Consider the following 72,089-nt stretch of genomic DNA (forward strand, 5'->3'; position numbering starts at 1 on the left):
CACTCTTTGAGGTACACATGGTCCACTTTATTGAAGAGTAATTGGAATCTCACATTGTAAATGCATTTTTGGCAATAAGAAGTTAATCAAGTACTTTTTAGGAATCATACATGGTCATCGGGGGGCATGGAGGGTTCACTGTAGCAGGGCATAAGTTGATAGTTTACCTTGCTCAGTGTAAGCTAAAGATCAATCAGTTCTGGTTGTAGGTCTCTGGAAATCTGTCTAGAGATGATGTGGTCTTTGGCAAGTGTGGAAAAGGACCAGAGTTCCCTTCAAGCCAGAATGTATGATAGGTGAAAAACCCAAGGATGAATGGAGTTCTGTCTTTACAATGAAAACAAATCTCAGTAATTAGACAGACTTATATGTGTCCAGTTTGCAGGAAAGCTTCACAATCAAGCAATTTATTGCAAAGACGTCTGGTGTTGAGAAGAACCAACTTGATATGGTCTGATTTAAGGCTGTAAATGGCTACACTGAAACTGCTATACCATTATGTCTGTTAGCCAGGATCTGTCTAAAAATGCATTATGAAGATAGAAGGGTTTTAGCTAATATATGGAAGTTATCGAAATAGAAGTACAGTTTATTTTTAGTGAGGCATGTTTGACTGTCAGTCACCCATACTGGCACATACTAGACTTCCCTCTAGAATGAGACTGACTATTAAGCCAATTATTGAAACTGATCATCTTTTCTTTGCATATAGATATTATTCTTGGCAAAGGAAAGGTTCCACTCTGGACTGGAATCGTGGCTGCACTGGACATAATGCATGGTAAGATCCAACATGTCTCTCTGCACGTCCATAAGGATTGTGGAACTCAAGTCATTCACACCCACATAGAATACCACTAGGTTGTAATCATGTTTACCTGGTGAGAGGGACTTTATACTCCTTTTGATAGCATGGATCCTGACACCAGAAAGACAAGTAATTGTAACCCCGTCTTTGTCCAGTCTTGTAAGTATAGTGTCAGTTTGTCTGACAACAGAGATGCAAGTTACTAACACATCACTGTTTTTGCTCATGGAATTTAAAATATTAGATGGTTTGAAGTTTACCTCTTGGCCATTACTATGTGCTCTATGTATGAGCACAGTGCTGATGTGATGGTGGATACCTGTTGAGACATATTATTCTTCATCCTAAGAGGCTTTGGTAGTGACTTTTTACAGTCTCAGCATAAGTCAGCTCAATGTGGTTGTGATGAGACATGGGTAGTACAGAAGGATGCCTCCAGATTGCAAATATATTTGTACCTCTCACACACTGAATTATTTATGTCAAATTGAAGATGAACATCTGTGAGCATATGGCTGATCTTATGCTGCCTACGAGTAGAAATTGCTATTAGGCTGGCAACAGAAATGGTAAAAGCAGATTTACATTCCATTTTAGCCAGCTTGACCTTGGATTTACTTTCATGTAAGGTGAGCTCTTAACGTCCATCCTCACCTAATATTTGTTTTAATTATTGAAATGTTCTTTTTATCTAGAATTTATTGTTTTTTTCTCTGTTAGACAGTTTTTAACATCACAAACCACTTGTAATCCTTGCACACATAATTCACCGGCTAAATATCAGCGGTGCATTTGATAAGTCAAAGAAGATATTAAACATGTGAGCCACATCTGGTAACTGGCACAACAATAAAATTCACCCACCCCATGACACACCCAAGGCCACGTCTTGCCAGTCTGCTTATATTATAAGCATTCCCTTCATCTTGTCTAGTGGGCCACCCCAGAGTAATAAGTTCTCTGCCCACAAAGACCCACTTCTCTGACCAGTTTCTCTGATGATGAGCCCAGTCATCAAACATGGTGAACCATCAGTGGAGCAGCCACAGCCATCTCCTAGATGCAACTATGCTGACCTACACTTTCTGTGTTCTTATTATTATAAACATCAGGCACATAGGTCATTATCTTGAGTAGTAGCAAATTTCACTTTGGTGACTTCCTTCATTTTATTTGTGAGTGGAACTTCTTAAAATGAAATTACTACAAGGAATTTCTACCACCTGTTAATTCTTCATTCTTCACTCATGATTCATGTTTGTTTGACAAGAAAAAACATCCCTTATCTTACGTGGTGCATCTGCTGACACAACAATTTCCTGATATTTAGATCCTCTTTCCTGAAACTGATTTAAGCATCCCTCATTTATTCACTTCAGATGTTTCACTGGACCTGTTTCTTACCATCTAATCAAACAAGATGAGTATACGTAACTGCATAAAGTAAAAAAGTAATTTGGCGCTAACATGACCCCATGCTTCCAGATCAGGGGATACACATATGTTGCTAGCACTGACTTAAGTTATATATACTAAAATCTGTAACTAAAATAGTGCATGCTTTTGAACAAATAAACCCAGTTAAATTTGAAAAGTTAAGAAGAAAAAAAACAATCTATATTCAGCCAGAATAAAAAATAAGTTAGAATACTAAAGTGCTACGATTGATGAGAAACAAAGAAAAAAAATCATTAATGTCTTCTAAGGAAACAACCACATTTACATCCTCAATCACTTGGTACTACATAGTAAAGTAGAAATAGAGCTGAAAATTAGTGCTGTTGGCATAAATTGGTTTCTTTTGCTTCTCATTTTCAGACATGGAAAAATGCTGGAAGTAATTCATTTCATCCCTGTTAGAAAACTACCTATTATCAGATGAAGGTAAAATACTGCAAAAACTTGTTCAGTTCTCCATGTGAAACAGAACATGATGAAAAGGTCAGAAAGGCTGATGTCAGTGTCAGCTCTGAAGCCTTTTACTTTTGTTTCAATGGTTTAATGCCATGATGCGGCATATTCAATTTATACAACAGGAATGAATGAGCTCTTCTGACAAAAATCAAAGCAGTAATTTATTCCTAAATGCCAGCACTTTCAGCACAGCTTGTGCAACATATCACATTATCTTTGAGAAAGGCATTGCCTTGTAGTGTACTTTGAAGATGTTTAATCTTCCATATTATGCTGGATGACCCTATCCCATGCTATTTATTCCGAACTGTAACTGCAGCATGTCTGCATATGACAGTAATCAGAAGTGCATTAATTGGTATGCAGTAACAATGTAGTCTAAATCCAATAACATAATTAGTAAATACAAATTACAGAGTCATTCAGTATGAGTGCCTGTTCCTCAAATGAGAGAATAGATGAGGCTTGGCCCTAATCCAGAGGAAAAGAAAATAATGTCTAATTATGCTGTTACACCTTTAGCAGTAATACCACTAGAATTCAAATAGCTTGTTTAAGAAAGGCAGTATGCAAATGTGAATAGCTGCATTTGCTTAATTACTGTTTACTCATATCTTTATTTTATTATGAATGTTACTGCTAATTACTGACTAGGTTTATCCTATGTCCCCAGATTTTCTTAGTGAATATTTATGAAATACCTGGATTCATTTATATGGATATGCACAAGACAAGCATGCCAACTTGCTTAAATTTTAGCTGTTGGAAATTAAGTTCCATGTTTTAAAGTTTTGTAACTATGCATCATCCATCCACAAGCATTTTTTTATTTTGATCATAATATATAAAACATAATTTCAATCAGTGTTATTCCTTTTCAAAAAAATGAGAACCTTAATAAAGAAATGCAGAATACTTAAAATATACGCTAATAAAAATCTGTTAAAAGGTAAGTAGTGGGGTTCCAAAAGTAATTTGATGTACATCATTCTTGATTTTATAAACCAAAAGTGACAGTTTTTAGAAGTATACATTACCTCACACTAGATTTTATAAACCAGGGATCAGATTCCAAAAGAATGTTGTGGACTGCACAGCGAGCTGAAGGAAAACATCAACACAAGGTTGGGAGGGTGGCCTAATGGTTAAGGTGTTTGCCTTACGTGGCCTAATGGTTAAGGTGTTTGCCTTACAAACACAAGGTGCAGGGTTTGAGTCTCTCAAGGGATAATTGGCTAGGCTTAAAATGGCTCACAAGGGCTGTTAGCCTAGTACTACTCTATGATCTCCTTTGAAACATCAGAGGCAGAAATGATTCTATAACAGAAAGGAAAACAAGAACAGGTAAACTTTTATTCAGTTTAAGATAATTACAGGCTCAGCGTATACCCTCTGACATGCACCTACATACATCAACTACACTCCCATGTATAGTGTGATGGACACTATCAGTCCATTGTTGGGAAGAGTCACCATAACTCCCAGAATCAACATGGGACAGCTGGGTTGTGGTCATGGTCATGCCAAATCTAATGCCCCTGCATCATCAGAATGGCCAGCCCCACTAGCCACCTGATTGGTGGCTATACCATGCAATTCCTGACTTTACCCTTGGTTCAGACAATGTAAACAATGCAGTGCCCCATGTGCAATTGGTCACACTATCAGATTGAGGCATATTACACCCCACCTCAGTATCAGTGGACAGGCTACCACAGGAGGCAAGAAATGTAAGGGCTGCAAATAAAGACAGATGATGCATGTCACATACATTTACAGAATTCAATTAAAATAGGATATGACTATCATAACTGGAAAAGTATCTCACTACAAAGACTAATTATGGTGATTTGGACTTACCAGGATAGTATAGCTGTGTGTGACATAATGACCCTATAGAGCAGAGATAAGCCATGTAAGTCACATATCAAATACATATGATGGACATGGTTAAAATGAACATCCATCACCCCTTTTTGCCATTTTGCACATGGGGTCAGGGTGTCATTTTTAACAGTGGCAATCATGCCGAGCCATGGTTTACACTGCCAGATGGATAGCCCTGCCATGGTAGTTCATCTATACCACTTGCACCTATGGACAAGTTTGAGTGCCAAATCTACCTTCTGCATGTCTTTGGAATGTGGGATGAAACTGTAGCACCTGGAGGAAACCCACACAACCACAGACAGGACATGCAGACTCTGCTAATAAGGCACCACAGACAAGAATCGAACTAGAAAACCTCTTGCTGTGAGGCAACAATGCTAACCACTGAACCACTGCAGTGACCAGTTAAAGCAAACATACGTGATGTCATACCTAACATATCCTCCTCTGACTCCACCACCACCAGTGGTGAAGGTTGAAATGCCACTGTCATGTAAAAAGAAACTTGTACAAAATAATTCAGTAAGAATCACATACATGGTATCATGTCGCATTGAAAATGATGTATAATACATAGCAAATCAGATATATTAATTATCGCATGGCCAGTGGAGTTTTCTATGCAGGTGAACAAGAACATTAGCCATGAAGGCCACAGTTGTATTTAATGCTATTGCACTATAGCAACATATATTGACTGCCTTATCAGGTTTGTCCTCTCCAGATAGGGAATGAATGACCCTGTGTCAGGAGGAACAGGTAGGTTAAAGTGGAATGCAAACAATAGCTGAGTATGCAAATTAGTCATAGCAACAGCTAGAGGCAAGCAATGGTTATTTATCACCCTAACAGACTACGGAGGCACATACCTGAGGTATGACACCACTGGCTAGATTTTGATGGCCCTGTGCAAATGAACAAGACCACATAAGTTATACAAGTCACAGCTGTACATAATGATATTGCACTATAACAGCCGTATAGACTGCCTTATCAGGTCTGTCTGGGGAGCAAATCATCCTCTGTAAGGAAGAACAAGTAAGTTAAAGTGAAACACAAACAACAGGTAAGTATACACCTGAGTCATAACAGCAAGTAGAGGCTATTAATCACCTTAAATAACTACAGAGACACACACCTGATGTGTAACACTGCTGGCCTGATGTTGATGGGCTTGTGCAACTGAAAAACAGAACATTAGAAATGTTGCTGACTTTGACATTTATGCATCGTTTAGGTAATCTAACATGTTAATAGATTTACAGTGTTCTTATGCATCCAAGATGTTCATGTGCATTTGGGAACATTTATAAAAAAAAAAAGATATGTGAATGGATTTCCTTGAATGACAATTTGATTATGCTGTTGTGTTTATGAATGATGGACATATATGTCCTGGTATACCTGATTCAGTTTCTCCACTGGGTATACAATGATTATGACAGGTGTTATGGTAGGAGATGAGGAAGACTGTTGTCTCATCAGGGAGGCAATGGCGGGCATCCTCCTGTGGCATTTCTCTCCCTTTCATATCAGTGCGGTCTGTTGGCTGCACTGAGAAACATGTCAGAGCAATGCTGATGACAGGCCTCCCTGGACTGGTTGTGCATCCTTACAGATTTATCCTTTCTGGTAATGTCCCTCCACATTTGTTTTCTCCAGAAATTATCACCCATCTATTCAGGCAAATTTCAAGCATGCTGCTGCAATGCCTCAATAATAATTTAATTTTTCATGGGGAAAAGTTGACATGATGATTACAGTTTGGCATGAGAATTATGCACGTATGAGGTAGTATACAGAAGGTGGACTTATTGACATATCAGAATTGAATGCGTATGTCAATGCAATCCAACTCATATGCAGTACACTGGTATGCAAAACATTCAATGTCATGTTTATTGCTGTCATGTACAGATAAGCATAAGGATGAAGCTCACCGTGTAGCAATTGCTGAGAACATGTCATAACCTCTAAAGCATACATGTGAAACGCAGTTAACTAGCCCACATGTTAGTAAATGTTTTATATGCAGCGGTGGGATTATAACCCAGATTTATATAAATGTGGAGAACTAAAAGCCAGTCTCATAACCATTACACCACCACTTTAACAATGCCAAAAGCTGTTGTTTTCACAGTCATATGCATAGCCACTACACCTACCAAGTCAACGTTTAATGCGTGGGCTACATCACAGATGTCAATGTTGTCAATAACAAAGAGCATCAAAATTATATCATTTATGCTAATGTAAAAAATTTGTAGCTGTATGTCTGAAAAAAGCAAGGTAGAACAAGAGCAGCATATGAAAATGAACAGTTTAGGAGCAGTGAGTAGATATGAAAACAACAAGCTAGTTTCTAGCTGAACCAGCTAGAGGTTCTCCCAAGAATTTTGTTTTGGCTGCAGGCTAGAGATTGCCTTTCCATACAAGGATTGATATCACTGTATAGGCAAAAAGAAAGAAATAGGTGGATCCTAACTGCAAGACCAGCACTGATACAATTTTTAGTATAATGTAGAACAGAAGCTGCTGCTAAAGAAGGAATAATTAGTAGAACTTAAGAAGAGGTTAGAAAGGATTGGAAAGAGAGATTGCATAAGCAATCCACAAAGAAACAATGGAGGGATATATGTATGTCTCCCAAATATACAAAGAAATTTAGAAGATTTAGGAACTTTGTTTGGAAGTGTTTACATGGGTATTTTTATACCCTGAGTAGAGTCCAAAAAAATTTTTCTCAAGCAGAAAGCAAGGATTGGAGGTGTAATGGGGAAGAAAGAGGTAATTGCAAACATATTTTCTGGGAGTATAATGAGTTGGCAGACTTTAAATATTCCCTGCAGACTACTCTATCAGAAATACCAGGTGAGCAAATTGGTATAAGTAAGGTAATTATTTTATTGTAAGTCCTTGCTGAGTCTAATTACTAGAAAATAGAAATCAAGTCTAAACCAACTATACTAGAAGTAGTGAATATAGTCTTCTTCTTTCGGCTTTTCCTGGTTAGGGGTCACCACAGTGGAACTCCAGTCCACTAATGATTGACAGTAGATTTTTACAGTGCCAAGGTGCCATCCCAACACCCATCCTTCAACGAAGGCACACCCATTCACGCATGTCTTTCGAATGCCACTCAACCATGGGGAAGACATGCAGACTACACATAGAAGGTGCTTCAGCCGAGAATTGAATGGGAGAACCCCTTGCTGTGAGGCGACAATGCTACTGCTGCACCACCGCGGCTACAGAAGTAGTGAATATAGTAACAGAGAAAAAACAACTGGAAATTAGATCTTTAGAAAAAAATTAGAAGCAAACTACATAGAAAATGGAAAGGTGGGAACAATACATGCAGAGGAGGAATGCCTATGTCATAACTGATAATTTAATAAAGATGTTTCTTGTTTTAAAAAAATTCTGATGTACTCCACATATGAGAATATGATTATGTTACACAGTTGTGTGCTGTGGTATGAATAAACTATATACATATTTCATTGTCAGAGTATATTAATGCCTATAGCACATAGGACTTGGATGACTACGCATTTCTTTGTTATCCACAACAGTTTGAGAATGTTCTTAACATGGATGTATGTGTGAGTCCCTTGCAATAGTTGTTGCAAGATAAATTAGTAAGTTTAGTTTTAGATGTTTATTGCTAAATATTAACACACATTACTTCTTGACTGACTTAGAAAAATGTACGAGCAATGCGAGTCACCATACATTTAATATGACATAGTGTGGAAATTACATTTGATTTATAACCACTGTGGAGATGTACTCCCTAGGGTGTGGTATAGTAGAAGGATTAGCACTGTTGATGATGTTAATAACTTAACACCTACTTGCTTTATGTATTTAGGTTTGAATCCCGCAACAGCCCTTTAATTCCAGTAATGTCAGTGTGTTATTTGTTAAACATTTAGACATGGTTGTTACTTATAACCTATGTAAGGTGATCTTTGTGTTGTGATACATGATTGTTTTATGCTGTGGACAAGTACCCATTTTTTATCAATAGCACTTCAAGATTGTGCCATACTATTAATGTTTTTATCACAAATATCCTGTTATTCCATTGCAAATTGAAATACAAAGAAAGATTTATGCTCAGCATTACATGTTAATTAATAACCATGGGTTAGGCAAATATAATAGTATTGCAAGGGACCACGCATTACATTTAAGTGAGTGCTGTAATCACACTTGATTTACAGGAAATTTAGGTATGTGATGCCTTGACTGTGATATACTTGAAGGGTTAGCACTGTTAAGTAATGCAAGTAACTAATACGTTTAGAATTTGTGAGTTGAAATTCTACATAAGATATTTAATTTCTGTAATGCCCAGCTTGCTGTTAGATATTTATTTTTATACTCAAATCTTATTTAAGGTAATCTCTGTGTTTTGATACTTAAGCTACTTATTTTGCAGATGTCGACATTTTTCAACCGTGTCCATAATATGTTGGATAATAATGGTTTAGTGATGTTGAATGAGGCCAGCATCTGTCACACAACACAGGGCAGCAGAGGCCATTGACATATACATGACATGAATGTATATCTTTACACGCATCCCTCTCTGTTTCACATCTTTCTATGCAAGTCTTTAGATAAAAAAATATTCATATGTATATCAATATCTGTACACATATGTATCACTCTCTTTCTCTCTTTCTGTATATATAGATATATATATCCTTATGCATATGTGGAGAAATATTAAGATATGTAGAGATACCATTGTACATATTTTTTCATGCATATACACGTCTATACAAATCTATATATAGTTACATAAAAACAAACATATGCACAGAGTTACATCACTTTGTGTATGTTTATATCTGATTGTTTGCATTGGTCTGTATATATGTCAAGATACATAAATTCATCAAAGGTATACATCTACGACAGCATCAATTCAATATATGTATTTGTGTTTAAAAGTGTTTGCGTATACAGTGTTTTCCTTTCTGCTGTATGTTATGTGTCAGTGCTTACAATTTTCAGATATTATTGAGGGGAGTATGCTAACATTGTAAAGCTTACCCTCCAACACTTAAGGCACGTATAGCACTAACCTTGTTTAATATCACTACAAAATGTGATCACATCATTTTTCCGATGTTACACTGGGTCTAGCTCACATTTTACATTTTATCCACAAGTCAACTTCTATATCATAACATATGAGTAGGCAGAGACACATGATAGTGTATGTCATGTTTTTTACTGCATAGTCACAGAATCAAATATGTTTAAATTCCATTAACATGATCAACTATAGTATAGAACAAGTAGCTACACAGGTGGGGCTCTGGACTTTGGTATGAGCATAAATAAAAGCCATAGGTTTAAATCCAGCTTTCTCTAGTCTGAAGTCAGTTATTCTAGGGTGTGCTATACTACTGTAGTCTCAAATAAATGCTTGGCTATGTAAGCAGTTCCCTAGGCTTGTATGACCCTGCTTGATCACATAAGTTGTTTATTCTGACTGCATTTCGAACAGAGTTAATGTAACATTAACCATCATCTAACATCATAACATAGAATCAGTGTTGTCAGTTAATATTTCTTATTCTTTTATTCATGCAGATCCTGTGGAATGAGAAAGAAACTTTGGCATTATGTATCTAGAGGATGCATATACTTGAGGAGTCTCAAATCAATGCTTGGCTATGTAAGCAGTTACCTAGGCTTGTATGACCCTGCTTGATCACATAACTTGTTCATTCTGACTGCATTTTGAACAGAGTTAATGTAACATTAACCATCACCTAACATCATAACATAGAATCAGTGTTGTCAGTTAATATTTCTTATGCTTTTATTCATGCAGATCCTGAGGAGTGAGAAAGAAGATTGGGCATTATGTATCTAGAGGATGCATAGACTTGAGGAGCAGCAAAGGGAGATATGTATGTGTTATTTACCTTCAGCCTTATTTTCCCCCTAAGATGAATAACAGTTCTCTATCTCTAGCTTGAGACTTTTATTCAGATGGCATTTGTGCATGCAAATCTAATGTCAAACTTCCCATAATGGATTAACAAGGTATATAGGCTAAGTATTAATTTAGTGTATATAACTTTTGCTGCACAATGATTTTGCATAGACTGCATTCATACATGTCATTAAACATTTAATTGACTATATCATGGTTTGATGATGTTTGTTATCACAATCAAAATGGCAGTCATCTGTATTTTACTTGTGCATTTTTTTTATGTTGCTCTTTCTAGTTATGTGGTAAGATACTTATATGTATGATAGTGGGCTTTGGCTAATTTAATGATGTACACCCCTTACCTATTCATTTGCTGAATAGGTATCTGCTGGCATTTAGTATCAGTGATGATGGCACAGTTTTACTGCTGTTTATTGCTCAAGATCCACATTTTTGCAGTTATGTTTAGGTACTCGACTAGTGCACTTGCTTCCTTATGTACACCTTACACTCTCAAATGTCACTCTTCATTGTGCTGTGTTAGTAGGGATTTACAATGTATGTCCACCATGAGTATATGAGTATATCCTTTTCAGGATGGTAGCTACATATGTCACTTAATATTTCTTGATTTAATGACACATATCATTTGACGAAAAAAGGTATGCATGTCTGTAACTAACATACAGCATAGCAAGGCCATGCTGTCTTCTGAACTGGTAATGTGTAAAGATGTGACCCATACATTCAGTTCCCTTTCTGATGCAACTATGTTGTGATTTTATCTGTTACCTATGAAGCAAAAGTATTTGCATACATATTTCAACAATATACCTGCATGTGTATATAAGGTGATTTTCATAAGATCACATATCTGACACTGGTTATCTCCACATGTGTTAGAAGTTATATATATTACTTTGTTAACTTTCTGTATTACTGTTGCAGAGACACCTCAATGTGTGTGTGTGTGTTAATCATTGCAGTCTGATTCTCTATAGATAGCACCTATTGATTTATTGCAATGTAACTTATAATCTACACAGAGTGGCATGGTATCTTTGTAATGGTCTTTTTCGTTGAAGACATGAAGTACTCCTGTGTATGTGTTTTTTACAAACATATGGCATGCTAAACATGCACATGTAACAGATGGCTTTGTGATCGCCCGTGTGCTTTATTTCAGTTGATGTTACTGCATAACTTGGTTTAAGATTTTGATGAGCATGCTCAGACAATCATATGATTCTGCCTAGCTTATTGTTATTTATGTGCTGTGATGGTGTTATTGCTACATACACCCTAATGTCACCATATGATGAGTAAGGCTTTATAGCTTTTTATTCTGCATTTTTAAATCTTCCTTATGGCCCAGTAATGTGACCTTTGTACTTGCAAAGTATAATGTTAGGTACGCATACATACATACATACATACAAATATTTCAAGCATGAGCATTAATGCCCTTCTAGCTTGCCAATATACCAAAACACTTGTTCCTATAATAAGTGTCCAGGCTGTTCTTAAAATTATCTAAACTAGTACTTGCATTAATGTAATTTGATAGTCTGTTCAATGCATCAGCTACTCTGTCAGAGAACCAATTAGTACACTTCTCATTTCCTATAAAATCTCCTACACAGGTTGTCTGATGATTCTTTAGTACTATTTGTTAACCCCAAGCATTCCCAGAGATAGTTGTCACTAAATGCCCTATATACTTGAATAAGATCTCCTCTTAGATATCTGTAAGAGACACTCTACAAGTTCAGATATTTTAGTCTTTCATAATAACTTAAATTTTCACATCCATGGATATCCTTGGTATATTTCCATTGAACTCTTTCCAGTTTACTCATGCCTGTTTTCTTATATTGTTATTCCATACTCAAGTTTGGGTCAATGTAACTAACAAACAATGACTTCATTATTTTTGATTTCCTAGGCTTTATAAATATTTTTATAAACCTTTAGGTATATAGCTATCATTAACCAATTGGTTAATATGATTAGAAAAACTCATACCTGAATCTAACCATATACCCACATCCTTAAATGAGTCTACAGTTTCAATCATTGTGTGCTGTTTTAAATATTCACCTTTCAGTTTATGCTTACCAAATCTCATGTGCTTAGTTTTTGATGTATTTATCAGCATATTATTCTCCTATGCCCAAATGGTCAATTTAGTCAAGTTATTTTGCAGACATGCCTTATCTGTAACACATGTAATCAGTTTACCCAATTTCAGGTTGTCTGAATATAGACTGTAGAAGACCTCAGATTAAAAAGTTAGGCCTGAAATATACAATCTAAACAAGTAAGGGCCAAGGACAGAGCCCTGTGAGACACCCTGACTGTATCCAAGGATTTCGCCTGTCCAGTTGTATGAAACTTGCCATGTCCTATTTGTAAGCCATGCAGCTATCCATCTTATCAAGAATACATTGATACTTAGTTGTACTAATTTATTGATCAGTGTTATGTGTATGACCCTGTCAAATGCTAAAGTTAAATCTGTATAAATTACATCACAGCACAATTTTTCATTCATAGCTGTTATTATATTGTTGTCCCGGTCCACTTCAATAGCACACATCACACTAAATGACATTTGACAACCTTTATTACATTTCAGTTACATAGCTTTGATCACCAAATCATTAATTACAACTATTTATGATATAATTGATTCTAAATACAACATAACATCCTTGTAATGTTAATCAGGGCAGCGTACCTACTCACCCTGCCCCAGTAAGCAGCATCCATACGTCTGCTCACTTACTTTACTTATGAAGCAGCGTCCCATCTCACTTCATACACCATTCATTGTAATGTTAATCAGGGCAGCGTACCTACTCACTCTGCTCAACAAGCAGGGTCCATACCTCTGCTCGCTTACTTTACCTATGAAGCAGCGTCCCATCTCACTTTATATACCATCCATTGAATTACCTTCCACCAAATAAGCAGCATCCTTACCTCAGCTTGCTTATGTATTCAGCAAGCTTCCTCCAACTACTCATTTCCATTCCCCAGATCCTTGAAATGAACATCCAGACACCAGAGGGGGAACAGAAGAAGGCAAGCCTATCCCTCTTCTTCACCAACCAGCCTGACCAGGCTGTTTCCCCTCCCTTCTACCCAAAATTGTTCAACACACTACTTCCTATAAAGGGAAGGGGCAAGCCAAACATCATTTGGTGTACCCATCATTTGTAAAGCACCTTAGAATCCCGTCATAAATCCACCTTGCCATACCATCACTGAAACAGACCCTAAGGAAACTAAAGTAGAATTACCATGACCACACTGTATCACTAGAACATCCACCAAGAGAATACATACCCTTTGATCCTGCTTCCTTCAAAGCTGAAATCATGGCACAACATGAATGGATTGACAACCCGTAACCACAAAACCACAAACAGTAACCCCTTGAACTCAAATTGACACCCAGACAAAACTAGTATCAAGTCTCTCCCCCAGGACCCTGTGAATTGTAGCATAACCTTATTTGTCAGAAAACCAGCACCCCTTGGCCCAGTTCCTGAAAATACTCAACCATGAGTACTCTATGTGCCCAGCCATACACACTCAATTCATTCATTACCAAACCATCTTAATCCCAGTTTGTCCATGGCTTCTCCCTCGAAAGCCCTCTTTCTTTATATTACTTATACAAGTAGAAGGTAATTAAGACCTGTCTTACAACCGCCTTATCCTGCAACCAAGCTTCCTTTAAACCTTCTAACTCCCTCGTAACAATGCACCCATTTTCTACAACTACCCCAACATAGCCACCTACCTACCATGATTCATACAACCCTACCTACAAAATTCACCCAAACCCCAAGTGAAATGATTCTTGTGCTACTCTGTAAAACCTTAACCTGGTATGCAACATTAACACTACCTACTCAAGGGACAAATTTGTCACCCCACAGATACCACCCATTAGGAACAAACTCCGGCATCCTGCCCATCACCTCATTGGCCCTTCCCCCACATACTCTTCAAACAACTGGCTTAGTGAATACAACCACCCCAAGGCTCCCAGGAAGCAAGGATTGAACTTCACTGACTTGCAAAAGCCATATGGCTGTAGCCGACTAAGTTCCTGTGCTCCTATGAATATCGTGACTCTGCTCATCCTGTGGGATCCCCACACTCCCCATAACCATCACCATGTTTTCCCTTTGACCCTCCTACCTACCTCTTTCTTGCTTGCGCCCTATACCAATTCAATAATCAGCTCCCATTAATCAAACACAGAGCTCTAACATGCCTTACTAAGGTGATTACTCAGACCCTCCTTGTACACCATTCCAGTGTCAACATCCATCCTATCAAAACATCACCTTTCAAATCCCCCTTCAAGCCACTGCATGATGCTGTCTGCACTTCAGCAATCTGCACTTCAGCAATCTGCAAAGAAAAGAAAACAAATTTTATGCACACATACCAATTACTTAACATGGAGGCACTGACAAGGACCACTGCCACAATTCAAGTGTTTGCCAAACTCTGCAACAAAATATGTCATCAGCACCTTTTTTTTTATATATACTATAACTCATATCCCCTTGAACAAGAGTGATAATTGCTACCTGAAGAAAAGAGCTGAACTTGTCTAGCTTATAACCATCCCCGAGCCAACTACCTGAAGCCCATCCACATTGACGTGCCTAAATGAGCACTAAATAAACTGCATTACCTGTAACCTCATCAAGCCTGTGCAGAACCCAAACTCTTACCTCAGGTTGTGGCTGTTGCCTCCTTTTACTAGTTACTGTAAATGCCCAAAACAGAACCAACTTTCAACCTTAATCTAACATACAGAACAGTTAGAACAAATTGTACAACCAATTCACCCTGAGCTCAAAATTCAAATGCCTGTCCTTCTCTGACTAGCAGGGTAAATCCTTTACCAAGAACTCAACCACTTTGAAAACCACTTAATTCCATCAGTAACTGTTGCCCACTTGTGCTCCCATGTGTAACCTCCTCGCTCACCACTGCTTCCATTATCTGCGAATTCACTGTGTATCGCAACAACTAGTACTAGGTACACCATCATCTACAAAGAAAAGGAGAAAAGTAAGCCCTCTAATATGTAAAGAGAAAGCTCCACCTTATACCCACCTATTCCAAATTACAGCCACAGCATTCCAAGACCCCATCTGCAAGAAAGAAAAGACATGTAAATCATCCAAACTACATAACACACATTCCAAGACATCTTCAAGGATGACCTATCTTGCCAACCTGGGAAGAAATGTACCACTGCCACTCATAGTATAACAAAGCATCCGTAACTGAAGCTATTACTCCAATGACCCTACCAAATACCCATGATAAATTTAACTACCAGTCGAGTATATCACATTACAACTAAACCTGAAACATGAAGAAACCTATCAATATCCACTACCCGGGTAGCCTTGTGACAAAGCTTATGAAGCTGACTACAAAGTTTTGTAAAATGAATAAACTGACTTGCCAAAAAATGCCAGAGTGGATATCATACCTCTCAACCTCTTAGAGCCAAAATCTGGACAAAGCCTAAAATGATGTGGGGACAAAGAAGAACAGATTTTAAACATTGCCCCTAGCAACTTAGCAAATTGACTGAATAATCGGCTTTGCATTAGCATGAATCCTCTGAAGGATGTGGAGTCTCAAATTCAAATGTTTGTCATTAATCACTGACTTCAACCCTATTTGCCAGAAAACACCTGTTTTAGGAGGAACACACCAAAATATTAGGCAGTATCTGGACATCATGCAAAATAACCTGTACAGTTGAGAGGTATAGTAGATATACAGTGACAGCTTGCAACAACATTTTAAGCAGCCCCACATCCCCACAACCCAGCCCGCACAGCCTTCCACACTATCTCAAGCTAACTCCACACTCAGCCTAAAGACCGCGAAAAAAAACATTTGCAGTTCTTCAAATGGGCAAAGCATTCAGTATCCACCACAGCCAAGCACAAAGTCAAGAAACAAAAACCACCCTCCAGAATCAACAACCCTAACTAATTTCAAAACCATGCCACCTACAAAATATTAAAGGATTTCACCTTAAAGCTTACACAATGGCAAACACACTGTGTTGATATTTGCCTTCTATCTAATGCAGGAAATGAATTATTGTTTATGTAATATTTATTTATGTTGTCATGAATTTCATGTATTTCTAAATGCCTTGACAACCAAGTAGCACAGGCAGAATTGCTCAGCCTGACATGTAAGCACTCATCTGTATAAGCAAATGCTGCTAACAGTATGAATGTAATTTGTGTGGTTTCTGAACTCTAGCAAACAGCCCGGTCTATAATAGGAATGCAGCTGCAAAATCACTTGAGGTGTAAATATGCCTGAAGGAGTTGTTTTCTCTGCTGTATATCAGACAATGCTGCTGAATCACAGCTTAGTGATTAATACATATTTTAGTTGCCAATTTATTTGAATTCTGAGCTGGTTTCAAACAGCTGGGCACTGCCTGAATGTGAAAGCATACCACTTGCTTTTCATAGAACTAAAATATTAGGCAGTAGTGTGGATACAGGGAACTTTTCCCAAATCAGCCACGTGAGTTTAGAAAAATAGAGTAATAATTTCCAAGGATTCATTCAAGTGGGATTGTGTTATTACCCTTCACAAAAAGTCCTCGAGGAGGTACTGGAGAACACTCCAGTGGCACGCCAGCCAGGGAGACCCCACTGACTGCACCCGAAGCTCACCAACAGTCCAAAGAAAGTTGTTTACAATGACAGATGAAAAGTCTGACATGCAGACCCAAGCTGAAATTGTTTTTTTTTTTTTCCTTTTTCTCTAGAAGTCTGGAGCACACAGGGCTGAAATCTGACTGGGCGGAGTATCACTCGGCAATGTCTGTGCAAAACACGTAGGCATGAAATGGTTTAGCAAAATTTGCATCTCTTCAAGTGCAGGCCAGACCTGTGCAACTCAGATGCAGAAGAAGAAACATCCGGAATCAGAAAGCAGAAGAATCAAAGAAACAACACTGATCGAGTCAACAAAAGAGTTGCCATGAGCATGTAGGCTTAACTGCACTGACATATACCAATGCAGGCCCACTATCTCATCCCTGTTTTTTTCCCCTTTTCTTTTTTCAAATTTATAACCTAGGAAGCATTGCCACCACTCTGCGCATGTGCAGCAGCAACCTCCTCCCCCCGAAGAAATAACAGCCTGCAAAATGGCCGGCGCGGCTCCCTCTGACCCCCAAACCACCATTGAAACTAGCTGAGATAAGGCAAGATCACAAAACCACCACTAGTGGCCAAAAAGGAAGGGCACAACCCTTGCAATGACTGCACAACATACCCTTTTCTCTCTTTTTTCCTCTTTTCTCATTTTTTTTTTTTACATTGCCAACACAAAATGATCCCACCCTCACCAACCAGGGGACCGAGCCACCACTCCCTAGCCCCATCAATAGCCGACCGGCACCCTCTTCAGCAAACCCCCCCCAAGCACTCCGCCCGCAAAAGGAGGCCCTGCCACGAATCAACAACCAAACCACAAACGAGCAGACACCACCACCGCTCCCAGCAGACACTATACAACCACACAACACCCCAAACCAAGCTCTAAACAAAATCAACTATCCACCAACAAATTCCCCATAATTTCACCCATAAACTACCTAGCAAGCTACCCCAACCTAATAGCTCCTCAACATCACTTATCTCTAATCACCCCACGCTGATCATGGCTACTTATCAACTTTAAGCATTCCTTGATGTCCTCATCAGAACATGCACTTCAAATTAAATTTCCTAGTTATGCACCAGTTTCCACATCCCCGGCCTACCTTTTCCAAAATTCCTACTGGTCGTCATGGACGTAACTTGCAATAGCAAGTTTATGCAAAAATGTGATTGCTTAACCCAACTACACTAGCCTAAACCTCTTAAGTCCCTCCCCATCATTATCTCATTTCCTCCCAACCATCTTTGCCTCCACTTAACCCTTTCACCTCCCCAACCCACTTAACTCCCCCTAATATCAACCTAATCCTCCCATGAAGATATCCCAGGACAACTTAGTTTGTTGCCAAACTTCATTTATAGAACATCATGTTACAGGAGGTAATAGAACTGTTTTCATCATATGCATGCTGATATATGGTTTCATATCCCAACCTATCCAGTTCTGACAATAACTTATCCGATATTACCTTCTCCGTTATTTTTCAACAACATAAAAGTAGACTTAAGGGTCTGTATGACTCTGGGTTTGTCCTACTCCCCTTTCCCTTAAACACAGGTTTAATAAGTGCATGTCTCCAGTCTTCAGGAATCTCCCCATATTTATATGACCTAGTGAATAATAGGTATAATTGTACTGTAAGTTCTTGCTGAAGTGTTTTCAGGTCATTGTTACCAATTCCATCTCCTCTCTGTGCTTTGTTTGAATCCAGTTTCTTCAATTCTTTTTCAATATAATCTAATTTGATTCCAGTGTCTAATCTACACAATCATTGTCCATATCCTGTATATGAATTGTTGAAGTTGTTAATTGTACATCAGACATTTGTTTTTCTGTTTGCACATCTCAACTAATTATATCCATCGGATGGTGCAGCTGTCATTGTTCAGTGAGATCTACATAACTTGTTATATGTATCTACATGCTGTAATGCAGTAGTTATACATTGGACTAAAACAATCCTTGCCATGTGAATTCCATACAGTTAAATTGTGATATGGATGTGTGTGTGTGTGTGCGTGTGTGTGTGTGTGTGTGTGTGTGTGTGTGTGTGTGTGTGTGTGTGTGTGTGTGTGTGTGTGTGTGTGTGTGTGTCCTCCTTTACAGGTCATTTTATATGCTGCTCTGACATGGACTCTGATATCTCATAGCTCTGTTCTTTTACACTTTGAATATACATATTATTTCTGGTAGGCTTTCTTAAACAACTTTTATAGTAGCAGAAACTACACTGTCACATAATGTACATGATCTGAATTTCTAGATAAGGAGAGGATTACATTTTTGGACAGAGTTATTCAATTATGTGAATGCACTACATATGACATGGCTATATTGCAAATTTGTTTCTAATAACAATCCGACTTACGTAACAGACAAGATTGTAAAAAGTTAGGGTTAGATGTAGTGCACGTTTTAACAAAAGCAGTAAAGATGGATTAATTCTTACCTTAGTAACTCCTTACATACATAAGTCTTAGATGCTGTACACAGTGTATGAATCATTTATATTGTTATACTTATAACTGTTTTAGTGTTAATTCTCTTTTAGGAACATTTAAGGATGTACAATTATTGTCATGTTACAGAGTGTGGGACCTGTACTAGTCCACCCATCCACCAAAGAAGATGACAGCATGTTCGACTACTACAGGATGACTCCACAGACCAGGGATGATGATGATAGCAATGAGGCACCAGGACCAGCAGGCACCATTGTTCATATGGACAGAGTGAGAGTGACCTCCACCATGCCATCCAGAAGTGCTGATAGACCAGATCTATGATGCTGGCATCTTTTTCCAGATGCGGATGAAGGACATGATGGGCACATTCTTTTAAGGACATCGCATAGGCATTATGCAGCTTCTTTCAGGTGTTCTCACAGGAGGTCATTCAAGACATTTGACCCCATCAGGGAGGGCCTCTGGAGTGTAAATATTGTCTATGTGATTCACTCAGGTAATGATCCCACCATGGTGTGTTCCTACTTTAAGCATGCATTTATGCACACATCCCATACTGCAATCATGCTTTTAAGATGTATCTCTTGATACACACTTCACAAGCCAGGTTGTATGAGGCTATATATTATTACTGTATTATGACACACAATAAAATATCATGGCTATTACCATCATTGTGTCACATGATCATTAGACGCTGACATGCCTGCAGTGTTCCAGGCAAGCAGGAAAAGTATTGCTAAACTCTGTATGTGGCTTGTCTTATCTACATGCAGTGGACCATAACATTGTTATTTCATATCCAGGCTACCCTTGTATGTGACATATATGCATGTCACAGTTAGCAGTCTGCCAATTTCACACTCTCATTTTGCTGGTAGTGATCACATGAATATGTGGAAAGATGAAGAAATAAACAAGTGTGCTACATTACAAATGATAAGTTTAATAACGTTCCGCACACATAGCACTGTAATGCCATTCTTCTGTGACTAAATGCACTTGTTATATATGTATATATTTTGCACACATTGGTGTGTCAATGTTTGATTTTTTTGTATACCTATTTGCTTACATGACATGTCAGTGTATTTGTTCTGCTTGTGACATTGGTATGCCATGATGTCCCATTGGCAATCTTCCCTTGTGTTCGATGCAAATTTTTATGCCATGTAGTATACAGTTTTTTATGTTGTTATTTATGCCACTGCTGTTAATAACCTCAGAACCTGCCTCCTTGTTATGTGGCATTGACAATGATTGGTATTCCACATTTTCTTTCATAAAGATGGAAACTCTCTTCAGCTACTCTATCTGAAAAGCATGGAATACCCTACCTAGTCACCTAACTTCCAATTCCTCCACCACTCAATTTAAAAAACTCCTCAAGGCATGAATAACTGATTACGGTCCTGTGACTCCCTAGGATAAACTACCACTCAACAATCTGTTCCCCATCTTAACCCGATATCCAGGAAAAAAGAGGTCATTGTCCCCCTCTACTCGTCATTCATTAGACCTATTATAGAGTACAATGCCCCTTTTGGTATGTACCTCACAAGACATCTACAACAACTGGAAAGGCCACAGAAATACCTCACAAAGAGGATTACCAGCCTCAAACAGATGCCCTACTCAGACCATCTCAAAAAATCCCAGCTTTACTCCATTGCATACTACCTACTCAGAAGTGATCTCTGCCTAACATAGAATGCTATGTCAAACCCAAAGCCGTTGCACATGCTCCACTTAAAGAAATCTCAATCCCCCCAAGCTACACGCTCTAGGGACCTAAACCTTGTCACCACAATAAACAGAACATGTTGGAGGGATAGATTCCTGTCCCAGAGACTTCCCATACTCTGGAACAAACTACCTATCTCTATCAAACAAAGCTCCTCGTTAGCACTCTTCAAGAAAAATCTTGATGATTGGATGGGAAATAGAAAATTCACCCCGGGGATCACTTCTGTGGCTCTGCTCAACAGGGGCACATGAAAATAATTTTCTTGAGTGGCGAAAGCCAGGATACCTTTTTGGCTAGGCTTATATAGGCCCTAAGGCCAATAGCCTAGTACCTACCTATGAACCTATGAACCTATGCCTTACAACTTTTTTCTCTATCCTCAGAACTAATTTATCTGTTTCCTGTTGGATCCACAAATCCAGATTTTGCCCATCCAACCAACCAGAAACCCTGACTTTATTATAACCCTAAACATTATGCTTACTAATCAACACTGCTTTACTTTTCTGACTCATGTCTCATCTAAGTGTGATTTCGACAGTGTCATCAACATCATGTAAAGAATTTAAAATAACTTTTACCTTATACTATATGGAATTATATTCTAAACTGTCTTGTCCTTTATTACTATGTATTGTCTGACATTTGCCATGTTATAACTAGTTATCCATTGTCAATGAATTTGATGATTTCTTCCTGTCTATTTTTATATATTTTATATACATTTTAATATATTTCATGTATTTTTGTATAATCTTATGCATTTTATCTGGAGCTTTTCTCCCCGGGCCTCTGCTGAAAATGGACCTGTGTCCAGTCGGACTTTCCAGGTAAACAAATGTAAAATAAATAAATAGTAAATAAATAAATAAACTTATGGTGTTGTCATATGACTAGCACAAGTAATGACTTCCTGTATTGTGTCGCCTTGTTATAAAGGCAAATGCCACTGTATTGTGCATATATCTTCTATTCTGATAGGCACTGCTTTGCTTTGTATCACACATGGTCAAATACATGTTTTGATTTCATTATATATATTGCACTTGCATTACTTTATAAGACTGTACATTTGCATGCCCCTAGCATTGACAACAAACAAACCAGCCCATGTAATATTATCTATGAATTATTCCCCCGCAGGTAGTGTACCTTAGCTATATATACATGACTGTTTTTTGATCAGTCATTATTGTTTACATGCACTATTGTTATCACTTTTGTTGAGTTTACCACCACTTGCCTTATGTTTGCATGGCAGTTTATATGGGTATGTGATATTCAGCCCTACTTTCATTATATACCTATGCTACCTATGTTAATTACTGTTTATCTGTTGCACATTACTGTGTTGTTTGTGTCATTTGTACACAGATTCCAAAGACAACCACAAGGCATTCTATAACTATGTCAAGAATCTAAATGTCAATGCTCAGATCTGCTCTGAGCTAAAACACAATGGCATTAAATATACTGATCCCAAGGATATTGCCAATATCCTGGCAGATCGATTCAGTGCCAACTTCACCCCCCACCCCCTAAATGGCACATCTCAATACCTGAAGATTGCCAAATTCTGGTAATAACGGCCACACAGGTAATAAACGCACTCTCCAAAGCTAAGAATACAGCATCCATGGGACCAGATGACATCACGGGCTGTGTACTACATGAACTACAATATGAACTGGCACCTCACCTAAGTGTCATGTTTAATCATAGCCTCACCTCAGGTTTCATGACCATTGAGTGGTGCAGAGCTACAGTTATCCCACTACACAAGGGGGGGATCCACCTTGGATCCCGGAAACTACTGTCCCATCAGTCTGATGAGTCTTATCTGCAAGGCCATGGAGCGTATTATTATGGAACTTATAAACAAAGACATTGGAAAGCTTCAAACACTGGACCCCACCCAGTTTGGGTTGTGAAGGGCCGATCTTGTCTTCTGAACCTGATTGACTTCTTCAAATCAGTCTCCAGAGCCATGGACAAGGATAAGACGGTTCACACAGCCTATCTAGACTTTGCCAAGGCCTTTGACACCATCCCCCACTCTGGAATCATAGATAAACTTGCTAAGCTGGGCATTAATCCCTACTTCACCCAATGGGTTGCTAACTGGCTTACTGATAGAACCCACACTAAAAATAGCCAACTCCAAATCCAGCTCCAGAAGAGTGACAAGTGGAGTACCTCAGGGTTCAGTCCTGGGACCGCTCTTGTATGGCATCTACTTCTCTGAAGTACAGGCCAACACTAAGGGACTCTGGCTAACAAAGTTCACAGATGACCATAAACTGGGAGCCATTATTGAATCCCCAAATGATGTGGATACTCTACAAAAGGGCTTTCCAGAAACAGATGTTTGGTGCCAGAGCCATGGGCTCATGCTCAATGCCAAGAAATGTATAGTTATCCCCTTTGGGAAAAAAACATGTACCCATGAATTACCATATAGGTGGCAGTACACTAAATACTGAAAGTGTGATAAGAGACTTAGGGACACAGGTGGACAGTGGTCTCACCTTCGATAACCACATCGCCGCAACAGTCAGGAAATCCTTCTATGTGGCACACCTCATCACTAAGGGCTTTTCATCCAGAAAAAAGGAGGTCATTGTCCCACTGTACTCATCCCTCATTAGACCCATTATAGAATACAATGCCCCATTTGGTATGTACCTCTCAAGACATCTGCAACAACTGGAAAGGCCACAGAAATACCTCACTAAAAGAATCACAGGCCTAAAGCAGATGCCCTATGCTAACCACCTTAAAAAACTCCAGCTATACTCTGTCGCATATCGTCTACTCAGAGGCGATCTCTGCTTAACATACAAGGCCATGTCAAACCCAGAGCTGTTGGACATGCTACCCTTAAAGAAATCCCAATCCCTCAGAGCCACACTCTCCAGGGATCTAAACCTTGTCATCACAATAAACGAAACATGCTGGAGGGATAGGTTCCTGACCCAGAGACTCCCCAGACTCTGGAATAGATTGCCCATACATGTCAAGCAGAGTGCCTCTTTGGCCCTCTTCAAAAGGAACCTTGACGACTGGATGGGAGAAAGGAAATTCACCCTGGGATAACATCAGTTGCCCTGCTAGACAGGGGTCCAGGAAAGTAAATAATGTGGGAAGAAATAGCCAGGGAATTGTTATGGCTAGGCTTGTATCGGCCCTAAGGGCTGATAGTCTAGTACCAACCTATGAACCTATGAACCTATGAACCTATGAACAGCCTTCTCCAAAGCACAATGCTCATATTTCAGATGTTTACCCTTTGCTGCACTTACCTTACAGGGCACTTGCAGTCCATCTGGTGTTGGGGACACATGCATGCACAATGTTTTTACTTATGTAGGCTTGTCCTGTGTTTTCTGCGCCTGCTTTTTCATGCATGTATTTCCTTACTACTGTAAACATATGTTGTCCATTCCCCTTTCCCTGTCTAGATTTTCGGTATATGTTTCATGTACACATGGCATATGTATATTTGTATCATAGGAATGTAGGTGAAATAGGCTTGTACAACATTCTGTCACCATGATAGGCTATCATACACATGTAATGCATATCCACACAATGAGGTGATCACTGTAATGTTTCCATCTGTAATTATGTTTTACGTGTGTGTCATGCATTCACCAAACATTCTGTATATGCTTCCTGCATAACTATCTTTGCACAGGATTACATAATTTATATTATGCTTATGCTGTTTAGTAATGTATCTGAATCACTATGTGGTATCTACATGTCAATTTCACATTGCATGTCATTGGTGTGGGTATGTGTGATAAGCTTTTTGTATTTTTGGCTTGTGTGGTATCACTGCATGTCACTCATCTACACTGACTATCAAAGCACAATCTCTACTTCGACATCAGGATTCCATTTCTCCTGCCCTACTTTGTTGTGTGTATATAGTTTGTAGTTTATTACACAGCCACATTGCTAATTTGCTGCTGTACAGCTGCTTGACACTGTGTTTCCTTGTTTACCTGATGTATACAGGGTTGGAGGTTCTAATCTGACTTCCTTTTGTGTGCTCCTGCATTTCCTTTCCTGTATTATATAGTGTGACACTATGACCATTGAGCCTGAAAGGTATTCTGCTAACTATACACAACTTGAGGTGGCTTATAGAAGTAGGTGTGTAGTTCATACTTTAATATTAGGTTATCAGTCTGAAATTTATTATAAACCTAGACAATAGCCAGAGGTCAGAATCAAACCCTAAACCATATGTCTGTGAGGTGAAGATTTTAACCACTATACCAACCCTTGACCGAAGCTGTTGCTTGGGTTACACTTGCACTGCCATCAGCCTAGTGGATGATGATGTTTTTTATTCATTGTGTACTGTAATGCCAGCGATCACCATTTAATGTTCTGAGCCTACCTCTACCATCAGTTGTTCTCCTTTTGATATGACTGTCACACATTTTGAAACATCTCTTCACTGCATTATTCATTGGTATATAATGTGCTTTTGAGGTGCACCATGTGAATGGTATGTATCACTACCCCATTTGTCACCTTTCCATTACCAATGTTGTACAGTCCATATATGTGATGTCTGTGTACCTCACCTATCCTTAATGTACATTATCAACCTTTGTCCATCATATCTTGTGATACTTGTTATATATCTGTACCCATACTTTTCCCCACCTCCTCTTTCTGTGTCTTTTACATTACTTCTATTCTCAACAATAAATAAGAAAATGAATTAATGGGGCCTATTCCTAATCAAAAACATGTCCTTGCCCCTCTGACTCTCCCTCTGACCTTCTTATTCATTCATTCATCCCTCTTGTATGTCCCTCTTCTTCATCCTCACCCCACATCTGCTTTGCTATCACACTATTTCCTTGGATGTGAGCATTACTGGTGTTCTCCACACGTCCCACACTAATTGTAAGTTAAGAAAATGCCTACATTACACTGAGATATGTTCATTAGATCAGGACACATTTGATAATAACTTGACTTACTGCAAATCTTTAATGGAGCTCTATGCAAGCCACCAAATTCTGCTAACTTTTTTGAATCCAGACAAACAGGTGCAAGTAACATAGACTGGCAGAACCCTATACAGAGTTCCAAAATGTGAATCAAGCACACAATGTCACAACACATAGGTTCATAGGTTCATAGGTTCATACTAGGCTATCTGCCCTAGGGAATTTATAAGCCTAGCCAGAGTGTGTTTGGCTTTCGCCACCCATTTTAAATTAATTTTGCTATGCCCTTTTTCGAGGTTAGTATACTGTGCCTCTGTCTAACAGTGACACAGAAGTGATACCCGGGGTAAACCTATGATCTTCCATCCACTCATCAAGAAGGGAGCCTCTGGGTTATGAATCTGTCCCTCCAGCATGTCCTATTTATTTCAGTGCTGAGGTTCAAGTCTCTCGAGCGCGTAGCTCGATGGGATTTGGATTTTCTGAGTTGCAGCATGTCCATTAATTCCGGGTTGGACATGGCTTTATACGTCAGGCACAGATCGCCTCTGAGCAGGCGGTATGCCACTGAGTAGAGCTGGAGTTTCTTTAACCGGGCAGCATATGGCATCTGTTTGAGCCCTTTGATCCTCTTGGTGAGGTACTTTTGGGGTCTTTCCAGTTGCTGCAGGTGTCTGGTAAGGTACATCCCAAAAGGGGCATTGTACTCAATTATGGGACTGATGAGGGATGAGTAAAGAGGCACGATGACCTCCCCTGATCTAGATGTGAATCCCTTCATGATTAGGTGGGCTATATAAAATGTTTTTCTAACCACTTTGGCCACGTGGTTGTCAAATGAGAGATTGGTATCATCTTGAGTCCCCAGGTCCCTAATTACTTCTTCTGTACTTAATGGATTACCACCTATGTGGTAATTTGTGGGCACTTTGTTTTTGCCAAAGGGGATAACTATACACTTTTTGGCGTTTAGCTTGAGGCCATGGCTCTGGCACTAGTTGTCTGTTTCTATGAGGCCCTTTTGGAGGATGCTTGAGTCGGCTGGAGAGTCAATTATGACGTCCAGTTTGCAGTCATCTGCAGACTTGGTCAGCCACAGTCCTTCCGTGTTGGCCTGTACCTCCAAGAAATATATACCGAACAAGAGAGGTCCCAGGACTGAGCCTTGTGGGGCGCCACTTGTAACTGGTTTGGAGTCTGACATGGCTCCAGCAATACTAACCATGTGGGTTCTGTACTTGAGCCAGTTTGCAACCCATCTAGTGACATAGGGGTTTATATTTAAGCTGGTGAGCTTATCTATAATGCCCGAGTGGGGTACTGTATCGAAGGCTTTTGCAAAGTCCAGGTAGGCTGTGTGGACCACCTTCCCCTCGTCAATGGCCTTGGTGACTGTTTCAAAGAAGTTGACCAGGTTTAAGAGGCAGGATCTGCCCTTAACAAAGCCAAACTGGGTAGGATTCAGTGTCTGTAGGTCCCCAATATCTTTATTTAGGAGGTCCATGATGATCCTTTCCATAGCTTTGCAGACCAAGCTAGTCAGGCTTATGGGGCGATAGTTTCCAGGATCCGTTGAGGCACCACTGTTGCTGTATGACACTCTTTGGGTACATATCCTGTAGCAAGGCTGAGATTGAACAGTAGTTTTATGTTTGGGTTTAGCTCTTCTTGGAGTTCATGTAGGACGCAGCCCAGGACACCATCTGGTCCCATTGATGCTGCGTTTTATGCTTTGGAGAGGGCGGCTCTTACCTGAGCATCTGAGATGTCAGGGGGGCAGCACTCTGCTGGGATAGATATTTGCCCTTTTTGTGGAGAGGGGGGGATTTGTGCTGAACCTGTCAGCTAGCATGTTGGCAATGTCTGTGGGTTCGGTGTATTTTTTGTCATTTTGGACGAATTCTGAGCATATCTGGGAATTCCCACCCAGTTTACTAACATAACTAAAGAAAGCCTTGTGATTATCCTTAGTGTCCTGTGCAATTTTTCTCTCGAAGCTGGCCTTAGACGATTTTATGAGTGCCCGTAGTTTTTTGCTAATACTGATCAGAGATGCCTTCCTTTTTTGGGATTTTGCTCTATCATGTAGTAGCTTCCTCCTTCTATTGTATAGTTTGTTTATGGCTGGGGTCCACCAGACAGGACGTCTGCCTTTGGAGGATTGGGTCTTGGTTTTATTTGGGATTGCATGATCCATGCATTCCTGAAGGTGTTCATACAATGCGTTTATAAAGGATTCTGCGGTCTGGGTCGTATTTTCCACAGGCCTGGGGGCTTTGAAGGATTCCACCTTGGTTTTGAGGAGTGTGAAATTTGCTTTAGAGAAGTTTTTCACTGTGGTTTTCTGGGCAGGGGGTGGGGTCGGGATGTGAATATCCAGTGAGATTAGTTTATGGTCTGATCTTACCATTGAGAGATACACTTCTGGTCTGGAGCATAAAGTCCCCATGTTGGTGATGATCAGGTCCAGTATGTTTTCCCCTCTTGTGGGAGTGGTAACAAGTTGTTCCATAGCATTTGAGTTTATAAATTCTAGGAACCTTTGGGCTAGGGTGTTGGAGCTAGAGTAATGCTCCCAATCTATGTTTGGGTAGTTGAAGTCGCCCAATATAATGGTGTTTGGAGAGACCTTCATATTTTCCAGTGTTCTCAGGAAGGCCGAGTGGGGTTCCTGGGATTGGGAGAGTGGTCTGTAGCAGGCTATAAACTGGAAGGCAGTTTTACCCACTGTTAGTTGCACATGGATAGTCTCTGATGCTTCGTGCTGTTCCACCAACCTGGAGATGTGGGTATCTTTGACGAATATTGATACTCCCCCTCCTTTTGTGGTTCGGTCCAAGTTTTGGGGCTGAAAAGCATGGCATGAGGTATAACCTTGTAGTGCTGCGGTGCTCTCGGGAGCCTTGAACCAGGTTTCTGTTACTGCACAGATATCGATGTTCTCCATGCTAAGGAGAGTTTCGAGTGCATGCATCTTGAGGTTTAGACTTCTTAGTTTCTTATCCCTTGTGATACCTATGGAGGTGGGTTTGTCTTTTGAGCCTTGTCTAAAAAAGGCACTATGGGGGTAGCAACAGCCTTTGCCAATATCTGAAAGCCCAGGGGTGACAGGTGCAAGCCGTCCCTAGTGAAGCATCGTGGCTTGTCGAGCATGTCATGCCAGGCTGACAGGCATTGGATCCCCTTTGAATGACACCAATACTTAAGCCAATTGTTGAAATTGATCATCTTGTCTTCATATTGTGGCATCATTCTTGGTGAGGGTAAGATGCTACTCAAGGTCAGGGTCATACCGGCCTGGCTACATGCTCAGAGAGCTCCTCTATGTCTCTTTTCATGTAGTCCAGGGAGGTACGTCTCAGAGTTTCATGTTGATGGTACATACCAATGTAAAATCACAAAGACATGGACTAGCCCCTTGAAGTTAATGAACAGTTGCAGTATTGTTATATCTTCACCTGTAAGAGGGTCAGAGTACTACAAGCAGTACATGTTTGAAGTGCTACGGCCTGGAGTAGCATGTCCCACTTACAGGTGGTGATGACTTGCTAGTGGAAGAGAGATTTTGGCAGTGTAGGAGAGTGTCACACTAATGGTCAAAAACGTGGTGTGGAATTCATCCCTGATTTTCTGCAACAACAACAACTCAAACAGCTAACTGTTTCAAATGTAAACAAAATACCTTATTGAAAAGAAATGGCCATATGCCTGTCCTGTTGAAAGGATGGTGAGAAATCATGCATGCATTCTCACTCTTGATATACAAGTAATGCTGCAAGCCAAAACTGTTTCTGGGATGTACAGCTCCATCTGTATGTCAACAATAGAACCTGGCAAACTAAATGCATCTAGTATGTTTGCTGGCATGCAGGTGGAGCTGTGCCACCAGCGTCACATAACTCAGTAGAGCTCAAACTATGCAAAGAATGGGTAAAGAGATTTATTACTGTTCACTATTCCAGAATCTTATTGCCCACTCCTAGTATAGTAGAACTCCATTATGTTTATAACATTGACATTGCAAGGTACTATGTATGGCATACTTCAATTCCCCACAGCATACCATACCCTTTGGTAACACTGCATTTCAGAACTGGTTAGCATTGCCAAACAATGGTGGCTGTCTGCTGCTTTCCCTTGTGACAAAGGGAGATACTGCCAGCCCAGCTATCTGGAATTATGTAAGCAATTATACATAATTTGTGGATATCAACATGACTCATGCAAGATGCTTGTGTTACAACTGTTTTAGAACAGTATGTCATGTGTATATCTAACTTGTTTCTACAGATGTGTGTTAAAAAAGGTATTTTGTAAAGTACAGAACTTAAAGATGTATCCACGGTGTGCCCTGCTGGAAGAGAACAGAAATGTACATACATGATTATAACTGTTCAAATGCATATATTTAACAGTGGAAACTGGAACACAGGAGGTTAACTTCATTCCAGCAAACCTTCAGAAAAATTGCTGAAATTAAATAACTTTATGACAGCAAGAGACAGGAGGTCTATACTAGGGAGCTCTGTGTGTTGTCTTGAAGGAGAAATAATTACTAGGCTTGAAATGTGGAAGTGTTTTATTCTTTTACGACTTCCAGAATTGGTCATAGATCTTAGGTCTATGTATTTTTGCAGGTAGATGCCAAATGCTACCAGATGCCATCAATGGTTATTTGGGGCCTGGGAACTAGGAGTCAGATGACAAGCAATGATATCATTCTGCAAGTTATCCCAGCAGTAATATTTGAGATAATAATTTTGGAAGCCTCTTAGTGAGAGACCACATTCTGTATTTGATCTGACAATATCAGCTAGAAGATCCACTCATCACAGCTGCCTTGCTCTGATGAAGTAAGTTACTAGGGAATAGTTTAATTCTCTTACATATAGTAAGGAATATAGCAAAGCTTAGGTTAGATGTTTTTCTTTATTTATTTGAAACTGTACTGCAATGTTGTTTTAAATATTTCCTGTGATTTTGAACTCTGTCACTGTAAATATATATTTAGTATCATTTTGTTCTTTTATTATTTATTATTAAATATATTTAAACCTTTCATAGTGGCTGATCTGTGTAGAGATATTTAAGTCCTGAAAATACTTGCATATGTATTTGGTGACACTGTGGACCACTCCAAATAGCCTTGCTCTTGGTCAAACTACCATTTGTGTTGATAGTAACATTACACAGTAAGATTGGACACCTTTTGTTAAGGGCCTTAAAGTGGCTGATAAGGAGTGACTAGTGGCAGTGATAACTACCTTATAGTCTGGATAGAAGGGGGTATAGTTAGTAAACCTGTGCCAGCCTTTCTCAGGTGTGTGTGTGTGTGTGTGTGTGTGTGTGTGTGTGTGTGTGTGTGTGTGTGTGTGTGTGTGTGCATAAATCAAACCTCAAAGTGTGTGTCAGCTACTTGGGCAGGGACATGAAGCACTGGTTGGACATAGAGAGTGCTGGAGGTCTTGGTTTGGTCACTCAGCTGAGATCTCAACTCTATAACTGTGCCACTGGGGAGTCTTATCAGGGATTTGAAGAAAGGAGGGAGAAACTAGCCAGGGAATGACTGTGGTCTCTGTGTGCTTTTAAGAGAAATTTCACTTGATATAGAAAGCTGCATCTGGAAATACTGTGTGTGTGTGTATCTGTCATCCTCACATTGTACGCCCCCCACTGCTGCCAGTGGTGAGGACTGAAGCTCCTTGATTACTGATTCAGTGGTGGGGTGTCACATCCTTGAATTTTTTTTTTAATTTTGAAAAAGATTTTGTAATATTACTACTTTGTTGCCCTTAGTAAGACAAACATAACTGACTGATGGAAAGAAGTGACCTTCATTTCAAAAGATAATATTATTTGCATTAGTATAAAATAAAGTTTGCTTAGAAATTCATCTTTAGCATTTTGTGAAAAAATAGTTAGAACTGCTCAATTGAAAGGAAAGTTTTCTTTGCATAAAAATGCAATACTATTGATATTACAATTATATACATAGTACATAAGTTTCTGGACTAACTACGCAGAGAAATAGGAAACCAATATATAGGAAGGGAATGTATTAGTCAGAAAAAAATGGCAAATTGTGTTCTTTCTCAATATATCAAATGATACTACTGCTTGCTTACTCATAGTGAAAATTAATCAGAAAGCCAGTTACACAGTTCAAAATAATTCAACAAGAAATATTTGTATTTAGGCTTCTAATTTCAGATGTCATGCCAGAAAGGCAGACTAAGAACAGATGTAAGTGGAAGCAGCAGTGAAATACTGGGTATGAAGAAATAAACTGCCTATGCTATAAAAATATTCAAGTGGGATAGTAAGGAGTATATTGCATTAAAAGTAGGAGGGACAGAATTCATCTTTGCTTCATGAGATGCATATATATTTTTCAGCATATTCTGTCATCTGTCTACTTAGCATTTAAATGATCACTCTCTTATAGGCTAAACTACATAATCTGAGGTATTACTGCAGAGAATGCATAACTTTTTAGCATCTGGATTATTTTCTGCAAGAACTGGAGTTTCTGCCTAACGCATAATAATGTACAACTATGGTTGACTCAATGTTCTGTCAGTCCATATCAAACATTCTATAGTCTTCATCAACGTGTAGACCAGTATGTCTACTCACTATTTGAAAGTACTTAAGAAAAGTGTCTACCAACAAAGCACTGAGAATTTGTAAAATGAATGTACTTTGTCTTTGTAATACAATGATTCACCTTTGGAATCATACAGCTTAACCATCACTAACTGATTCACTTGTTTGTATTGGCTCCTCTCCATTTTTCCTTATTTAATCACTGTTGACACTCCAGCTTAGTCCATTTCCTGTCCATCATCTTCTGACTACCTCAAATGCTCCATTCTGAGTGATAGTAGACATAGTCCTTTGCCAGACAGCCCTATGATTTCACAGAGGGCTGATCCTTCTGTGTACCCAAACTTTGGTCAACCAAAACAAACAGATACATTTCCCATGTCAGTGAGACATCATAGTCTGATTTGTTAATCCGCAAAAAACTAATGTCAGATAATATCAGATAAGCGCTTTCGTTTGGCTCCTGCCAAACTTTTTCAAACAGTTTACACATCACTTCCTGCTGGTTAAATATTTTTTATCAGTGATGTAAGCAATTAAAACCATTCAAAATGTTAAAGAAGCAGCATGCCTGCATAAACGAACCTTTAAAAACAGTGCAAACAAAGCAATTTTTTGCAATCAAAACAATTTTTTTCAATCAAAAATTTTTTTGTGTATGCCGAACAGATGGTCAATAAATGTATGCACAAGAAAGAAACGTATGCATGTGTGTGCATAATAACTGCATATAGAAAATGCAAAAAATGCACACAAAGGAACAAAGTATAATGTGCACTTGCAAATCCAACCCTGTATACAAGGATGTCAAAGAATATATAAAGTATGTAAAAATGTGTATAAAAATGATGAAATGTATGTGTATGAATGGGAATAAACATCACTTGTATCAACTTACAATAAATTAATAATAAATAATAAATAATTGTAATCTTATTGAATGTATAAAATATTATGTATAAAATATTATATTAGCTTCTCCACAAAACTAATGCTAGCGAGGGAGAACATGTATAAAATACTAAAACTATATTCACGAAACTCTGTTGCTAAACTCAAAATAATCATAAATTAGAATGTTTGTGTTTGTTGATTCATCCCATATATCGTATTTGCGGTGTCAATTGTAAAATGTAAAATATAAAATATAAAAATGAAATCTATAAAAATACAAAATGTGATTGTTAAAATTATAAATATAAAATGCAAAATGTAGGTATAAAAATTGTGCATATTATGCATTATGTATTATTTATAAATTACACTCAATACCCAACAAACCAAAAACCGTGTATATGTTTTCTATGTTTAACTACAAAGAAATAAAACTATATAGTAATGTAAATGATAATAGTAACAAAGATGTTGAAAGTACACAATTTGATGGTGTTATAAAATAAGTTAATAACCTGTAAGATTAGAATTAATGTAAATGTATGTGTATGTGTATGTATACATGTAGTCAATGTTAAATAAAATAAACTAATTTGATGTAAAATACTTATTAAATGTGGTGGTAAATCCATTATAAATAAATAAATAAATAAATTGTATTAGGAAGAGTTTTTTTATCTCAAAAGTGATTTTAACTTTAAAATACTGCCAATAGATAAGAAATTATTCAACCCTGGCCAATTATTTGCGCTTAACCTTAATTGACATCTGTTTGGCATACACAAAAAATTGTTTTGATTGAAAAAAATTGTTTTGATTGCAAAAAATTGCTTTGCTTGCATTGTTTTTAAAGGTTCTTTTATGCAGGCATGCTGCCTCTTTAACATTTTGAATGGTTTTAATTGCTTACATCACTGATAAAAATTATTTAACCAGCAGGAAGTGATGTGTAAACTGTTTGAAAAAGTTTGGCAGGAGCCAAACGAAAGCGCTTATCTGATATTATCTGACATTCGTTTTTTTGCGGATTTATTTGTCTTTTTATTAAACTTTTGTCGAGCAAGTCTGTTTTTTGGTTTTGGTTTGTTTCGTTTGGTTCTACTCTTATTGTCATAGTCTGATTTGTTTCTGCTATAGCTGAATAACTTTTTATAGATTCATTATTATAAGGATTCAGCTCATCAGTAAACAACAGTAGGCATTACATAAGCTTCAGTTTATATATATATATATATCTATATATATCTATATATATATATATATATGTGTATCTATATATATATATATATATATATATATATATATATATATATATATATGTATATATATATGTATGTATATATATATATATATATATATATATGTGTGTGTGTGTGTGTGTGTATATATATATATATATATATATATATATATATATATATATATATATATATATATATATATATATATATATATATATATATATATATATATATATATATATATATATATATATATATATATATATATATATATATCCCACTACTGCTGCTAGGGGCCCGAATATACCTCCAAGCTGCCTCTCAGATAAGATTTGCTCATCCTGATTGTTCTACCTCTCAGGAAAGTTTAAACCCAGACATTGACAGAGCATGAAAAAATGGTTTATGTCCACCTACTATGAGCTATGCTAACAGAGCCAGGTTTTCCCACAATCATCTGATTTTGCCTTACTGCTATACAATGCATTAAATGCACTGTTTCTGCTGTATCTTGTAATAGATTTCCCTTTCTTTAGTTGAGCAGATGCCCCCTACAATTATTCTCCCTGGTCACCTTCAAGACATATACTGCATTTCAATCTTTTTATCCCTAAAACTAAGTTGCCCAGTAGAAACATCACAAGCAGCCCGCTAACCTGTCTGATAAAAACAACCCATAAAGTAAATCATATTTAACATTAGATTTTGATTGCACTGCCGATGAATAAACAGTTATTTGTACATTACCATAGCTCAGAACCTGACTCTTTTCTCTGGGGACTAGCCACTCTCCTCAGAAATATCATTAAATCTGTTGACCAAAGTATATCACCTGACTCACTCCACACCCATATGATAAACCTATTGGCCAAAACATATCACCTATCACTACTCATGCTACCCAGTATATCTAATCAATTAAAACCTAATAAATAACCAATTAATTACAAATCAGAAAACAACAATCTTTCCCCCTACCCTTCTCTTATCAACCCCCTACTCAGTAGGTGCATACCAATATTTTTTGTAGTCTTCTTTCTCACCTTTACTTTCTATACTTTTCTATACAACTGTCTGACATCTCCCATCATGCATATACATCTCCTTTCCCTACCAGGAACTTTAACTATCCTAAACTAATTAACCACTTATGAATCATGTCCTAACTACACTCCAACCAAGACCTCAACAAAAAACTACTTATCTCCTGTCCACAGATACAACTCCCTAATCTGGCTAACCCTCTTCAGCATAAACAAAATATGACTCAAAAATATTCATTAATAACCTATACCAAATACAAAACCAACCAAAGCTACCTCTTCATAACCTCAGAAACTCCACCACCCTCCCCAATAAACTAATAGACAGAAGGAATGTACATCCTTACCCTGTCCCATTACTGACCCCATCTAAATAAACCTAACACCCAACCCACCCAAACCCCCTGTATAAGTACTCCCCTCTTTAACAATCCTCTAAAGTTAAACAAACCCCAGCTCCTTCCTCCAGTGTAAACATACATAATCTCAAAACTCTATGTATCTGCAATAAAATATCAGACCTTTATGCATGGTTTGAATTCCATAAACCCCACATCCTAGTTATCACTGGAATCTGGGTAACACTTGAAATTAAAGCTGAAGCAATCATTCCTCCCAGTTACACCATAACTAAAAAAGAATGAATAGGTAAACAGGCTGGAGGTGTGAACATCATCTTCCTAGCCACCTTAAAAATCCATGCTTACAGTACCTCACAATTATTCCACAATACAGCAATGAATAAATACTTACAGCCAAACTGCACCTAAACAATCATAAATCCATAATCAGTGTAGCTGTCTACATTCCCCTCCCCCATAAATGCCAAGACTACCAAAAACATACTTAGCTGCTTATCATCTAATTTCAAACAAGAAACAATCCTGCTTGGTGACCTTAACATAGATTGGACCTCTAAGAAACCTAAATCTACCCACCTAATATTAACCTCTATCATTTCACTAGACTGATCCAATAATCAACCTGGTTTGACAAAGTGTCCAAAAAAATTCACATTAGACTGCATACTCTCAAACAACCCTGAAAACATTAAGCTAGCCAGACTCTTCAGCCTACCTACATCTACACAAAATACCACAAGCCCCCCCCAAACCTCTATAGTTCATCCTTGTGAGAAACGTAACCAATGTTCATAAATCCAAATTTAATGACACACTTAAGCAATGTGACTTGGAACCCCTTAGATATCTGCCTTTAGATGACGCTGTCTTTCACTCCAATAACTCCGTCTTAACCATACTAAACCAACAAGCCCACTGAGATTTACAAGAGTGGAAATAAAGTCTGCACCATGGCTTACTGTCAAACTAAACAACTCACGAGAGACAGACAAAGCCTCAAAACAATGGCACAAAACTAGGACCCAATCCTACCTAGATAGATATCACTGCTTCAAAAAATGCACAAAGGCACAAGTTCATTATGATAAAAAGAATTTATTCTCCACAAACTAGATCAAACACAAAAAAATCCTAAAAAGATTTTGGCAAAATTTAAACAACATCCTAAAAGCAGACAGAAACCCCACCCAAATCCTTTCCCATCTGAAACCAGCAGGGACATTGCAGACAAATTCAACACATTCTTCATACTCAGTACTTTGCTTAACTCAGACAATAACAACCTATACCAACACCAGCTACCCCCTTACCATGACTCCACACCCCAACTTATCCTAACAACCATCAAGATAAACACCATCAAAAACACATTAAACCTAGAACACTAGCTCCTGACAGCCTACCATCTGAATACCTCACTATGGGAGCTGACACCATTTGCTATCCTGTATTTATCCTAATTAATAGATCCAGTACAGAAAAACACATCCCATCTCTATGGAAAGCATCCTTCATAATCCCATTGCACAAAGGTGGCACAACCAATAAACTGTCAATCTATCAATGTGCAGCAATCCTTCCTCCCCTCTTTAAAGTACTTGAAAAATGCATACATCAGCAAGTCCTAGTAGATTTCTATTTGATAACCAATTACTTTTTCCTATGCAGCATGGATTTTGATCCCCCACAACACAGAAACTGCTCTGACACATTTCCTAGATACCATTAATCAAAATACTCAGATCATTTTTTTCCATCCTCTTCTTGTGCTTGTCAAAAGCCTTCAACACAGTCTCACATCAACTTTTTCTCCAAAGACTAAATCTTATAAGCCTCACAACTCCATTAACTAGCTGGTTCACCAGCTACCTAAACAATTGTAGTCAGACTGCAAAATGGAATGACTCGCATTTTTCATTCCTTCCATTCACTACAAAAGTCGCCAAAGCACCATACTTGGCCCAATAATTTTCACTATTTTTATTAATGACATGCACGAGGAATCAAAACTCACTACCATAATACAATATGCTAATGATTTAGCTTTAGTTTGGTGGAATTATTAGAATATAAATGGCAGGTTATGTTAAATGCAACAATGCCGCCTTGATTGAATGATTTTATTTCCCTAGGACCTACTTTGAGACAATGGGCATACATAATCTAGTTACTTTTAAGTGTATACAGTAACAGTAAATTTTGTAACAGTATAGTTTTTATATATTTCTACTATTGCACTTGTGGGTTGGGGATGTATTTGTCTTGTATATGTTATATTATTTTAAGATGAATGTGTTTTAAATTTGGAATTGAATGATTGAATAATTAATGTCTGTATATTAATGGTTTGTTGATTAGCTACCACTCACTCTGAAGAAGCCATGTAACGATGGTGAAAGCGCTTAGTGTGTGGAACAGTTATTAAGTGCTTCGGAAGTACTCTGTTGGTCGTGGTTCACTTTCTGTCTCAAATCTTCATACCTTTGAAACCATCACTTGGGAAGCTTTCACCTCTACAGAAAATTAGCTAAATACATTTCAGTTGCTGTTAAACACAAAACTAAACGTATTCCTTCAAAAAGTATGAATCAAAACAACACGGACCTTAATATTCTTTTCTCAAACAACATAAAATTTGAAAACATCTCCAACACAAAATTACTAGTAGTTATCATTGATAATGAATTAAAATGCGATCTGCACATTGGCAGTGCCATCAAAAGACACACTGCAAACTAGGCTGTCTTTACAGAGCAAAGCACCTGCTAAGTGATTACAGTAAAATAAAATAAAAAAATAGGTGCCACCTCCCTTCTTCTTCCTACCCTCCTATATGCCTCAACAATACTTACAAATCTCAGTTCTTCCACCAATGTAAACTAGAAAGCACCAACAACAATAAAGAAAACCCCTGCCCTAATCCCACCCTCTCCGACCTTGACACAGCCACCCAGTTCAACTCATTATTCATAGACTGCATAGCCAGACTATCCATCTCCCTCCAGCCCCAGCCCCTCCCACCTCCACCCCAATCACCTACCCCCCTCCACACCCTTCTGCCTTATTTCCATTCCCACAAGCACTACAAAAAAAATTCTCCTCAGACTCAAACCCTGTTGCAATGTACCTGACAATCCTCCGCCTACCTTCCTCAAACAATCTGCAGACAGAATCACCTGTCCCATCTCTATTCTTATTAAAAGATCCATACAAGAATCATACGTCCCTTCTATCTGGTGCCATGCATACATCATCCCCTCCACAAAGGTGGCAAAAATACTAACACCACCAACTTCAGGCCTATAGTCATCCTTTCTCCTCTTTCTAAAATTCTAGAGAAAACCATCCAAGCACAACACATGACACATCTAACTGAAAACAATCTCCTCTCCCCCACCTAACACGGCTTCCCCCTGGCCACTCCACCATGACTGCCCTTTCCTTTCTGGAAACCATCAACCTTGAACGTGACTCAGGCAAATATCTATCTACGCTATTCCTAAATCTGTCTTTGACACCATCTGCTACACCCTACTCATAAACCAACTCTCTACCCTACATCTCTCTCCCACCACCATAACCTGGTTTTCCAGCTACCTGTCCAACCATCAACAAGCTATCCAATGGAAAACTTCAACCTCCCCTTTCCTACCTACACCTACAGGCATCCCTCAAGCTTCCTTTCTTGTCCCTCTACTCTTTAACCTATTCATTAAAAACTTCCACCACTCCATCCCAGAATCATCTGTAATCCAATATGCAGACGACTCGACTATCATCTGTTCAGCCTTCTCACCCTCCAAGCTCCTAACTAAAACCCAATTAGCCTTCGCTACAACAGAAACCTGGATGCAGTCCAACCACTTGGCTCTAAATGCAAATAAAACCAAACTAATGATTTTTTCCCCTAGCACAAAACTCCATTATTGACAAAACCTCATTCACCATACAGAGCTAGAACAACACACCCCTTGAAATTGTTCCCACCACCAAGCTTCTCAGCATCATCATTGATGAAGAACTAAAATTTGATACCCACATCCACTCCTCAATCAAAAAAAAAAAAAAACACACAAAAAGATAGGTCTCCTCTACAGACACAACTGCTTCTTCAGCCCCTCTACCCGTCAAACCCTGGCATCCACCTTCCTGCTCCCCTCCCTTATGTATGATGCCCCTCTGTTCACAAATCTCCACTTTGGCTTACGATCCAAACTTGAATCCTGCTACCACAAGTTCTGCAAATTTGCAACCAATTCCAAAATCTCATCCTACCACTGCCACTCTGTCCTCACCCTCAATTGGCTTGAGCAACCTAACTACCTCAGTTACCTACAATCACCATTGCCCACAAGCTCATCTTTAAACCTGCAAACTGCCCATCTCTCGCTACATCCTTAAAACCCTACATACCCAACAGTCCACTTAGATCCACTATCCAAAATCTCCTTCAGGTCCACAAACCAGCACAACCTCCTGGCCATCTATTACTGTCCTACTCCTTAGCAAAACAGTGGAACCCCCCCCACCTACGCAACCTACCAAACCTTACGAATTTCAAATCTCAGCAATTCTCTCATCTATCAGCCAAATGGGAATGCCCGTGTCAAGCTCCAACATAAACCCCTCTCAACCCCCTCTCTTTCTGCCCTGAACTGAAATCATCACCAATTACCACTACTATTGCCTCATCTCAACCTAAAACAATCTGTCCCCTACCTGGGACTGATTTTCTTTCTGCTATCTAATGTACTTTACTTTCCATTAACAAATATTCTGGTACTTTCTCCATGCAAAATAGTTCACCTAACCTGCAAAAGGCTACTAGCAATTTGTTTAAATGTTAATCTTGCTAAGAGCTTATTGACAAAAATGTCTTTTCTGTAAATACTCAGCTTAATCATATGTCTTAAATGTTAACTCACAAGTGCCTATTACATAATGTTTTATTCTTCTGCAAATGTTTAATTGTTCTGCACAAATCTTTGTTACTCTTTTGAACAAGTAACATGTAACTTGCAATAATTTGGAGCATTTCTCCCCAGACCTCTACTGAAAACGGGCTGTTTATGGCCCAGTGGACTTCCCCAGTCATCAAACTTAAACTTAAAAAATAAACAACAAAATTAGCAAACTCACCTGCAGTTTCCCAAACTGCTGCCATCACTGCATGGCACACAATACCCTCAAATAGCTTGAACTTCTTGAACAAGTCACCCTCTCCCAGCTACCCACAACATACCAATTACTTCACCATCCACTTAAAACACCCTTATTGTCAAATCTCATTGAGTGAAATGTACCAAATAGAACTATAAGATCCTCAGAACTTTAAGTTTTGCTAATAATTCTCATAATTATTATGGTAACTGTATGTTCTCTGTGCTCCCCACACACCCCCTTACTTTATATACTAACTCCAGAATTGCACAACAGTGGGGAAAATGCCATATATACCTTTCAATGAAATGAGTTTCAGTGAAATGGGTTTTCAGTGAAGTGAGCTTTCAGTTAACTGGGTTTTCAGTGAAGTGAGCTTTCAGTGCATATGTGTCAATGAATTAAGCTTCAGTGAAATGAGTTTTCAATGAAATGATATAGACCCGTTCTCTGTCGCCATCTCCAATGTTTGTTGACCGTTCTCTAATGTTTGAGTGTTTGCTTTGAAATGCTTTGTAAATAATGTTTGTTGACACTTTTTGTTTTGAAATGTCAAAAATGTATTTCTATCCTTGTTTTGGAGCTTTTCTTCCTAGGCCTCCAGTGAAAATGGGCGTTTCCATTCCCAAACAGACTTTCTTGGTAAACAAAAGCAAATAATTGGAATAATGCATATATCCAACAATGTATTGGGGGATTTAATAAAGCCTACATGGTCTTATTTGCCATGTAGGCATTGTGGCATGCTACTTACATGAAAGTATGCAGGTTTGCAATCTGGTAAACAGAGCTGGGCAACACGCATGCATGTGCCAAACCAGAAGTATCCATGGCATTAAAATCACCTCGTAAGCAGGTGAATTTCATGCAAACGAGGGCGGTAGAGCAATCCAGCAAGCAGAGAGGCAGTCTTGCAGACCACATGTTGGTGTCCATAGTGTACATGGAAAAATTCCATGTACAGGATTTTAAACAGACAACAGGGGCTGTAAATGTGCAGTTAGATGGACGGAAATAGCATAGCACACACAGAAAAGTACAAAACTATCCACCATGTGTCCAAAAACATAAGGGAAATAAGTTAAAATAATTTTATTTTTTTTAATGATCTGCAGTATGCAAACATACAGTTATGTAAAAATAAAAATAGTGTAAAAAACAAATTTCATAGTATGTGACAGAAATGTAGTATAGAACCCTGGTATCCACAATGGTGGAATGGTAGTGTTGATAATGAGGTAGGGCCAAGAATCATGTAGTTTCCAGTTTGTGTGCACAAATCCCTATGGGAATGAGTTGGGGTTACTGAATAGAACAAATGGGTGTCCATATCCACATAGCCCTTTCATGAGGGCATAGAACCATGCTGATGTCCACAGAAGAGTTATCAGACATCAACTGGGGGTGTCTGAGGACGTCTAAGGTCATTGGAGCTCAGCTGCACCTGTTTGCATGGTGCACCACTGTGCTCAGCAGGGGTGTGTGTACACTGGCTGCTAAGCTTTGTTTACCTTCCGGGCACGTATTTCAGCATGTTTGCATGGTGCACCACCATGCTGAGTGTGACCTTTCAGGGGGGTGTGCACAATGGCTGCTGAGCTTTGTTTATCTTTGAGGTGCTTGTTTCTGCATGTTTGTGCAGTGGGCCACAGTGCTGAGTGTATCCAAAAGCCAATGACATATCAATTACTGATTCACTTAAACGAGAGCCATTAAATGTCCTTAATGATGTACTTGGTAGGTGGAATGCATCACAGGTAGCCAATCACACAGCCTACATCTACAGCAGAGCCCAATAAAGGTTTCATACACCCTACAATCTGATTTCTCCCCCAAACTCTGTACCAGTGGAGTACAGACTTGAAAATTTTAAGTGAAGGAAGCTAGGGGCTGCTGCAGGTCTGCCAAATCTGTATGTGCTAGATGCTGAGGTCAATACTGCTGTTGGTGCTGACAATAGGCCTAGACTGAGAAGAAGAAGAAGCATGTTCAGGCCCAGGGTAACCCTCCAGGAGCTACATGAGCTGGAGAATATACAGCACTACAGGGTGGACAGGGACATACTACAACAACTCACTGAGCTCTCCCACCCTCAATTCAGACCTACAGTCAACACAGGGGAACTCATTCCAGTGGAAACAAAGGTATGTGTAGCTCTAAGGATTCTAGCCACAGGTGCTTTCCAAAGACCAACTGGGGACATGATGGGGGTCTCACAAGCAACAGCATCCAGGGTAATCCACTTGTTCCTGAATGCCATGGTACCACATGCCAGTGAGCACATTTATTTTCCCCTCACCCCTGAGGTGAGGGCCAGCAATATGCAACACTTCTACCATGTAGCCCACTACCCTGAGGTACTGGGTGTCATAGAATGCACTCATGTACACATCAAGTCATTACCCAGTGAGGAGGGTAGAATCTATGTCAACCGCAAGGGGCATCACTCCATCAACTGCCAGGCCATGTACAATGCCCAGGGCATTATCATGAATGTGTGTGCTGGCAGCCCTAGCAGTTATTACAACTCCCATATCTGGCATGCATCATAGCTGTACCAGAAGTTTGCTCTGGGGGACATCCCACATGGCCATTTACTAGGGGATGCTGTCTATGCACTGGAACTGTAGATGCTGACACCCATCAGAAATGCACACACACCCATGGAGAAAGGCCATAATGAGGCACACGCACAAACTAGGAACATCACAGAGCGTAAGTTTGGGCTGCTGAAGTCAGAGTTCCAGTGCCTCAATATATCTGATGGAGCCCTGCAGTACTCTCCAGCCACATGTACACAGATGTTCACAGTATGCGCCATGCTACACAATATGATCCTGTGGAAACAGATGTAACAGGATCAGCAAAGGGAAGGAACACTCAGCCCACCACCAGTGTCTAGGTCACCACAGCCACAGCTACAGCCACAGGATGAGTCAGAGGAGGAACCCCTGAGAATGTCCCTGTAGGCAGACATAGGCATGGCCAGTATGCCCTGGTCTTGGCACATGCACTGACAACCTAGGGCCCTAGGGACTGACGCCTAACTCCGACTCACATACATATAGTAAAAATGATGCAGCCAATGCACACAACCTGTACCTAACCATATATTAGCTATGTACTGTGTGCATCAGACAGAGACAGCCCTGAACTACAGGTCTGTCAACTGCTGCATTCTCAAGGTAAGTCACTCACCTATATACCACTTGGAAGGAGTACTAGAATATAGTAGCATATGTATGGACCAGCTACATGTATGTAAGGGAATATAGTGGGCTACTGGGCTACTTGGAGACATCTAACAGCCACATAGGATAACAGGTACCCAGTCCAACAGTATGCCCTCCATAATAGTCACTAGGCCACATAGCTGGAATATCCACATTAGTCAAGGGAGATGGTAAGCAGTGGGGTCAAAGGACAGTCGCACAACTGTCTATGCCAGAAGATCATGGGCTGCTCGCCCCCCACCCGTATCACATCAGTATTCCCATACAGCTGCTGTAACAGCAAAGATATATCAGCAGACCAGCCAACCTCAGAGCTGTGACATAGATCCTGGGCACACATTGGATGTCACATCTAACGCAGGGATGATAATGTATGTCTGTATGTTGATTGTGTGATGAATGTCACAGCTCTTTCTGGTGGCCTGTGTGTCTCAGTGGGCAAGGGATGTTTACAGGAGTGATGGTGTTGATGGGTTGAATCTGGCAGCATCCACATCTTTTGCTTGTAAGGTAGTCATACGGTGGTATTTCCACAAACTGTCATACCCCGTAATCTGTTACTGCAAGAAAGCTGGACAAAGTCAGAGAGAATGGGGGGCAAAGAGCCATAACTACAGACAGACATTACACATGCTCTGATTAATCTAAAAAGTGGCTAGTGTAACAGCGGGATGCATAACAACAGAATATCTGTAGGATGTAAAATCCATCACTCAAATGTGTCTCTAGTTAGTACTATTAAGTGACTGCACTTTAAAATAAGTTATCAGAACACCACAAATGTATGAGGAACAGACCAGACATGTGGAGAGAAATGTTTCTGCAAAAACATGTACAGTGAGAGGAATGCAGACTGTCACCCTTTGTGTGGTGTCACATTATGTATCCCATTCACATATTAAGTACAGCAGACAGCTGGGGAATGCCATGGACAGGTTCAGGGAAGTGCTATACTGCATAAACAGGTTAAGCTGCAAATGTCTGTTGTACACAAAATCCCAGACTGGAGTACAGGTAGCTCTGGCCTGGAATCACCATGTAAGTACTGACAGCCTCACTGGGCAAGCTTAGCTAACGTGAGCGCAATTCTGTTGCCTCTCCATCACAAAGACCTGCTATGTGTAAATGCATCTGTACACACAGACAACTGCATATACATTCTGTCTGTCCCTATCTCCCACTTAAATGAGTAGTGTATCTAGCAGTATGTACTCCAAATACATATAATACTGAAATGTATATATTTATATATATATATATAAATATCTATATATATATGCATATACATACATATATTTAAATATATATATATATATATATATATATATATATATATATATATATATATATATATATATATATATATATATATATATATATATATATATATATATATATATATATATATATATATATATATATATACAGAGAGAGAGAGAGAGAGAGATTTAAATATATTACAATGATAAATAGACTCTCTACTTATATTTATATAACAAATATTCACAACGTACACACACAGTGACATTTATAGAGACATCTCTATTATATACATTTAAATATGGGTCTATATTAATCGGACTTTTGAAAGTTCGATTGTCATATGGTCGACACCATATGATTGAACTTTTAAAAGTTCGAAAATATCTAATAAAAAAATAAATAAACTACACAAAACACCTCCCTGAAAATTTTAAGCAGGTGGGACATGCCCCCATGCATCCCCGATGTGTGGGGCTGTGCCCCCCACACTCCCCAGTCTTTAAATGTACCAACTCTGAGATCACACTACAGTGCAGAAAAGGGAAATCTTCCCATTCCGCACTGTACGGAGATCTCCGTTGCAATGTTTGAACATTCAAAAATTCGATCGTATGGTGTCAGCCATATGACACTCGGAATTTTGAATGTTCGAACATTCAGTATAGACCCTTTAAATATATATATGTGGGGATGTATGAATTCCCCACATACCCTATGAAAGCTGTGGTTATCTGCAGTCCCACATCAATGCAGTTGCCCAGAAAAACCAAACCAAGGCTGCAACAGTACATATTCCACTCACCCTCAGACCCCTGTGCCTGCAGAAAGTCGCCCAGACACAGGTGAGCAGGTGGTGTAATATATAATGATTCCAACACATGCCTTTGACAGGGAAAAGTGTCCCTGGCCACATGTTTGCCTATATAACTGGGACCAGCCACATATGGCCATACTGGTGACTGTACACACTTAGGGATATTAACAGGTGCCCCACTCTTAGGAGAATAGATACAATAAAAGTACCAAGCAATAACACTCTGCAGACCACACATGCTGTCCAGCATTAGCCCACTTTGTGTTGTCCACAAGTACAGTGCCTGCAATCACATATCCATCAGAGGTAATCTGTGGCATATGTGATAAGTACTGCAAGCTATAGTGTGTGACAGTGGACAGGTTGTGTTTCTTGTCTCACAGCAGCCAACTCAGTATGTGCATGTGTCTGTATGTGTAAATATATCCCCTTATTGCACAAAGGACATGCCCCTGTGGGCTATCCCTGTACAATGGTTATGCACGTTTTGGCCCTGTAACTAGCTGCTGCCCTCTAAATTGCTTTCCACTGCACAGCCTGCTGATGTCATCCACCTTAAGAGTGTGGGCTGACAAACTAATATCAAATAAACTCTGTGCCTCATGTGATAAGTACTGCAAGCTATAGTGTATAACATTATGTAGGTAGGGGTTCTAGTCTCACAGCAGTCAACTTAGTGTGTGTGTATATCTGAAATGCATACATATGATAACCTTTGTAATGTACACATTGGTAGGGTTTTGCATTATTTTACTAGTTGTGGGTGATGTGGCCTCCTAAATGAATGACCACAATGTGGCCTGCTTATATCAACAAGCATTATGTGTCCTACATGGATAGTGCTAGCAGACATGAGGCATGGTATGTGTATCCCAGTATTGTCCTCTGTACTGTGTATCACTACATATGTAAGGTTTCCACTGTGCATGCAGCCAACATGCAATATGTGTGCACCATGGTGTGCCCTGTATGCAGTGAGTGTTAGTGCTGCTAGCCTGAATGTGGCCATGTGTGTATGCCAGGCTGTGACAGCATTGCACATCATGTCACAGAGCAATAGGAGATGTGCATGTCACTAGCATGATGGCCATGCAGCTGTCACAATTGGAGACATTGCTACCCCTTGTCAAAGGAACAGCACATATTTGCCCAAGTCCAGGGAAGATGCAGCCACACCCCAGTGTTGATATGAAATCCGTCCAGCCAATCATACGGATGGCATGTGTGGAAGTGCACTGAGGTGCTCTTGGTACCTTATCAGTATGGAGGGTCTGTGCTAAGGGTGTGTTATGTCTGCTACACAAATGTCACCAACATGCATGGACTACTAACGTCACATAGGGTGACTAATACATCTACTATGCTTCCTAGAGATAGGCAGCATATACAATTAAGTATGCATGGCACAGATCCCCTATGAATACGCTGAATGGTACAGGCGGCACTGACATGCATTGCAGATGAACAGTAGTGAGCACATACTGATGATGTGCTAGGAGCCTGTGAGGGGCCATACTGTCATCTGCATGTGCAAAAACAGTTTGAAAAGTATGTCAACACATGGCCATTGTAGTCAGATAGTGGCATGCTGAGGGAGAAGTATATGGAAGGTATGGGTATGTCATCTACCAATGACTGTGACTGCAGCTATGCCATATGAATCTTGCCATGCCACTATATAAACATGTTGATGTGTGGCACATGAGCTGTACACCTGTGTGGCTGGGCTTGTGTGGCTACATGTCTCCCCTATATATGTACATCACATGTAGGGACTGCCATGCTACTAACTGGGGACATAGGTATCCCCAATGCAAAGGATAGAATATATATATATATATTCAATTGGGTTTTATGGCCATTACTATGTCATCAGCCATATATTTGTAATACTATCATGCAAAATACCAACATAACACAGTGAGTCTATGAGTGCTCACTAGTAGCGGGTAGCAACCAACATTGTTAGCCACAGTCGGTCAGTACCCAAGTGTACTCTGGAGACATGCAGTCCACGCAGTAGAGGACCAGCAACTGTGCCCTGTTCAGCACTGCTGCTTACAGAACAGCTGTTGGAGTAAGATGTCCCTATATTGCGTATGTCTGCCATCAGTGGGCTACATAGTGACCCAGTATTGACAGTATCATGAATGCCTAAGTGGATGCTTTGTACATGTTGCCTGAACAGGTGGTACAGTGAGATGGCTTGGCTCAGTCTGGGTGTTGTACACCATGATGTACCCCCACCCATGTCCCTGCTGACCGCCATGTCAAGGTTTTTGGCATGCTGCCAAATGTGTATGCCATGTACAGACTGGTATGTCAGCTGGTGTATACGCAAGTGTCCGAGTGTCAAACCCTGAGAACATAACATATGGACACAGGATATTTGTAGATGTGTCAACTCCATCACCATACCTTGTACATATAGAACAAGTTAACTGGTGCCACCACTAAATGCAGTTTCTTTAGGCAGAGAACAAATGTAAAGAAAAACCAAGCAAGCTGCCACCAAAGCCGGAATTAGTAAAATCTTAAAACTGGTTCAACTTTAGTAACTACTGATACTTTTAAATCTGATACAGTCCAGCTGCTGAGTGGATAAGTGCTGAAAGATGGGTATGACAGAAAGGAAGCATCCAATTGGCTGCTTGACTATGATTTACAGACTGACAAAAGGATTATTTAAACAGAAGAAAGCTGCTTTTTATTTAGGATTTGAGAAAGGTTGAAAACTGAAAGCGCTTATCCACTTAGCAGCTGGACTCTATCAGATTTTAAAGTGTCAGTAGTTATTAAAGTTGAACCAGTTTTAAGATTTTACTAATTCTGGCTTTGGTGGCAGTTTGATTTGTTTTTCTTTACGTTTGTTCTCTGCCTAAACAAACTTTTTTTAGTGGTGACACCAGTTAACTTATTCTATATCTACAAGGTGTGGTGATGGAGTTGACACCTTGCAGATATAAGTTCAGAGAGCCCAGGTGACATGTATCAAGGATAGCAGACCTTATCACAAAGTATGAATGCATGATTACTCAGACTGACCCCATTGTCCCTGTTAGACTGTTATAGACATTTGCACCTAGGGAGCCATGCACGTATATTGCCGTACCTTGCTGATATCATATTTCTGCTGTGCTGTTGTGCCATCCTGTGCCATTGTATTGCTGCCATGTGTCCAGAGTTTATTCTCTCAGGTTCCTGGAATAGAAACATACACAGGTCCATGAGACACATGTCATCCTATAACACTACCACCTGTACAACTTCATACAACATTAGGTACACAAAATTTGGTGTATAGTCATGACACATGCCAGCATATAGTATCTTTTGTATACCACAATAAGTGGCATTGCCAAACAATACTGCATTACACATGCACATGTCATGTAATGTAGTCACCCTGTGCATCAGACACATAGCTTCATTTCCCTGCATCATAGGTTCATAGGTTCATAGGTTCATACTAGGCTATCTGCCCGAGGGCATTTACAAGCCTAGCCCATAGTTTTGTGGCTTACGCCACCCCTTTAGTATGGGGAACTATACCCATTATTTTGCTGTGCCTCTGTTGAGCAGTGACACTGAGGTAATCCCTGGGGTATATCTGCGATCTCCCATCCATTGGTCAAGATTTCTCTTGAACAAGGCCAGCGAGGTGCTCTGCCTCACATATACCGGGATTTTATTCCACAGCATAGGGAGTCTTTGGGTGATGAATCTATCCCTCCAGCGTGTCCTATTAATAGCCGTGTCGAGGTTTAAGTCTCCCGCCCTTGTGGCTCTGACGGATCTAGATTTTTTGAGGTGAAGCATATTCATCAAATCTGGGTTTGACGTGGCCTTGTATGTTAGGCAAAGGTCACCTCTGAGCAAGCGGTAAGCGACTGAATAGAGCTGGAGTTCTTTCAGTCGGGCAGCATAGGACAGATGTTTGAGACCCTTTATCCTTTTGGTGAGGAACTTTTGTGGCCTCTCCAGCTGCTGCAAGTGTCGGGTCAGATACATTCCGAATGGGGCATTGTACTCAATCATTGGTCTGATGAGTGATGAGTATAGGGAGACTATGACCTCCCTTGATCTAGATGAGAATCCCTTCATGATAAGGTGGGCAATGTAGAAGGTCTTCCTAACTACTTTAGCTACATGGGTGTTGAATGACAGACTACTATCAACCTGGGTCCCCAGGTCCCTGATAACTTCTTCTATGCTCAGTGGATTGCCACCTATTTGGTAGCTAGGGGTAACCTTGTTTTTCCCGAAGGGTATGACTATGCATTTTTTGGCATTTAACTTTAGGCCATGGCTCTGGCACCAGTTATCCATTTCTGTGAGACCCTTCTGAAGGATATCTGTGTCAGATGTGTTTTCTACTATGGCCCAGTTTGCAGTCATCTGCAAACTTTGTCAGCCATAACCCTCCTGTGTTTGCTTGTACTTCGGAAAAGTAGATGCCAAACAAGAGTGGGCCCAGGACTGAGCCCTGTGGTACACCACTTGTGACAGGCTTTGAGTCTGACATGGCGCCAGCAACTCTGACCCTGTGGGTTCTGTCACTCAGCCAGTTTGCAACCCATCTTGTGATGTATGGGTTAACATTTAAGCTGATGAGTTTTTCAATGATACCCGAGTGGGGTATTGTATCAAGGCCTTCGCCAGATCGAGGTAGGCTGTATGGACTGCCTTTCCTCATCAATGGCTTTGGTGACTGTTTCAAAAGTCAACCAAGTTTAGAAGGCATGATCTGCCTTTGACAAAGCCAAACTGGGATGGATCCAAAGTCTGCAAATTCCCTATGTCTTTATTTATGAGGTCCATTATGATCCTCTCCATGGCTTTGCAGATAAGGCTTGTCAAGCTAATGGGCCGGTAATTTCCAGGGTCGGTGGAGGCACCGCCTTTGTGAAGTGGGACCACAGTTGCAGTGCGCCACTCCTGGGTGCGTATCCAGAGGTAAGACTATGATTAAACAGCTGTCCTAGCTGTGGGTTTAATTCCTCATTGAGTTCGTGGAGCACACAGCCGGGGACACCATCAGGTCCCATGGATGCTGTGTTTTTTGCTTTGGAGAGAGCAGTTCTCACTTGGGCGTTGGAGATGTTTGGGGGGCTGCAATCGCTTGGTATAGATATCTCTCCTTTTGGGGGGGAGAAGTTTGCACTGAACCTGTCAGCCAGTATGTTGGCAATGTCTGTAGGATCAGTAATCTTCACATCATTTTGAACTAGTTCTGAGCATATCTGGGAGGTCATCATCAGGTAATAGCATCGCATCTGACCTTGGTCGTGGTGGTGCCAGTGCAATGGCAAGGATAACAGGGATAGGGTCATAGGTTCATAGGTGTTTACTAGGCTAATGACAACAAGAGCCTTTTTAAGCCTAGCCATGCATCCCAAATCTCTGACGAGTTCTGATACCCTTGATAAGTGTAAGCATGGGCCTGGGAGATGAGCCATTTACAGGTTACCTGTTTGCATCACAGACATAGGTGCCAAACCAGGGATGAATTTCCCATCCGATTGTTCAAGTTGCACTTGAATTGGATTTTTTTTTTCTTTTTTTTTTTCTATCACATGCACAGGGTGGGGTGTGGTGTGAAGGTGTTGGAGGCCTAGTCTGTGCAAAACAGTTGACAGCATGTTTGTGAGCCCAGAAGGGTTGGGGGTTAGATGGGCTATGGATAGGTGCTGTGTGTGTCTGTAGGTGACCTGTATGTGACATTGGTCTTTGAATGTGTGTGTGTACACAGTCAAGCCCATTGCTAGCATTATACATGTGCATGTCAGACAGCTGTGGACTGCACATGGTAGCGTGGACAGTTCACCATCTCTGGCCACAAAAATGTGAAATGGCTCTGCCAGGAGTTGCACTGGCACCACCACGACCAAGGTCAGATGCGATGCTATTACCTGATGATGACTGTTGTCTGCTTGGTCTAGGTCCCCTGCCAGACCACGCAGGAACACATGCCCATGGACTGCTATAGTGCTGGAGGTACTGCCAATATGGGAGTGTATCTGCGCATGGCCACATAGACTCTCAGCAGTTGGTGTTTCTGACTTACGTTCATGGGTCCAAAGCCCAACTCCAACCAGACGTTCCACCAGAGACAATGTGCAGCCCAAGACAGGCACTGTCTTAGCCCACCGTCTGTCCACTGCATCAGTGAACTGATCCAGGGTGCCCCCAATGCAGTAAAGGCAGTCACAGATGTCAGACTGTGCTGCATCCATAATCCTAAGCATATGTCTGGTGTTCCCTTCAGAATGTGCCTGTGCCTCTATGATGGCCTGAAACATAAGTTGAGTGACTTGAGATGTGACACCAATAAAAGGTGGACAGCAGGCCTCCTACAAGCACCCCTGTCAATCCGCCTGTGTGTGATGTTGCTAGGTGTCTGGCTATGGCCAGTTTCTACACTCACTGAAGCCATAGTTGCTACATTTCCCTATTCAATGTGTCCACCCTCTGACTGTACAATATCTGTGGCCTCTGGGGACTGGGTATATGTGGGCATACTGACTGCGTGTGGAGATGATGGGGCAGAAGAGGGATGTCAACCCCTGGGATGGATTCAGCCACCAACAATCCCACCTGTGCCTCATTATGGCCACAATCATCATCAGAGCTCAATGAAACAATGACATCAGGTTGTGAAGGGACAGACCCCAACCCCCCCCCCCCGGTCACCTGTGAAAACCAAGACAAAAGCAGTATATAGGGTAATCCACACAGACTCATACAAATGAGGATCCACAGCTGCATTAAAAGTCTCACATCTTCTCATCTCTGTTCCCATGCACAACAGACAACCTCAGAACAACATACACATACAAGTCAAAGCCTTTATAACATGCACATCATATGCATCCAGTTATGGTTGCCAGTACAATGTACCTGTAAGATATGCAATATGACACTATATGTGATAGAACTGCACATTAAACCCAGTACACCTATCTTGAGAATAATATGCCAGTACTTGTGTCACTGCCTGAGATATGTAACATCTACCTTTTGTGCTTGAACAGGCATCTTGGATTACTTGCCTCATGTATACCAGGCTGTGTAATCAGTCATAATTATAAGTGCAAACATGTTAATGTTCATTCAAATACACACCTGTGATTACCCAGTCTAGGAGATGTAGTCAACTGCTCCAGAATGGTACATACAAATATTCTAATCTGGCTACATACATTTGTAGATAGTGCAATATGGCAGCTTTTACTTTCATAGGGTATATATGATCCATAAAACAACAGTATCATGCTTACCAGGTACAGGACCATGGGCTTGGCCAACACCTGATGGACCTATGAAAGGGTGAGGGAGAGGTATTGTCAGCACCACCATATGTTGCAGCACTACAGGGTAATATGTGCATATATCCACTAATATAGTAGTCACTATTACTGGCTGATTGCGGACAACAATATCTGATTATGCTACCTTAGTGCATCCACTATTACCTCATTATCTGCATTGGAGAAGGGGGTATGTCATCTGTGATACATGGTTCCTGAAAGACAACAAAAGGGGAACACATTACAGGACCAGATACTATCAACCACTATGTATAGATTCATCATGCCCAAAATGGCTGCACTACCCACTGCTCCCTCACACATCATACCCCACAGTCTGGCAATATACTATGTGTGTGGATTCCAGCAAGATAGTAGCACTAGAGCGGTATGCCCCTGTGTTCCATGACAGATTCTGCTGTATGTTCTCACACCCAGCACTGCAGTGTACTGTGGTGTTCCCCCTATGGACAAACCCCCTTTACTATGTCATACGGCCATTGCCAGACAAATAGCAGTGTGCTATTACAACCACTATATGGAGACAGTCCAGCAACATCAGTGTGCCACAATGACAGAAAACAATGCAAGTCTGCTGTAGAATACATTCCCTGTAGGCATCATTCCTCTCACCTATACAGATGTTTCCAAAATGTCAAGATATTTGTGTCATACTTTTGGTCATTTTCACACAACATTGTGGATTACTAACAAAAGGTTAGCCAATCATTGATGGTTGATGTCAGAAAATAAAGAACACATCTATGCAACTGTAATATCTGTTATTCCATTCACTTTCTTACTTTGTATGAGCAATAGTTACACTGTCCCTAATTTTGAGCCTTTGTCCCTCCATTAAGTATGGCTTTGTTCAGATTTCTTGCTGTAACAGGTTGACAGCTATGTTAGGCATAGCTCTCAACCAGACAGGGACAGGTGTCAACAAAATCATGGACTTAGCCAGAGTACATCAGGGACAATCAGGGACACTTTAAGAAAAAATACCCAATAGAACCAAGATGCTCTCTTCCAAAATTAGGAAGTCAACCTGGTGTTCCCCTGCCATAAAGAAACTCTACAACAGAAGGAGGAAACTGATGCAAAATAAGGTGATGTCACAAGACTGGAAAAACTCCCTTATCAGCCTCAACAAAAAGTTGAGCTCCCTCATAAAATCCTCTAAAGGTAGCTATGAAAACAGAACTGCAGCAGATAGTAAAGACAACCACAAGGCCTTCTATAGTTATGTAAAGAATCTCCACAACAATACCCAGATTTGCTCTGAGCTACTGCAGAATGGTACCTCCTATACCGAACCAACAGATATTGCCAATATACTGGCAAACAGATTCACTGCCAACTTTACCCCTCTCCCCCCAAAGGATCAATCACAATACCAGTAGATTGTGAGGCACCCAGTACTACTGCTGCACAGGTTAAAACAGCACTGTCCAAGGCCAATAATACAGCTTCTATGGGACCTGACAATATCCCTGGCTGTGTTCTACATGAACTACAGAGTGAATTGGCACCTCACCTGTGTGCTCTGTTCAATTACAGCCTCACCTCAGGCTTTGTCCCTACCGAATGGTGCATTGCAACAGTCATTCCTCTGCACAAAGGAGGAGTGACTACAGACCCTGGTAACTATCATCTCATTAGCCTGACAAGTCTGATATGCAAAGCTATGGAACACATCATCATAGACCTAATAAACAAGGATAAGGGGGATCTCCAAACTCTGAATCCCACAAAGTTTGGTTTTGTGAAGGGTAGATCATGCCTGCTTAACTTGGTTGACTTCTTTGAGTCAGTTGCCAGAGATGTGGATGAAGGCAAGGTGGTTCATACAGCCTACCGTGATCTGGCCAAGGCCTTTGATAGCATTCTCCACTCAGGAATCATAGAAAAACTCACTAAGCTAGGCATCAACCACTATATCACTAGGTGGGTTGCAAACTGGCTCACAGCTAGAAGCCACAGGGCGAAAGTAGCTGACTCCAAGTCAGACTAGCGACTAGTCATGAGTGGAGTCCCACAGGGATCAGTTCTGGGTCCTTTCCTGTTTGGTATCTACTTCTCAGAAGACCAGACTAACACGAAGGGACTCTGGCTGACAAAGTTTGCAGACAATTGCAAGTTGGAAGCCATTATTAAGTCCTCAAATGATGTTGACATCCTATAGAAAGGCCTCACTGAGACCAACGACTGATGTCAGAACCATGGCCTTAAGCTCAATGCCAAAAAATGTGTCATCATCCCCTTTGGGAAAAACACAGTTCCCATGAATTACTACATTGATGGTAGTCCACTGAACACAGAAGGCGTTATAAGAGATCTGGGAACACAGGATAACAACAACCTCTCTTTTGACTACCACATTGCCACTGTGGTCAGAAAGTCCTTCTATGTGGCACATCTCATTATTAAGGGTTTTGCATTCAGGAAGAAAGAGGTCATTGTCTCCCGCTACTCTTCCCTCATTAGGCCAGTCATGGAGTACAACGCCCCATTAGGCATGTACCTCACTAGACACTACCAACAACTGGAGAGGCTGCAAAAGTACCTCACAAAGAGGATCCTAGGCCTTAAACACTTGTCCTATATGGACAGACTCAAAAAAACTCCAACTATTCTCTGTCTCATATCGCCTACTTAGAGGCGATCTCTGTTTGACTTACAAAGCCATGTCTGATCCAGCTTTGTTAGAAATGCTATATCTAAAGAAATCCTAGTCCCTCCACAACACACACTACAGAGACCTCAACCTCATTACCACAATCAACAGAATGTGCTGGAGGGACAGGTTCATAACCCAGAGACTGCCCATTCTATGGAATAGGCCTCCCATACATGTTAAACAGAGCACCTCACTAGTCCTCTTCAAAAGAAATCTTGATGAGTGGATGGGAAATAAAAAATTCACCCCAGGGATCACTCCAGTGGTTATACTCTGGATGGCATGATGCCAGGGTAATCCTATAGGCTAGGCGTGTAAAGGCTCCAGAGCCATTAGCCTAGTACACACCTATGAACCTATGTTAGAACTATTTATGTGAGACATTGACAGAATGAGAGGAGGTGAATTAGTGTACATCATCTGAAGTTACAGGAGTATACATCCTTACTTGTTGTCACTATGTATTACTTGTAATTCACTAGCTGTCCTACCATAGCCAACCATTGTAGGCGGGATTAAGAGGGACAGAGCTAAGATGAGAGTGGAAATCAAGGACTTTTGAGAGGCATGCCTGTAGGTGTAGGAAAGCTGAGTATCAATGACATGTTATTACCATAGATCTAAGACAGACGTACTGCTGTAATCCCTATTCCCCATACTTCCATCCTCTCATCTGCATCCTGTTATATGGAGAAATCAATTACATACCTGGTGGAGTGCAGACTTCATTTGTTAAACTTTGCTTCTGGTAATCTTTTGAAAATATACTCTCTGTGTGAGGTAAGTCTCATACAGACTTGTTCCCCATAACCAGCTGCTTGCCTTTTTAAGGTACTCCTCATTAGCAGGTACTTGCCTCTAAACCAATCTGTGGCTCTGATACAGTGACTGCAATCAAAACAGCTGAATTGCACTATTATTAGCCAATGACATGCTACCACAGTGCAATATATAAGGCCTTCATGTAGACCTGAGCCCCTTTCTTAGCTGTTAATATGGACATTACTGAGGTATGGAGACTACAGCATCACAGTTTCACCTCATATGTATGGTATGCCAAAAAATGTGTCTTTATCCCAGGCGTTATAAGAGATCTGGGAACACAGGTTTACAGCAAGCTCTCTTTTGACCACCACATTGCTACTGTTGTCAGAAAGCCCTTTTATGTGGCATATCTCATTACCAAGGATTTTGCATCTAGGAAGAAAGAAGTAGTTGTCTCCCTCTACCCTTCCCTCATTAGGGCAATCATCGAGTACAATGCCCTATTTGGCATGTACCTCACTAGACACCTGCAACAACTGGAGAGGCCACAAACGTCCCTCACAAAGAGGATCCTGGGCCTTAAACACTTGTCCTATATGGACAGACTTAAAAAACTCCAACTATTCTCTGTCTCATATCACCTACTCAGAGGTGATCTCTGCTTGACTTACAAAGCCATGTCTGTCTCATAGGTTCATAGGTTCATAGGTAAGTACTAGGCTATCTGCCCAAGGGCATTTATAAGCCTAGCCAGTGTGTGTTGGCATTCACTACCACCTTAGATTAGTTCCCCTGTGCCTCTGACCAGCAGAGCCATTAGTTCCCTGCACCTCTGTCCAGAAGAGCCACTGCAGTGATCCCCGTGGTAAATATTCTGTTTCCCATCCACCCGTCAAGATTTCTCTTGAAGAGTGCTAGTGAGGGACTCTGCCTGATGTATATTGGATTCTTGTTTAAAAGCATGGGGGAGTCTCTGGATCAGGAATCTAGCCCTCCAGCACGTCCTATTTATCATTGTGGTAAGGTTTATATCCCTAGAGCGTGTGGCTCTCAGGGATTTGTTTTTTTTTTAGGTGGAGCATATCCATCAATTCTGGGTTGGCCATGACCTTTTATGTCAAGCAGAGATCACCTCTGAGTAAGGAGCATGCAACCGAGTACAGCTGGAATTTCTTTAGTCGGGCTGCATAGGTCATCTGTTTGAGGCCAGTAATCTTCTTGGTGAGGTACTTTTGTGGTCTTTCCAGCTGTTGCAGGTGTCTTGTAAGGTTCATCCCAAATGGGGCATTGTATTCTATAATGGGTCTAATAAGTGATGAGTAGAGAGGCACAATAACCTCCTTTGTTCTGGATGCCAACCCTTTTGATATTAGGTGGGCCACGTAGAAGGATTTTCTAACCACCTTGGCAATATGATTATCAAAGGAGAGATTGCTATCTACTTGGGTCCCCAGATCCCTTATTACTTTTTCTATATTTAGGAGACTACCACCTATGTGGTAGTTTGCGGGTACTTTGTTTTTTCCAAAGGCAATGGCTATGCACTTTTTGGCATTCAGCTTGAGGCCATGATTTTGACACCAGGTATCCGTCTCAGTGAGACCCTTCTGGAGGGTGTCTGTATCAGCCGGAGAATCAATTATGGCCCCTAGTTTGCAGTCATCTGCAAACTTGGTAAGCCAAAGTACTCCTGTGCTTGCCTGTACCTCTGAGAAGTATATGCCGAACAGGAGGGATCCTAGGACTGAGCCCTGGGGGACACCACTTGTAACTGGTTTAGAGTTGGACCTAGAGTCTGCAACTCTCACTGTGTGGGTTCTGTCCATGAGCCAATTTGCAACCCATCTCATGGTGTAGGGATTAATGTTCAGGTTGTTGAGTTTGTCTATAATACCAGAATGTGGAATGGTGTCGAAAGCCTTTATGAGGTCTAGGTAGGCTGTGTGGACCTCCTTACCCTCATCTAATGCCTTGGTAACTGTCTCAAAGAAGTCCACCAGGTTTAGGAGGCATGATCTGCCCTTAACAAAGCCAAACTGGGTGGGGTCCAAAGTTTGGAGGTTCCCAATGAGTTCAATGATGATGCGCTCCATAGCCTTGCAGACCAGGCTAGTCAGGCTTATAGGGCCATAGTTCCCAGGGTCGGTTGTAGTGCCACCTTTGTGGAGTGGGATAACTGTTGCTGTGCACCACTCTGTGGGTACATAGCCTGTAGAGAGGCTGAGTTTGAACAGTGTGTTTAGGTGAGGGGTTAGTTCATTCTGGAGCTCTTGTAAGGCACAGCCTGGGACACTGTCCGGTCCCATTGAGGCTGTGTTTTTTGCTTTGGATAGGGCTGTTTTAACCTGTGTGTTGGTGATTTCCGTAGCCATACATTCTTCTGGTATGGTTATGGGCCCTTTAGGGGGTGAGAGGGGTGTGAAGTTTGCACTGAACCTGTCAGCGAAAATGTTGGCAATATCAGTCAGTTCAGTGTATTTTGTGCCATTCTGCACCAACTCAGAGCAGATCTGAGAGTTTCCACTTAGGTTCTTGACATAGCTAAAGAATGCTTTATGGTTATCTTTGGAGTCCTTTAGGTTCTTGACATAGCTAAAGAATGCTTTATGGTTATCTTTGGAGTCCTTGGCAATTTTTCCTTTGAAGATAGCCTTGGATGATTTAATGAGGGATCGTAGTTTCTTGCTGATACTGATCAAGGATGTCTTTCCTTCTAGGGATTTTGCTCTAATATGTACTAGTTTTCTCCTTCTAATGTAGAGCCTGTTTATCTCAGGGGTCCACCAGACTGGTTTCCTTTTCTTGGAGGAGTGAGTCTTGGTTTTACATTGGATAGCATGATCCATGCATTCCTGCAGATGATCACAGAGTGCCTTTGTATAGGTTTCAGCAGCTTGGACAGCATTGTCCATTAGCGTGGGAGCTGTGAACCTTTCCACCTCAGACTTAAGCAATGTGAAGTTTGCTTTTGAAAAGTTTTTCACAGTGGTTTCCTTGATTAGGGTTGGGGGGGGGGGTGAATATCCAGAGTGATTAGTTTATGGTTTGATCTAACCAGCGAGGGGTTGACGTCAGATGTGGAACACGGGTTGCCCAGGACCAGGTCCAATATTTTGTTCCCTCTGGTGGGGGTGTTGACCTGTTGATCCAGGGCATTCGAGTTTATAAATTCTAGGAAGCGTTGGGCAAGGGAGTTAGTACTTGAGTAGTTCTCCCAGTTAATGTTTGGTAGTTGAAATCACCCAGTATTAGGGTGTTTGGTAGGACCTTCATATTTCCCAGTGTCTCCAGAAATGTGGAATGGGGGTCCTAGGTCATGGTGGGGTGATCTGTAGCAAGCTACAATTTGGATTGCAGTTTTGCCCATTGTTAGTTGCACTTGGATGATCTCTGATGCATCGTGCTGCACCACTAACCTGGAGGTGTGAGTATCTTTGATAAATATGGATACACCCCCATCTTTTGTGTTTCGGTCCAGGTTCTGTGGCGGAAAGGTATGGTATGAATTATAGCCTGGTAGTGCTGGGGTGCTCTCTGGAGCCTTAAACCAGGTTTCTGTTACTGCACAGATATCGATGTTCTCCATACTGAGGATTGCCTCGAGTGTGTGCATTTTGAGGTTTAGACTTCTGGCGTTGAGTAGCACGACCCTCAGTTTTTGGTTACTTGTGCTATTTACGGTGGTGGGTTTGTCTTTTGAGCCTTGCCTAAAAAAGGCAGTATGGGGGCAGCAAGAGCCTTTGCCATTATTCAAAAGCCTAAGGGTGACAGGAACATCTTGCGAAGCAATGTGGCTTGTCGAGCATGTCATCACAGGGAGACAGATACAGGATCCCCTTTGAATGACACCAGAAACTTAGCCAATTGTTGAAGTTGATATTTTTTTCTTTATACTGTGGCATCATTCTTGGTGAGGGCAGGATGCTACTCAGGGTCAGGGTCATACCTGCCTGGGCTATATGAGCAGAGAGCTCTTCCATGTCTCTTTTCATGTAGTCCAGGGAGGTACGTCTCAGGTCATTCACACCAACATGTACAATGACAGAGTTGTATTTGTAGTTTTTCTGGAGTGACCTGAGTGCTTATGTTATGTGGCGGATCCTGGTGCCCGACAGGCAGCTAACTGCAACACTCTCCTTGTCCAGCCTAGTTAGTGGGATATCAGTGTGCCTGACTATAGAGTCACCTATCAGTAGTGTGTTGGGTATGTTATTTTGCCTTAAGGGCTGTGATTGTGTGGCACACTGATTATGTGAAGTATGTGTTTCATGGTTGGTGATGGATTGTGGAGATTGATTGGATGTCTGCTTTGGAGGTCTCTGTTGCTTTTGCAGATTATTATTTAGAGCCTCCGAGTATGTTTTCGTGTATTTATATGTGTTAGTTGCCTGGGTTGCTTTGTTAGGCCTATGCGAGACTGGTGGTGTTTTGCAAGTATTACCCTTCGCCTACTGACAGTCAGCTACAGTCTGGGATTGAGAGAGCTTTGCCTCCAGTCTGGGTGTATAATTGCATCTCTCACATATATTAGTGTTTGGTGGTAGGAGGAGAGGGTTGTCTGTGTACATGAGGCAGTTGTAACATTGCCTCAAAATGCCCAGGTTCACCAGTTGGACTGGAGAGTACATCAGAAACTGCCCTTTGGACATGCCTGAAAAGGTAGAGTGAGCTGTTTTTCTGATTGACTGGTGGGGATTTGGACTGGAGAGTACATCAGAAACTGCCCTTTGGACATGCTTGAATAGGTAGAGTGACCTGTTTTTTTTTTTTGATTGACTGATGGGGACAAATAGAGAGCCTTATCCTTCTGGACAGTATAAGGGGGCTAGTGCTAGGGGTATTTAGTGCTTGTTATGAGTTTTAAGCAAGTGCTGGGCTGTAAAATTCATGGTTGACTGCTAAAGTTGAAGGTTTGTCTCGTGCCAAGGGAAAAACTGAAGAGTAGACTTCGTGGAGTTGGGAATAGTTTAACCCTAGCTAACCGGCGCTGCACAATGTGTAAAACCACATAAATGCATTTTTTATATCTGAAAGATTAAAGAGATAGAAATTAGCCCAAAATGGCCAATAAAACTACAGTTTCTGGGCAGAAACCACTCCTCCAAGGGCAGGTAGGCTGTTCAGAGCTCCCCACTCTCACTGGTGAACAAAGAAACTTCCTTTTTGCCCAAGTAAGGTATGGGCAAACACAGAAGCTTAAACACAGTCCAGGTATCAGCAGGTATCTGAAACTGGACTTTTCTAGCTTAGTAAGCCAGGAAAATAGCACAATTTGTTTGTTTTTTTTGTTTTATTTCAAGAAAACAGTAGAAACAAATGCAAAAACACTTTTTATAGTGCAGTAATGGCTGTCACACTTGAGTGGGAAGCCAGTAACAGTTAAAAATACAATTTACAACAAAAAAAATAATTTTAAAATGCAGGCACAAATAAATGCAATTTCAGTGTAAAATGAGTGTTCTGGGAAGCAATAAATGCCAGAAAATGAGTGATTAGGCAGAAATAACAATAAGCAACAAGAAAAAACAAAAAGAAATAGGTGCTTAAACAATCCAAAGTCTTTCCTTTTGTCTCTCTGGCATTGTAGGTCTCTGCAGGATACCTGGGCAGGATCTGCTGAGCTTATACAAACACAAAAAATGTGCAAATGTGTTTTTTATATCAGAAAGATTAAAGAGATAGAAATTAGCCCAAAATGGCCAATAAAACTACAGTTTCTGGGCAGAAACCACTCCTTCAAGGGCAGGTAGGCTGTTCTGAGCTCCCCACTCTCACTGGTGAACAAAGAAACTTCCTGTTTGCCCAAGTAAGGTATGGCCAAACACAGAAGCTTAAATGCAGTCCAGGTATCAGCAGGTATCTGAAACTGGACTTTTCTGGCTTAGTAAGGTGGGAAAATAGCAAGATTGTATTTTTTTTTTTGTTTTTTTCAAGAAAACAGTAGAAACAAATGCAAAAACACTTTTATAGTGCAGTAATGGCTGTCACACTTGAGTGGGAAGCCAGTAACAGTTAAAAATACAATTTACAAAAAAAATGAATTTTAAAGTGCAATCACAAGTAAATGCAATTTCAGTGTAAAATGAGCGTTCTGAGAAGCAATAAATGCCAGAAAATGAGCATTTAGGCAGAAATAGCAATAAGCAACAAGAAAAACCAAAAAGATGGTACTTAAACACTCCAAAGTCTCTCCTTTTGTCTCCATGGCATTGTAAGTCTCTGCAGGTCATCTGAGCAGGATCTGCTGAGCTTATACAAAAACTCAGCTCTGTTAGAAATGCTACATCTAAAGAAATACCAATCCCTCCAAACCCCACACTCCAGAGACCTCAACCTCATTACCACAATCAACAGAACATGCTGGAGGGGCAGGTTCTTAACCTAGAGACTGCCCATGCTATGGAATATACTTCCCATACATGTCAAGCAGAGCACATCACTGGCCCTCTTCAAGAGAAATCTTGATGAGTGGATGGCAAATAGAAAATTCATGCCAGGGATCACTCCAATGGCTCTAGTCAACAGAGGCACTAGGAACTAAGGTTGGGTTGCATGATGCCAGGGTAATCCTATGGGCTAGGCTTGCAAAGGCTCCAGAGCCATTAGCCTAGTACACACCTATGAACCTATGAACCTATGACATTGTGGCCATCTGGCAATTCACTGGCAAACATTGTGGGTCGAGGTCAGTAATGGAAGACACATATTCGAGTTTCAGACTTCATACCCCTCAAAATATGCATGTTAATGCAATAGCTGTTATTCTATCAACTTGCTATCTATGTAGGAGCAAAATGTAAAACATGTCCTAATCTCTGGACCGTTGTTCTCCCCCATTAAGTATGGCTGTGTCTGGATTCCTTGTGCTAGAGGGTTGGGAGATATGGTAGGTCTGTAGTACCTACCTTTTCATACAGGTGTTTGTGCTACCCTAAAACACATAGGGGGGAGTGTGAACACTTTGGAGGATAACAAGCTGTACATGTAACTGTGGCAGTTTGTCAGCCATGTCATTACAGCAGAGCCAGGGTAAGGGTACCCTTTCCAGTCCATTTGAGGCATGTGATTAAGGTGCATGTGTTATCCAACAGTGCCAATATTTGAGTAGTAGACGACATATAGTTATGCTATACGGATATGTGCAGTGTGTCCCTAACTGCAGGCATTTGACTTTCAAAACTGGATAGTAGTTCATTAACTAGCAGTAACCTGTGCAGATAAAGATTTCATGATTCAGTCATTAATTGCTGTCTTCACAATAGTGTAATTGAACTACAACACAAGACTGGATTTGAACCCAGGACTGTGTGTGGCAAAATCTACAGCATGCAAAGAATTTAATAGACTGAGCTACTGAGTTACTGCTACAGCAGGTCTATTTGCATGATATATGTGCAGACAAACAGGCTATGACACAAATTGTCTGCATCCATCAGTATGTGCATGGCTTTCAGTGGCTGTATTTATGCACCAGGGTCCAAGTTGAACATGCTGATGCCTTAGCAGGTGTCTTTCTACATGTTGCTGATACAAAGGCACATTTACCTGTTATCACAGGCCTTATTTACATCCATTTTTATGTCTTTGGCTGTCTAGTGGTGTATTATTGCACCACAGTCCAAGGTGCACTCCCATTTATCCCATTAAGTTTTAATTTCAGTTTGTGTGGTGCAGCATGGCACGCAGCTCCACTGAGACATGCCTAATGACTGTAAGTTGCAATCACTATGTTTTGATGAAAACACCTGTCTTAATTAAGATTTGGATAGTGTGGTGGGTTTATGCACTGGGCTGTGGGTGTGATGGGGATGGGTTTGAAACATGGCAGAGGTGTTTATTTTGCACATGCGTCTAACAATTTTAGAAGCACATTTATTCATTAAAGCTGTATTTAACAGAGTTAAGCAAAGCTGCTCAGCATGCTGCACAGCTCCACACTAAAAAAATAAAGAAAACAAAAAAAGGGAAGATAGGAAAGTGGTGAAATGCAGGTAAGCAGGGGGAAAACACAGAGAAAGGCAAGTAGGGATGTGCAGTAAGGGCGTAGGAAACAGCCATAGTTATCCATTTCTTGTACAGCAACAACTATGCACTTTGACAGATTGTGTACATGAATCTGGACTCTCAAACCCCAGAGAGAGGGCTGGGAACAACATAACTGCTTTGTCAATCCAATTGCACCAAATTACTTGTGTCCAGTGGGCATGTGTGCAAAATGTAGAGCTATGTATGAGGCAATATTTTTGGGGGGGACAGGTGCCCATTTATTTTTTTATTAAGGTGAGAGTGGAATGTTAAGGAAAGGACATAGGTACATTTGGGGAGATACGTTGAGTAGGAGAGGATGCATTCACAGACAAACAAGACAGCAGACAGGGGCAGTGTGTGACACATGAGGTGGGTGAACACCTTGGATGGGGAGGGTGTTGTGGAATCCAAGTCACATGTGCTTGGAGATGGCAGCAGCATGTCTTACTACCCCACCTATGGGACTGTCGACACTGCTCTTTCACTGCTCTGAGGGTGGCTGTGCTGAAGGCTGGGCACCAGGGTGAGGCTGCCCCACCAGGTCAGCCAGCATGCTCTCAATCTGGTGCAGGCAGCGTTCATAGCTGCAATGTATAATCTTGCACACCATGACTGGCAGCTGATCCTGGGTGACAACAGCCCCTCTTCTACCGCTCTCAGGTGGAGGCCAGACCCTGTCCCCTGAGGCAGACCCACCCAACGCCGCAGGTGCTGCAGGGGCAGCAGAGGGGGCACCACCAGTCTGGGTCCCAGATGTGCCAGGACCTAGTGCCATGGCCAGTTGAGGGCCAGTTGAGGCAAAGTAGGTGGATCAGTCAGAAGCAGCCTACCCTGATATGCTGCGATAATGGAGGTATAGCAATAAATATAGGTTAGCTGTGAGCAAATCATTGTTAGTAATAACAACATGAAAGAACGTTGGAAATAATCAATACATATTATGTGAAACTCAACAATAAATAACAGGACAGTCAGTATGTTAACAGCATGCCAGTAATAGTTGCAGCACAACGACAACAAAATAGGTAATTTAACAAGATATGTTAATATGCAAACATTATAATACATAGCAATAATAAAACACATGTCCCAAAATACAGTTAATATAACAATATATGTTAATAGTAAACCATAACCAATGAATAACAATAAGAAATAAACTAAGATAAGGAGTGGGGAGAGAGAAAAACTGTTCATTATTAATACTGAAGGTTATTTCCTTGATAACAGTACTACTATCTACTCTATGTGTCTGTATTTTCTTTATGTGCACTATAGGTCTCCTATAGCTGATGTAGCACATACATACCTCTGAAGCTATTGGCATGGGACACTATGGGTCAAGCTGTAACAACTGCAGGTACACAACTACACAAAAGACTTACATATCAGGTGGACCTATATAACTACCAAGGTGTTCTGTGAGCTGATTTGGTGATACTTTGTAATCTAGGTAATCATTTCCATGGTAATTCTGTGACAGGCGGATTATGCACTATTAATTACAAACATGAAATTGTGACACTTGGTTGACATGTATGCGCACAGTACAGACACTAAACAGCTGTCATGCCTTGGTTGGTAGGCATGGGAATAGAACCCAATAGCAGTGACTACAGGAGACATCTGCATAGAATGTATTAATTGACTGCAGCAATTTTTAACAGACACTCCAGGCATACAGCCATACAGGGATTACACATTTTATTTCTGACTGAACATTGCTGATGAGCACATTCTTGCTAACAATTTTAACAGTCTGTAACATCTAAATACACAATTATCTGCTTGTAATATGGGCTGCCTCACCCATTTACCTGTAATACCTGTGGAGAGATAAATTAGGAGCTTTACATGACTGCTACTGTAATATTTACTGCTACATACTACTGGATTGAAACCCTGGACTGTGTGTGATAAAATGTACTATATACACAACATTTAACAAACTGAGCAACTGAGTCACTGCTGGTTACTGATTAGCTGATATTTGCCTAGAGCTCAACTGTAACCAAAATATGACCTGGTATTACTGCTACAGTGTTATACTAGACTGCAGTGACAGTAGAACACACATGCATGAAATACAAGCATAACACAAGTAAGCTATATTTCAGTATTATATCTGTGGAGTCAACAAACAATACCAGCTCATTGAGTGGGCTACCTCACCCATATACCTTTATTACCTGATGTCTGTGGATGACAGAGCATTAGGTGACCAATATTGGCCTAGAGACAGCCTTGAACAGTACTATATGAGTTAACCAATAACATTTGCATTCATTAGATTTGCATTCTACAGTTATTACAGTGCTATACTTGACTGCAACTCCTTACCTTACAGCCTCAATGCATACAGCTCTACTGTAGTGTTTCATGTTTTTATTGAACTACAGTCAGTGTTATTCACTTATTGCACTTCAGCTCTGATTCCACATTTATTGCACTAAAGACTTTATTGTATATATGTTAATGCAGTTATTGGTATTGTTTCATGTTTTTATTGCAATACAGTTGGCATTATTCATTTATTGCACTACAGGTAAGTCCATATTTATTCCACTACAAACATTGCTGTATATACTTTATTGCAGTTAATGTTTTACTCTTTTTTATTTCACTACAGTTAGCATAATACATCTATACTCACCACACTCACTGCGCAACCTGGCCAAGCACCCAGCACGCAACTCAACATTGCGAGTCCTCTCAGCTGAAGCTGTTGGGAGAGAAGCACACCATTATGCATCCCAGTTTTGCAGACATTCAGATTACATATTGGTAAAAAAGAGGAAAATGTATTTACATGCTTGTGGGGCATTCACTGCCCTCGCTTCTTGGACCCAGGTGTCTAAGAGTCCCATCTTCCATCTTTTCAGATTGCCATGGTGGTGATGACACTGCTCCCCTGTGAGGGGGATACCAGTAACACTGGTGGGTTCTCTAGGCAGCCAGTCCCAGGTCTCCCTCTTACACTTGGAGCCCTGGAAACCACCCTGCAGCAGCCTGTCGTCATGATTTTTCACAAGGAACCCAACCATAACCCTGGTCTCCAGAATTCCTCAATGCTGTGCCTGAAAGCATGTACCTTCACCAACACCACCACCATAATATACCTTCAGTTGACAGGATTCCAATGGATTCTGCTGTATTCCCACATATTGGGCTTAATATAGGCTGTTTTCATGCTATTAGATATCATTGGGTAACATTCAAAAAAGTGCTGCGTTGCTTAGTAAAAGTGCAAACCAGCGCAGCTGAACTGAGAAGTGCATAAGCTCGCAGAACCGTAGTCTTAGCAGAGCTTAGCAGTGCGTAGTGCACAAACCAGCCAAGCAGAGACCTGCAGGGCACAAACATAGTCAGCCATTACCTTGTTTATGTGGTGCTTAGCAGTTCTAAGCACAGTTGAGCAGAGCTTAGCAAAACGCAACACGGCTATAATTTAAAACTGTCTGCATAATATGTATATTAATTTTTTTTTTCCTTTCCATGTATTCAAACCTTGGATCTACAGTACATGAAGCCTTAACTCTTCCCATTTAGGTGGATATTAAGAAATTTGGTATACCTTTACATATACCACTGAACTACTTATAAGCAGTGCTGACCACCTCACTGTGCTGCGCAAACATGCTTAGACACACTTAAACACACCTTTAAAAAATAATTAATTCCATCTGGTTTCGATTTTTAGATGCCTGGCAGATGTCTGCTATCTTATATGAAAGCACAGCTTGGCATTGCTGCACTCCATGCCACAATGTGCAAACATGCTTTTTTAAAAAAAATAAAAATACAACAAAAGGATATTGCAGGGAGTCTCATACTCATCTGCAGCCATGGTTAGCACTATACCTCTCCTTACACTGATTCAGTAGCCATGTTTCTTGGCTATACCTTGGCAAAGCGCCATCATTAATATGCATGGTGCACTGCCGAGGGGGAACTGTAACCATGAACACGGACACCATCCATGTAGGCTCTACATGGTGCCTACATGTATTTTATTAAATCCTGGGGTATGTCTAAAACATGAAATGAAATGCACTTTTGTGTTCATAGATTCATAGATTCATAGGTGTGTACTAGGATAATGGCCCTGGGGCCTATATAAGCCTAGCCATAGGATTACCCTGGCATAGTGCCACCTGACCTTAGTTCCCAGAGCCTCTGTTGAGTAGAGCCACTGGTGTTATCCCCGGGGTGAATTTTCTGTTTCTCATCCACTCATCAAGATTTCTCTTGAAGAAGGTCAGCGAGGTGCTCTGCTTGACATGTATGGGAAGTCTGTTCCATAGCATGGGCAGTCTCTGGGTTATGAACCTGTCCCTCCAGTATGGTCTGTTAACTGTGGTAATGAGGTTGAGGTTTCTGGAGCATGTGGTGCAGAGGGATTGGGATTTCTTTAGAAGTAGCATTTCTAACAGAGCTGAGTCAGACATGGCTTTGTAAGTCAAGCAGAGATCGCATCTAATTAGGTGATATGAGACAGAGAATAGTTGGAGTTTTTTGAGTCTGTCCATATAAGGCAAGTGTTTAAGGCCTAGGATCCTCTTTGTGAGGTACTTTTGTGGTCTCTCCAGTTGTTGCAGGTGTCTAGTGAGGTGCATGCCAAATGGGGCATTGTACTCGATGATTGGCCTAATGAGGGAAGAGTAGAAAGAGACCATGACCTCTTTCTTCCTGGATGCAAAACCCTTAGTAATGAGCTGTGCCACATAGAAGGACTTTCTGACCACAGTGGCAATGTGGTGATCAAAAGAGAGGTTGCTGTCAACCTGTGTACCCAGATCTCTTATGACACTTTCTGTGTTCAGTGGACTTCCATCAATGTGGTAATTAATGGGAATCGGGTTTCTCCGAAAGGGGATGATGACACATTTTTTGGCATTGAGCTTAAGGCCATGGTTCTGACACTAGTCGTTGGTCACAGTGAGGTCATTCTGTTGGATGTCAGCATCACTTGGGGAGTTAATTATAGCTCCCAACTTGCAATTGTCTGTGAACTTTGTCAGCCAGAGTCCCTTCATGTTGACCTGGACTTCAGAGAAGTAGATACTAAACAGGAGAGGACCCAGGACTGAACCCTGTGGGACTCCACTCGTGACTAATCAGCAGTCTGACTTGGAGTCAGCTACTTTCGCCCTGTGGCTTCTAGCTGTGAGCCAGTTTGCAACCCACCTAGTGATATAGTGGTTGATGCCTAGCTTAGTGAGTTTTTCTATGATTCCTGAGTGGGGAATGGCATCAAAAGCCTGGGCCAGATCAAGGTAGGCTGCATGAACCACCTTGCCTTCATCCACAGCTCTAGTGACTGACTCAAAGAAGTTGACCAAGTTGAGCAGGCATCAAATACCCTTCACAAAACCAAACTGTGTGGCATACAGAGTTTGTAGATTCCCTATATCCTTGTTTATTAGGTCCATGATAATGCATTCCATAGCTTTACGTATCAGACTCATCAGGCTAATGGGGTGATAGTTCCCAGGGTCTGTAGTCGCTCCACCTTTGTGGTGAGGAATGACTGCAGCAGTGTGCTGTTTGGTAGGGACAAAGCCTGAGGTGAGGCTGTGATTGAACAGGGCACACAGGTGATGTGCCAGTTCACTCTGTAGTTCATGTAGAACACAGCCAGGGATATTGTCAGGTTCCATAGAAGCTGCATTCTTGGCCTTGGACAGTGCTTTTTTAACCTGTGCAGCAATAATATTGGATGCCTGACAATCTACTGGTATTGTGATTGGTCCGTGGGAGGGTAAACTTGGCACTGAATCTGTCGGCCAGTATACTGGCAATATCTGTTGGCTTGGTATAGGAGGTACCATTGTGCAGTAGCTCAGAGCAAATCTGTGTATTGCTGTGGAGATTCCTTACATGACTATAGAAATCCTTGTAATTGTCCTTACTATCTGCTGCAATTCTGTTTTCATACCGTGCTTTAGAGGATTTGATGAGGGATCTCAACTTTTTGTTGAGGCAGATAAGGGAGTTTTTCTAGTCTTTAGACTTCACCTTATTCCACATCAGTTTCCTCCTTCTGTTGTTGAGTTTGTTTATGGCAGGGAACCAACAGATTGGCTTCCTTTTTTTGGAGGAAAATGTCTTGGTTCTATTGCAGATGGAGAGATCCATGCATTTGTGTATGTGTTTGTACAGTGCATTATTGTATGAT

Source organism: Protopterus annectens, chromosome 2.part1 (genome assembly GCF_019279795.1).
Source record: "Protopterus annectens isolate FY-2018-M chromosome 2.part1, PAN1.0, whole genome shotgun sequence".
NCBI lineage: Eukaryota > Metazoa > Chordata > Ceratodontiformes > Protopteridae > Protopterus > Protopterus annectens.